Source organism: Magnolia sinica, chromosome 15 (genome assembly GCF_029962835.1).
Source record: "Magnolia sinica isolate HGM2019 chromosome 15, MsV1, whole genome shotgun sequence".
In the NCBI taxonomy this organism is placed as follows: Eukaryota; Viridiplantae; Streptophyta; class Magnoliopsida; order Magnoliales; family Magnoliaceae; genus Magnolia; species Magnolia sinica.
Genome location: NC_080587.1, coordinates 77,028,360 through 77,100,448, shown reverse-complemented (window position 1 = coordinate 77,100,448; position 72,089 = coordinate 77,028,360). Strand labels below are relative to the sequence as shown.

The window sequence follows — 72,089 nt, the reverse complement described above, 5'->3', positions numbered from 1 at the left end:
ACACCCTCGTTACGAATGAGTCAGCCTACCACCATAGTGTAGTCACGCTATTTTGGAGAGGAGAGTAACATAAGAGAGCCTTCAATGTAAGCGAATTTGTTATACTAGAACAGAAGAATGAAGTTTATTTGGTTAGTTACAAATGAGGACCCGTCTTCCTTATGTAGACCTAAGATCCTTTTAGCTACCTTACGTGGATAGTTAAGATAAGGCTTACGATGTCATCCTGCAGCTGAGAAAACTTTAGAAACTATCTAGATAATCCTACGTAGTCTCTATAATACAATCTTTTACCACTCTAGAATTTTCTATACACGTAGAAATCTCCTAACCTATAAAATGTCTCAAAATGCCTAATTTCATGGAATAACCTCCTTGAAATTTCTGGTATATGTATATCCATAACATCAGTTAATAGATGAAGATTGATGCCTTATAGGTTGCCAATGAACCAAGTGTATTTTTTTTCTTTTTTTCATATTCGAGTTTTAGTATTTTGTTTCTTTTTAAAAATTACTTCTAACTATAATAGAAATCATCTTGTACGATTGAATTAGATTATTTTTGGTATATTTTTCTACTTCAAATAGTTTCTAATACTGTTGAACTTTGACTCTTGAATAGGGTTGAGTTTGATTGTTTAATTCCTTCTAAGTTCATATTCAATGCAGACTTCACTAAAATATTGTAAGCTTTCTTATTTTCTTATGTAATCAAGATTCATACCACATTGAGGAGATAATGTTCTTTCTCTTTTCATTCCCACGGCCTTTCCAGGGTCACCATCCTTCTAAACCCTAGAGAGAACTCTCCCATTCTAGATCTACTTCAAACCTATATCCAAAAACCCATCTCAAACCCCCTTCACAAATCCAACACTAAACCCATTTCATTTTTTCAAAACATTTTCATCAACAATCCATTTCCTTGCCAAGGGAAGTGGCATTCCTAGCAACTGTTGCCTCCTTCTCCATTCTGTGATTCTTTCCCTCATGGGGAAAAAGCACCCTCACCCTCGTCCGACCCAGAAGAATAGATGCTCAACACACGAATAATTAGTAGTTCATTTTGAGTTAGTTAGGACTATTTCCATGTGTTGAAAGATAATTAGAACTTTTGCTTGACTAGGTTATATTTCCCTTACGTTTGGAATATCTATGCTGAAATCTATACTGTAGGATGTAACTGGCCATACTAATGACACTTTGAATCTAATATGTATGTATGGATTGTCTTGAAATTTTCTTGTTGCCTTGTGAATGCCTGTAGGTATGATTGCCCTACTGCGTCCTTGTTAACGATATTAGCACTTCAAACCACCATAATACTTTAAAACTTTCAACTATTCCTTCATTCTTGAAATTTATGAAACTACAGTGCAGTCTACTCCTAACCCACTAGACATGAGATCGAATTGGTGATATACATCTAAGGTTTTATACTATTAGAAACCTTTTTAGGATAACCATTTGACCATAAGCACCGTGGGAGATTTAAATCACTAAGTTAGACAAGAATTAAAATGAGAACTCTCTCGGACCAAGACCCAAAGGACAACCTTATAAATAGGAGATTTAAACATTCTAATAATGGTCGTTTCCTAAATATTTAGATTGATCGAATTATGGAATTACGGAAGTATACACCTGCGAAGCATTCGCGGTTTGACTCAATTCTCAATCCTGGGCGACTACCAATGGACTCACTGCTTTGGGCGAGTAGAAGACCAGGATCCACCAGGACGAAGAAGGGATATGATGAGCCTTCTACCCTGATCAGGTAGAAGATCGACGTATCGAGTTCAAGCCTACTACAACCGTCTCTCCGTATTAGTCTATCATTGAAAACAAATATTTTTACTCTATATAGAGGAAAACCATCGCCATGAATCTAAATCTTTATAAATAAATTTTAGTAAACCATCAGGGTGAAAAAGTTTTAAGGGAGGTAGACTAAACTAAGCCAGCCTAGCATAGATAGTATACACCCTGCCATGCATATAAACTTGAAATCAACAAACCTGGGCAAATGAAATAATGGAGCCTTTACTTATTACCCTTAGGCAATTTCGGGGATGAAATTATTTTTAAGAGGGGTAGATTGTAACATCCTCAATTTTCGCTGTTTTGGATTTCCAAAAAATTCATCAATTTTTTTATTTTATTTTATTTAATTAACCTAAATATTATTTAATGACCATTAGCACTCAATGTTAGTGTATACAGGGGTGGTACCAGTAAAGAGCCACACCAGTCTAATTAATCAGCCGTAGGAAGCCAATGAATCCGCCTGATCACTTGAACATCAGGTGTAGTGTAACGTCCCGCCCAATTAGAACAGTGTCCTGGGGCGTCCACGTGGGATTTGTCATATGACCGTTTGTTTAAGCCACTCGTAGTGAGGTATTACAAATAAATTAGACAAAGATTAGCCCAATTGAATAGGTCAGACGGGTCCTGATAGAACCTGGTGCGGGCCTCCAAGTCAGATGGCTGTTTACACTTAGCGACAGCCCGTGCGGGCTATACCGCGACTTGGAAAGGTCAGAAAATTATAAACATTCAAGGGAGTATAGATCTCACTGGGCTTGGGAACCATCGCGGACCACGGACCCAGTGGACACCCAGAAGTGGAATCTGGCACTTGCCAGATGCACCCCACCAATGCCAAAATTGGAATCTGGCACGTGTAAATAAATACTGAAATGTAAGACATTTCAGACGTTAGATTTTTTCATAATTTATGATGAGGGTCTAATGTATTTTTCTACGCCCGTCCACAAACTCTAGGATCCGATCGTGGCACGGTGATTGTTGATCACAAATCAGACCTGTGCGACCAAACCCCATATCTGATCATTTCTAAATTTTGCATGGCCCTTCATCGGGCCATAGAGCACTTATCCTATAAGTTTCATGGCCAGAGGCCCACCAGAACTGCCCCGGTTATCCAAACAAGCTCTAGACCGCTCGTTGGTGGACCACTAGTCTCAAAACTATAGAACAATGTCCGTCTCATTGGGCTTGACGTCCATCGCGGGAATCGAACCTGGGTACGGTCCAGAACCGGTCAACTTGAGCTGAAGGACGAGTGCATGAGAAGTGCAAATACCCTAAAGGAAGGAGTTAGAACTTAAGTGAATTGAGTCGTCCACTCTTATGCAAAGTTGAGGATTTCTGATCGTCGGTTTGCGACCAAACTTTACCCGTGGAGTAAGGATATTTTCCTGCTCATATCCGTATAGCCGCGGCCCCGATCGACCATCGGTGACCGTTGAACAGACTTCTCATCATATCTGTCGATCGGCGCATCCAAATGGCGGACCGATCATATTCATATGTAGATCATCATTAGGGCTAACTATCCTACGGTGTATATTGACTTGTACACCCCATAGTGGGCCCTAGAGGCTAGAAAGACCCTCTCATAGGTCTAATATAGTAAGAACCTAGCACATGGGGCCATTTGTACCAAATCTGGCATTATAAAAGGCCTTATTTGGGGCACTCACTCCCTCATACGAATTTGCCCTAAGGAGCAAAGGGAGAGAGGAGAGAAAAATGAGAAGGAAGAGAGGAAGAAGAGAGTGAAGGTGGACCGTAGGCAAGGTGGGATCCAAGGGAGTTCAATCTTGCACCTCCCTACCTCTTCTTCAAGGAAGACCCCTCCACCACAACCACACATTCGCTCCGTTGATCATCTAGGTAAAAGCCTTCATCCCTTTTCTTGAAAACCTTGAGTAGAGGAAGAATTTGCTTGAAACTCTAACATGCAAATGGTTGCTTTAGGGATTCCGGCCGTCCGACCCCAAAAGCCCTCATTCCTAAGTCGTTTTCCAAGCCTCCAACGATCCATAGGTGCGGACTATTACTCTTAAGTGACTTAGCACCGATTTTAATACGAGATTAATGATTTTGATTGCTTGGATGTTATTTTTGAAAGCCTAGGAAATCCTAGAAATTGTATGTTGGTTGAAATGGTATGGATTTATATGTTTGACTCTCTCTCTCTCATGATGTCGTTTATGTTTCTCACATGATTTGATGTATGGATGATCATATGCTCATGCCGTGTTGATTTTTATACGTTGTTGCTTCATATTTCGTATGATTTCATTACTCTTGTGTATATGATTTCTCAACATGGAGGAAGTGTTAACTTCCTCAATAACCCACACCACACACATACACTTTATTTATAATATTAATGATTTGCTTGTAGGGAAATTTGAATTTGTATGTTGAGCAACATGAGAACATGATGTTGAATATGTTTGATGTTACATTGGTAGTTGGCATGCCATGAGTCACTATTCCTACCCTTGAGTTGGTTAGGAACATGAGGAGAGCGAATGTGGTTCCCTTGGTAGGACCACCTTGAGGGTAAACCCATGGGTTTGGACCAGTATGAGTGGGCGGCAGTAGTCAGGCTACATGAGTCGCTTGTACCCGATGTCGTTCTGCCACATACTTGCCTGGGCTCGTGCGGTTTAGTCAACTGGCTGACCCACCTAATTGTTAACCTTATTTGCTCACATATGTATGGAAACTGGAACACCCCACCACCGTTGTAGCCCATCGATACTGGATGGAATATTGATCCACAGTCTCGTGAGTCGGGCATGGTGGAATGGGACACTATGTCCGAGCTGTCGGCCTACGCTGGGGTGACACGCCTCCCTGTAGTGACCGCGAGCGACCCCACATTCAGCAACCCCCATGTGCTTAAAGTCGGGGATGGGGGAAACCCGACGGGGTTAAGGATCGCGGGGTCTCGGCCTCACACATTGGGGGGTCTTAGCCTCGCAACTAGTTCAAGGCATTTGACACGTGGGGTGTATCAGATTCCTAAATCTGCTGGATGAATGGACTTAACTAAGAAACCGGTTAACATCATCATTGCATGATATTAGCTAGGTTGGCGACTTGGCAGTCGAGGTCGCACTGAGAGAGTGTTGGCATTGGCGATCGTTAGATGTTGTCGCACGAGGGAGCGTTGTGGTGATGGCATACATTATATCATCCTGCATGCATGCACATTAACAAGACTAGATAGATGTTTATGATTGATTGTTTTTCATTAAATTCTTATTATAATTGATGCTTGTTGCAACTTAAGGTTAATAGCACCTACTGAGTTGATCACTCACTCCCACTCTGGGATGGTGTTTTAAAACACCAACCAGACCCGTTCATAAATGCATGTGATGCAGATTTCGTGGAGCCTGGTGATACGAGCCTCGAGGAGGGGGACGAGTTCCCTTACTTCTAGTTGATGAGCGGGAACCCGTCGAATCAGTAGATGGGTCGTTGGATTGTCGAGTAGTGGCTCAGATTTATTCCTTTGGTCATGTTATTCTTTTTGTGAATTTGTAACGCCCTGAAATTCGGGGGTCGAGATTCCAAGGTCGTTACAGAATTTGTTGGGCGTCACCTTGTGCGCCCGTTTGTATTCTTTTGGGCATGTATATATATGTATAATTGATTTTCTTCTATTTCAGTAGACTTGTGTGGTTTTGCTTCATGTTCCAGGAAGTTCCAGAATGCGCATTTAGACTGGATTGATCGCATATTAATAAAAACTGGATTATAAGTGACCCCGGGAACTCAGAAGTCGAGCGTATGCACGACCCCCGATTTCCAGGGCGTTACACTAGGCCAAGCTCTAATTCGGCTCAAAATTTTATTGAGCTTCAAAAATCAGCTTGACTTGGCTCGAACTCAGTTTCAAAACCGAGTTGAATCAGTCTTTTACGAGTCAAGTTGAGCGAGTTCACCAGCGTTCATCTACGGCTTAGTGGCCCATTGAGATAGTAAAATGGTCCAAATCATGCTTTTGCACCTTCCCAACTACCCACCAGGTGGCACACGTGATGATCTATCCCGACCATCACTGTTAGGCTCCACATTGATGGGCCATGACCACTCAAAAGTTGCATTGGTTGAAAGATCCCACCATTGTCTGATCAATGAACATTTTCCTGTTGAGCTTAGATCATTAACTGTCCATCATTTGTAGGATCTCGATCATGCGGTTAGGATTGTCCCTTTTCTATATTATTCAGGCTGTGGCCCATCTACGGTGGGACCCAGCACTTGGGCGTCTAGATCCATGATCCCATCAGCATGCGTATATGGAAAATGAATCGAAATCATGACGGTTAATAATCACATCCTTACTAAGAAGGTTTGACCACAAACCATCCTTTAAAACTTTCCATTATATACTATGGACCCCAGAGGAGAATCCAAAGAATTGCATCGTAAACCCTGCACATTATACACGCACTCTGCGCATTTTAGTGGGGACACGTTGATTAGAATCGTATTAGCAAATGGGGTTAGTGCAGGTGGTGATTTTCCGCGCATGCTTTTGTGGTGACCCACAAGGAGAATGGGATGGCCCACATCATGGTTTTGGGTATTCAATATTGGGACAGATGAATTATTATGGGCATTAAAAAGAGAGGAATGCCAATCTTACATCCTTATCGAATAACTTGCGCCAGAGATGTGAAACATGACACACGTGTGAGAGATCTGGAGCCAGTCGTCAGGGTGGGCCTCACCTTGGACTTGAACATATCAAGAAAATAAGATGGTTAGACATGGATTTGGAGAAAAGAAAAGATGGATGGTTAAAAGAAATTGATGCATGGTCCACAGGCTTGTTATTTGGGAATTGGGATATGGCCTCATCTAGGGTTGGCTGTTATATAGTTTTATTTATTTCTGAACTAATTTGAGATTATTTGAGTTTTCTTTATTTCTAAACTAATTTGAAATTATTTGATCCTGTATATGTAAAGACATTTTGCAATGATCCAAACCATTTTAGATTGTACAATTTGCTCATGGGAGAGAACAATGGGACCGGTGTACCGGAAGGTGAGACTCTTACCTGTGATTTTCTTGATGATGTTTTCGTGACATCCACTTCTATTACGGGCCCAAACAATAAAGGAAGCCAGTGACACACACACCACTGACCTGGGTGATGTGTTGACATCACCAACTTCCATAGGACCTACATCATGTTTGTGTTGTATCCAAATTGTCCACCATTTTGTGAGATTACTTTAGGTCATGTTCCTAAAAATGAGGCAGATCTGAAGCTCAACTGGACCATACCACATAAAGCATCAGGGACTATGATACCTACTGTTGAAACTTTCCTAAGGCCTACCATGATGTTTATTTGTCATCTAAATTGTTAATAAGGTCACCCGAACAAAGGGAAACCACAAATATCAGCTTGATTCAAAACTTCCGTGGCCCCTAAGAAGTTTTCAATGGTAGGCATTTAATCCCAACTACTTTTCTGTAGTGTGATCCACTTGATCTTTGGATCTGCTTCATTTTTGGGCTCATGCCTTTAAATGATCTTGCCAAATGGATGGACAGTTTGTATATAACACATACATCATCGTTGGTGGGCCCACAAAACTTAGTGATATTAACACACCACTGAGGTCAGTAGTGTGTGGCACACATGCAATCCACTTCAAAAAATAAGATATATCTAAAAATAAACTCGGCTCCACCAAAGGAAACAGTGGGAATGGAAATGCCTACCGTTGAAGTCTTCCTAGGGCCCAAAAAAATGGGGTCTAAAGAGAGAAATGGGGCACGAGATTTTTAGAGGGACAGAAATAAGGGGAGTGATTTTTAAAAAGAGCATAAGGTTTTGGAGAAGTTAGATGTCCAAGCTCAGCATAAGTTAATGGTCTAATCTGTCTAAGATCTACAAGATTTTTGGACGTCTAAACTCTTTGAAATCCAGCCCCTGACTTTATCAATAATACTAACTATAATGACCAGCAAATGGATGATTTTCGGAACATTGTTTAAAGATTAAAATTGATCATTTTTTTAAAAAAAATTTATTTTACGATTGATCGGTCCACTGTTTGGACATTCCTGCAATATTTATTTTTGGACCATCAATTACACAGTCAAAAACATTAAAAAGTGGTATGATCGTAGAAAGTTTTGGAGCACAAAAATGTGCCCATATCAAAGCAGTTGGTAGGGTTGAAAGATGCTTTCAATCTGAACCTTTGCTTGGGCCTGAATGTGTAGTGGTGGGGCCAAAAATCTCATTCCATCTGGACCTTTTCTGTTGAACAAAGGGCGGTCAGCAAGTGGGCATAAAATCACCTTCAATCCACCCACAATTTGGGTAGCATGTTTGGACACAAGGTTGCCCCAAATTTCGGATAACGGTCCACTTCTTTGATTGTGTGTGGGCTCAATCTTAGCTAGTTTTTGGATAATATATAACCTTCAAATCTGTCCAATATCAGGTTCCTGTTTGGATGTATAAAATAAGCAATTTGGGACCTTCAAAAAGATACCCAATCTGGACCTTTAAATGGTCTCGTATGTGGACCTAACCTAGACCCCCTTAGACGTCCATCATGTGGAGTATATTTAACCATTCATCAGCCTTAGTAGTTGATGCAGGGAAGGACGTGAAGTCAAGCACCACCTTTCTCAAGGGGATAACTGTTTTGAATCTACGGAACTTCTCTGACTCCTCACATAGAGACTTATAATCCACAAGGAAAAGAAAATAGAAATAATTTCTAGAAAAATCATAATTTGATTGATGATTTCAATAAACGAGTTTACACCCCATTAAATAGGGATACCAACGCAAGGAAGGACATGAGGTAGAGCACCGTCTTCCCTAGGAGGATAACTATTCCGAATCTATGGAACTTCTCTGGACTCCTCATAGAGACTTCTCGAATCCACGAGGGAAAAAAACAGAAAATAGAAATAAATTCTAATAAATTCGAAATTGATTAATGAATAAATAAAAACGAGTTCACAACCCTTTAAATAGAGGTACCAAGCAATGGGAAAGAAATCGGAATCAAACTACAACTAAAACTCCTAGAATTCGCGACTTACTATAAATAGTAAACTTACTATTTATAGATGGTCGTGATGTCTACTAGTGCGCAAGGTTTTCGGCCAAAAATAGTAAGTGTCCTATTTGGCTTCACCAAACCGTTATCCTAATTTTTCTAAGCTCTTTTCACGTTGGACGCAACTCCTAAAGCCCAACGGATGAAGAGTTATAATCAAACTAAAACATACTATTTATAGTGAAAATGAAATTATAATAGAAAAATGACTGTCGATCTGGTGGTATTTCGCAAATTCAGCTTGGGTAGCCCAACATAATAGGGTTGGTTGGCTAAAGTAGCTCGTTCTACTCCAAAATCATATATTTTACGTCAAATAACTCATTTCAGATTGCAAGATACACCTGATTTAAGGTCTGATGGTCTGGATCACTTCTGTCGTCGACCGGGCCTTTTTTGATCCATCTTGGCCATGTAACTATGTACAACCCAATCTACATCAGATGGTAAGCCTTAGAAGAAGTTTCATGATCAAATTACATCTAAAACTCTTAAAAATAGCGACTTACTATAAATAGTAAACTTACCATTTACATATAGTCATGATGTCTACTAGTGCGCATGGTTTTTGGCTAAAAATAATAAGTGTTCTATTTGGCTTCACCATGATGTTCTCCTAATTATTCTAAGCACTTTTCATGCTGGGCACAACTCCTAAAGCCTAACGGATGAAGAATTATACGCAAACTAAAATTTATAAATAGTAAAAACGAAAATAAAACGGGAATTCAACCATCGATCTAATGGTATTTCACAAATTTTGTTTGCACAACTAGGCATAGCGGGTTGGGTGTCTAAAGTAGCTCGTCCTACTCCAAAATCATATATGGTACGTCGAATAATCAATCCAGATTGCGAGATACGCCCGATTTAAGTCTGACAGTCCAGATCACTTCTGTCATTGATCGGGCCTTTTCTGATCCATCTTGGCCATGAAACCATTTACATCAATGGTGGGTCCAATAAGCTTTCAAAACATTCATCATGTGGGGCCCTCAAACCTGTCCAAAATGGATAGCGTCTGGGTCCACAATCTGCTCAGCGTGTGGGGCCCAGATGTGTCCAATATTGGACAGCATGTGGGGCCTGGGCACGTTGTGGGCTGTTTGATCCATAGAAATTTGTCCTTGTGGACCTCAACTGCACTTCAAAGTCTATCCAATATAGACAAGCCCACTGACGGTTCGAAAAAGCCAAAAAAAAAGAAAAGAAAAAAAGAGGCCAGCATGTGGGTCTAAAACTGAACCTTTATATGTGTACTGGTGGGCCCCCAAACTCTAGAACTGATGTAGAAAGAACAGTCTAAGGAATCATAATTCAAGCCAAGAGGGGGTCACCCATGGCCTAAAACTGTATAATAGAATAGGCCAAAGTGATCTATTTCAAAATTTGCTCAAGTATGACAATTGATTATACGACAATCAATCATTTGCATAGCATTCGAATAAGTGTGATGGGACTCGTGTGTTTAGCGTATGAATGGCTTAATTAATTGCTATTAATTGGTACTCTAGTTATTGACGCAGGGAAGAGCGTGCATGAAAGGATAATGAGAAAGATTACCATCTTTCTCAAGTGATTAAAACCTTGAATACACAATGATATTTTCTTGAATTCACATACAAAAAAAAATGAATTTTATTAATTAATAATTATTTATGTATGTGTCTTAGTTACAACATTAATAAAGCAAAAATAAATTAAAATTTGTAATGATAAAAAATAATAAAATCCTAACTCTAATAAAAGTCCAAATTCTAGTAAAATTCTTATAAAGCCTAATATCTAAAACTAAAATTCCAAATAAATTTTTGTTAGAAGAGTCTTAGCATTATTACAAGTTATTTCTATATAAAAAAAAATAAATAAATAAAAAAATAAAAATCTAAAACTATAAAAATAAGGAAATACTATAAAATTATAATTACTAAAAATAGTAATTTTCTTAAAATTTTACTTTTGAGCTGAAAGCATGTGTTTTTTTGACGAAACGAATAGATATCAGTTCATCCCAAATGACCCGTTACAGTAAAGATTGATAGGTTGTGTACTCCGTAATATTATTCGGATAAAAGGTTATGGCCAATTTACAATTCACCTTCTTTTGGTCCAACTATGCTAGGAATGTATATATGCCACATCTTACATCAATTATTGATTTAGTGTGCTGAAGGTTACAAATCGCTACACCCAAATTGTACAAATCAGATTCAGGTTGGTGATTAGTAGGTACTCAAATTACGTTTGAGCGAGTGGCCAGTATACTCAAATTGAACCATCGTGAGCAATTTGGACCATGTAATTATCAATAACCTCGGGCGACTTTCTTTTATACCATTCCATTTTCACCTCTTTTATTTTGAAACATTGCATGCACACATTTTCCTTAGTTGCATTGATACGTATCTCATGTAAAATTAAGGGAACCTATAAATCAATTCGAACCACTAGAAAATAAGCAGAGCGATCAAGTCCCTAAAGTGTAAAGAGGTGGGACAGCTTAGACCTACTAATTTGGACTTCCATTGATTGAAGTTAGTCAAGTAAGCAATTGAAAAGTGCAATAGACAAGCTATGCAAGTCCGGTGAAGAAGTAATCTGACCAACTAATGTATAAATGAATCCCTTCATTGATTGACGCCGGTTGGGTGATCACATTGGAGAGTACAAGAAACCAGCTAGAAAGCCTGGGTAAGGTAAAAAGTTGAGGTCATCTATAGTAAAGTGACCCTAGTGTTCATTAAAAATCATCTGCACCAATTGCTATGGCTAACCCTTTTGCATTCCAGCATGCATACATGCATTAGTTTTACTAAATTTTTGTACTTTCATAAATTTCTTTAAATTACTTTATTGTGGTTTTATCTCTAAATTTCTTAAAAAGGTAGTAGAGGTTTACTCATTGATATGCATGGACTATAATTAGATTTATTTATTTGAACTTCTCTTGTAATAAATAAATAAATAAATCAATAAAACTTAAGATTTATTATAATAGGTTTAGTGGATTTTGTGTAATGATATTGGAATTTTTATAGTGTTAATTATATGAAATTGATATATGTGATTGAATGATTTCTTAGAATGATGAAAATTGTAACTTAAAATACTTAGTCTCACTTATGATATGGTGTTGGGGTTAAGTATATTTGGGTGTTAGACAAGGGCATGTCATCTATAATGTAATTGAGTGGGAAATAAAATACGGGATAATGGCCCCATCCATTTGTGGGTGGGTCTCATATGAGATTTCCCTGGAAGCCTTCTTTCTGTTTCATGTTTGGGGTTTGAAGTTGAATTTTTTAAATTTAAAATAAAAAAATATAATTGGTAAGAGAGAGGAATTAGATAAGATGAGATAAACTCGAACTCATCCGATCACAATTTACAATTCTCAAAATACTTAATGTCATTTAAAATTATGAGACTATGGGCTCACATTTGGAATCCAAATCACATGGTAAATGGAATTAATGCGAATTGTAATTCTCGGTTGTGTTTGAATGCATTGAAATCCAAAAATTGTGTTTGGATGCCTACAATTAGAATGATCCTAAATTACTAAATTTGACGCTTGATATAATAATTGTAATAAGCTCATTGAAATATATGCTTTGATTAAAGAAAAAAAGAAAAGAAAAAATTATGAATTTCTGTTAGACCATAAAAGTGAACCTACTTTTGAAAATCCAACCATTTTTATGCATTTGTATCCTAGTCTCAACCTTCTACTATAAGATTCCAATTCACATGATTTTACTACATTCAATTTCATGTTGATTCCAATTTTCACTGTTTACCATCAACCAAGCAACTCGTTTTACACATATGCATCCATTTACCTCGTATTACAACCATTTGCTTTAAACAAACTACTCATTGGATAAAATGTCCAAAACAGTTACTGGCTTTATATATAGCATAGATTATTATTATTGCTCTTGCTGTTTGGCATTGTCTTTTTCATCATCGTAATTGGTAGCGGTGGCCCACAATGTTTTTATTGATCCGCTGCATACTGGCGAATTTTTTCAGAATTTTTAAAACTGTGTTTTTTTTTTTTTTTTCATATTTTCTAGACTTTTGGAATAAAAATTTAACTGTACTAAAATAAAAAGGTTCGATTGGGGTCCTTTTAGATATTTAAGTATCTCCATGGACTTTTTTAAGTTGGGAGTAGGGAAAGGTTGGATTCATCCTCCTATGTCAGACACCCAAAAAACCAAACATGTAATAGATCCAGACCATTCATTGGGTGGGCACCACGGAAGATGGTATGCAAAACAAATGTCATGTTAGACATTACCAATGAATATAGACCGTTAGTGCCCACATCTAAGCTGTTAATCGGATTTTTAGGATCGTCTCATGAGTGTGACTTTTTGATGTAGATAGGGTCACATACACTTTCATGGCAAAGATGAACAGAGAAGGCCTGATCGGTGGTGGAAATGATCCGGTCTGCTGGACCTTAAATCAGTCGTATCTCTGAATGAGATTTTCAACACATTATTTATAATTTTGGGGGAGGAGAACCCAATTAAGCAACCAACCTGTCTACGCCGGTTGGCCATGCCAAACTTGTGAGATTCCAACGGATGGACAGACAAAAGTCTCATTTAGTTTCATTTTTACCATAAATAGTAAGTTTTAATTGGAGTATAACTTTTAATCCTTTTGAGCCGTAGAAATCGTGCCCAACATGAAAAGGACTTTGAAAAGTTAGGACAATAACGTGGCTGGGCCGAATTGGACACTTATTAGTTTTAGCCACAACCATGAAGTCTGGTACAAATAAAGGTCGTATGTAAATAGTAAATTTATTATTTATAATAAGCAACATTTTTTTAGGGTGTTTGAGTTGGAGTTTAAGTCTAAAATTCTATCCTAGATTTAAGTTCCTTAAAGAGTGGTAATTTCATTTTTTTAATGATTAATCAAATTATTTCAAATTTATTAGGAATTATTCCTGATTTTATCCCTCTTGGATTCAAGAAAGCTATGTGAAAAGTCGAGAGAGCTTTGCAAATTCTAAGTACTTATCCCTTAAGGAAGACAGTGATCGACCTCATTACATTCTCCGTGCGCCACTTTTGAGCTATGGACTGGTTAGATCTCATCTAAATTTGCCCATGCTTTTGGACGTCCAAAATTGGGTTTCATGTTAGAGATGATAATCTGAGAGTTCCAAAAGCCCCATCTACAGTTACTCGATGGGTGGGCCATCCAATCAAAGGCCAGAGCTTGCATTTCTTGGATACCCCAAAATTCACATTGATCAGATAACTCTACTAACCAACCCAAGGGTTGCTGATAGATCATCCAAATATTGAAATAATGGGCCCCACCATAGCCAGAGCATACCCTGCAAATCTCCCAGTTTGAGATACTATAGTTTTTTAATGTTTGGCGTTTTCTGTAGTTGATGTGTACTGGCATTGCTCTCTCTCTCTCTCTCTCTCTCTCTCTCCTGTGCATTATTATAGTGCGTTTGGCAACAATTTCAAGTCAGAAAATATTCTAGACAGATTGACTCTCTGCATTATTATCTTTTAAGAAAGAATGGCTTTGGAAGAATAGCTTTTGGATGCAAATACTCTTAAAAAATATGTTCTACATTTCCTCCTTCCAAATTGATTAAAATAAAATGTCTAATTATCAATCTCCATCTTGAATTTCATGGAACATTTCATTAGTTGCTCATTCTAATCAAGTGTTCCTAACCATTGATTAATGGTCAACAAAACGAACGGTACTCGATTTAACGGACAATATGAATCATGGATCTTGATCGTCCATCATATAGGCCCAGCGACCGCTTCTACTTCCTCCTGCCTCTGAACAATTGCTTTGATTTGATAATCATATTTATTTAACGATGGCCCACCAAAATGGACGTTCCAAATCATTTATGATTTCTTTGATGTGGATGGTCAACAAGGTATATCCAACTTTGACTCTGAATGCCTCTAAAGATGAATTTTTGGTCTGATTATGTTAGCCATTGATCAGTGGCCAACAAAGTATACGATCCAAACCATTTATACGAAAAAGGGTCTGATAGTAGATTATGTTGTCGGCCCCTCCTATAGTTAGTTCCTCATGCCCCCTCTCAAGAATCACTTCAGTATGATCATTTCTAGCCATCTGATCAGTGGCCAAGAAAATTAACAGCCCAGATCATTTATGTAAAAATTTAACTCTAGGGACTTAGGTTGGCCATTACCTTTGTTTTACGTTGATGTGATGATCCTAGGCATCAGATCCTTGGCCGACAAAATGGACGGTTCATGATTTATAGAAATATCTAATTATAGATTTGGACTGTCCATATGTGGGCCCCCCACGTTTAATCCTCCTTTCTGGACGCGGATTAGATACTGACAGGTTGAGTAGCGAGACTCGCTACTGAAGTGACGTCACCAAGTTCTGTGGACCCCACTACGATATATGTGTTGTATCCACAACGTCCATCCTTTTGGAGATATCATTTTAAGGCGTGAGCCAAAGAATGAGGCAGATCCAAAGCTTTAGTGGACCTCACCGCAGAAAACAGTGGAAAGATTAATGCCCACCGTTGAAACCTTCATAAGCCCACCATGATGTTTTTTTGAAATCCAACCTGTTAAAAGTTAACAAAGACATTAAATAAGGGAAAACACAAACATCAGCTTGATCGAAAACTTTTGTGGTCTTTAGAAGTTTTTAACGGTGGCGTCACTCTCCCCACTGTTTTCTGTGGTGGGGTCCACTGGAGCTTTGGACGTGACTCATTCTTTGGATCTCACCTTAAAATGATCTCTCCAGATGGATGGACGGCATGGATACAAAACATACATCATGGTGGGGCCTACAGAACCTGGTGACGTCACTTCAGTAGCAGTCCCGCTACTCAACCTGTCAGTAGCCAATTTCTCCTGAGAAATAATTCAAGGCAAGTTTTGAAATCCAGTAAGAATTCGAATAACTACTCGATGGAGAATCAATTCAATTCTCTGCAGGAGAAAAAGTGAAAAGAATTGATTCTTGGGGCTGTGTAGAAACTCAATACTTAGGTTGACAACAGCAAAGGATTGAGAGAGAGAGAGAGAGAGAGAGAGAGAGAGAGAGAGAGAGAGGAATTTTAAAAAAGAACAAAAGATAACATATAGAATACAGCACAGAGCCTAGAACAAGAGAGAATATAATATGAAAGTGATGGTAACCGCAAGAAAATGAAATAGACCCGCCAACAACTTCAAGCAAATGAATGGACAGACCAAACCAATACAACCACGCAAATTTTTTAAAAATATATATATAGAAAGAAATAAGATAGAACAATAATCCAAGAAACCTGAATCATGGCATCATCTGTTACAGGACCCAAAGGCCATGGCCCCACCCAAAGTGACTAGATAAGCATTTGATAGACTTTACTGGGCCACACCTACTTGTACCTTGATAAGACAACATTTTCTTTTCTAGATAACAAGACAAGATGACCCATCATTTTTCTTTAGGGGGCACTATCTACACCTATTCAAATTGATAGATACACCCATCCTTCCTTTTTTTGGTCATAAAACATTTCAAAGTTGCATGATTGTGTAACCAAAACCAAAAAGGATGGTGAAATAGTCCATCAAAGTGGGTGCTGATGACAGTTCCCTTCTCTGATTAATCTCTGAGGAATTACTTGGTACTCTGGCAGAGAATGACAAAGGCATGTGTATGTCAAACCAAACCATCCAAATCATCCGTCTCACTGTAGATGGACCATCACCTGAAAGTCGCATTGAATGGTTGATCGTAAATGTCCGGATTTCCACCAAACAGATGGTTAAAATGAGTCAATGGTCTGTATTCAACGAACAAAGCCCATCAATCGATGTTTAGGTCCGTCCAATCAAATCCAGATTAAGGGTCTCTGCACCATCTGCAATGGGACCCATGATTTGGTCGACATGGTTTTGATCAATGGACATGAATGCCACATGCTACATTGATCACTTGTACACAGAAGTGATACTCTGCTAGTGCATGGAATGACTCTACTATATATATGAATCTTATAAGTGGAAGCTGCCAACTCAAGCATTATTTGAACTGACTTTGTGAACAAAGTATCCAAAACCAAAATTCAAAAAAAAAAAAAAGAAAAACATTTCTTTCCAATCTTCTTATCTTGGAATTCCTGTACCCCAAAAGCAGGATCAATGGCAACCAGATGTTCTTCCGCTCGAATGGCAATTTCAGGTGGTAATTTCAACAAGAAGCCTGGCACCAGAGTTTTCATGCTCCATAACAGCCACTTTCCCCCCAGTGAAACATCTACTGCCTTGATCAGGTCCTTCAATCTCAACAAGGTCTGTCTTTCTTTCTATTGCAAACCCAGCACCATTAAGAGTATGCTAAAAACGATGAGAGTGTGTTTAGATGTACCGCCAAATCATATTTGGCAGGTCTTTGAAGCCAACATTATAATCTGCGCGTTTCTGGTGACACCCATCGCCGAAAATGGAACTCATGTTAAGTGGGCTTCCATTTTTTTTTCTTTTTCTTTTTCATTTCTTTCCTGCTGTAAATTAGAATGGGGAGGTGAGAACTATCTAAATTGCAATTTGGTGCAAGCCCATTGTATTGGAACTCAGAACTGGGAACTTCCATATTCAGCCTAAGTTTACAGACATTGCATGATCTCCATCAGTTTCTTTCTTTCTTTTTTCTTGAAATTGAATATGACAGGTTTTTGAGGATCAATCAAGGGGAATCGTCTGTTACAGAGATGATAGAGGGGAGGTGATCTGTGAAGGATATGATGAGGGCCCACGTTTCCGCCGACCGGCCTTGCAAAAGGTTTACCATCGAAGGTAAATTCTGAATCAAGTATGATACAATCAATTGAAGAGGTCGCCTTATTTTACTTTATCTTATACCTTTCAGCTTGCCTCAGCATTTCCAAATTCTTGATTTCCTTCAAGCAACCCGGCTTCTTGAAGATATTGTTGAGAAGGGTGCTGCAGCTCGAGAGGACTAAGATCTGAGGTTCCTGAAGAGCAGTTTCAATGAATGCATGTATATCCAAGTAATACTCATGTATGAACAAGTAAAATCAAGAGAACAGACCAAGGTGTCTTTCTTCAATAATCAATAACAGACTATTAATCTCAAATGGAGATTGTTTCCATGTAAATGATAATATGATTTGGATGACATTTAATGTTCGGATTCAAGATTTTTTATTTTTTATTTGCTAGCTACCCCTTTCCAATTAGCGAAGAAGAAGAAGAAGAAGAAGAAGAAGAAGAAGAAGATACAATGCATCGGTTCAAGCCAGCCACCTTGTATTGGTTTTGAACCTTATCTAAACCTGAATTAGCTTCCCTGTAAGAAGGTTCCCAGAACATGATCTGCTCAGGCGAGAAGAGCGAGGTGTACCCAGTTTTTGGAGGAGCTGAGCAACAGAACAAGCTTACAGGGTTTCAAAATTATTTTGAGTTACCCCTTCGATGTAAACCATTGTGTGAATGAGTTGACTTGGTAAATTTTTGAGAACCTGATAGAAACTATTTCTCTCTAAGAAGTGGAAATAATGCCCATGACATCACAAAGAAATGGTCCAGAAGCAGCGTGCATTACCATTGCAGCTGACAACCAGTCAAACAGTCTAGGAAGTCGCCCTCAACAACCAGTTGAAGACTCTTTGTTTGTATAGTCTGAGAAGTTGCCCTCAAGTACCAATCAGTGTTTGAAATATCAGTATCGCATTACTTATTACATCCTTGGGATATAGCTACGTATTGGTTATCGAATGGGATATATCGTTTGTATCTAGTGATTTATCGCACTTTTTGGGAAACATTGTGAAAATGGTTGAATTTTTCAACGAAACATCAGGGATTGTTAAAAAAAGACCTTAATACACACTTTTAAATCATAACATCTCAAAAAAGAAGTGCATATAATAAGTTTCCTTTGTATAGGGTTGTAAGCTATGCGCTGTCTAACTGAACTAATGCAACTATATTCAAATTGATGCATAACATTTCGAGCGTAAGTGATGATAATTTATTAAGCACTCCTAAATACTTCGAAATTAGTCTCAATTGACGGCTGGTCGAAGGAAAATTTCGAAAAAAATAATATTTTAATATTTTTAAAATAAATTTTAATTAAAAAATAATTTTTAGTTACCAAAAATTGACAAGGCCTTAACAAATCAGTAGATCAGCCCCTACACATGCTTGATTTCATGTTTGGAGTGCAACATTACAAGAAATTTGGAAGAAATAGGGGAAATTTTGAATTTTCCCAAAATTTCCTCAAAACATACCACCTACACTCAAATTTCAAAATTAGAGTGTATGTGATGATGATTTCATCAAATACTCCTAAATACTTCGAAATTAGTCTCAATTGAATTTTGAAAAAAACATGGAGAACATAAAGAACCAATGAATATCAAAATCAAAGCTCCAACTCCATGATTTTTTATGCAAAACATGAAGAACCAATGGATTTATAACCATTTAACTTTGATTTAACATAATTTCAACAAACAAAAAAGGATTGAAAATTGAAAATGCTCATCCGATCAAACATGTGGGATTATCGGCATTACATGTGTATATTGTATCGCAAGGGTGGGATACAAGATATATCGTGGGATATATCAGCCTATATCATCTGTATTTAAAACATTGGTACCTATTGAAGACTCTTTGTTTGCCATTTTCTCGATTTTATATAATAAATATCTAATCATCACAAGATAAACACGAAATGCCCACACAGACGAACAGGATCCTAAGCAGGTACTTGGGAACCAACCAAAATGACCCTAAGTAATTTTCAGGTATCAGCAGAATCCCTTAATTTTTCCTGGATGGAAAATTCCTTCTTTTCAATCACAACAAGGCCAAACGATCATGCAGTTGTAAAACCTGGAATATGCTACTGGATGTTTTGCATTTTTCTTTTTGTCTTCCTTTGGTTAGAGAAGGAAAAAACTGTGGGTCTCCCCAAGATCCATCGGCCAATTTTTTCTCTTGTGGCATGCAGGAATGCACACGAAGGCGGTTCAAAAAGTTTGGCGACTTGCAATTCTAGCCTGCCTTTGGTTCCTTTGGAGGGAGAGGAACAATAGATGTTTCGGGAATTGTTCGGGTCAAGTAGAGGGAGTCATTCAAGTAGTGAAAAGGTACGTAATTGTATGGGTAGTGGCCTCGAAGGCTATAGTCCGTTTCTCGGAAAGCTGGGCGGGTCCTATAAGGGCTTCTAGGTTGTTGTATTTTGTTTTTTCTTTTGTTGTTTTGTCTGGCTTTGGCCTTTTTTTAAAAAAAAATTTATTTTATTTTTTATCATCATTAAAAAAAAAAACAAGGACAACTATAGAACAAAAAACATTCTTGCTCCAAATATGTAATATGGCAAATGTTAATCTCATCACAAAGCACTAGGTCACATACTGACAAGTTTGCGGCAAAAATAATGGGATGATACACACACACACACACACACAAAGATGCATACTATGGGAAATTATCTAGTGCAAACGGTTTGCTGGAGGCCCCAACAACATGTGTTGAGGAAATCCCTTCCAACAATCAGATATGCCCTCCTGCATTTGGCCACAATGGGGAGCAAATGGTTTGTTGTGGGCCCCACCAACATCTGTTGATGAAATCCACTCTGACAATCAAACACACCATCCCTCATTTGGCGACATGTGGTGCAAACGGTTTATTGTAGGCCGCACCAACATGTATTAATGAAATCCACTCCGACAATCAGACGCCCTCCCTCATTTGGCCATGAACCACCAACCCCTCAGTTTTAGCCATGATCCAGTAACACGTGTTGATGAAACCACTTCAACAATCAGACACACTTCCCTCTTTTGGCCATGAGCCCGCTAATCCAACCCAACCCAATCCATCCGTCTGTCCATGCACTCATGCTTACATAGATATGCAGAAAGTAGCATACATGCATGAAGAGAGAAAAGAGATTGTTTCCCAGAAATAGGCTATGCATTGCTTTAAAATTTCATTAAATACATGAACAAATTTTGTACAGATATTTCATTCAGAGGTCATCTAATATCGTACCTCTGATGAAAATTTCATGGCTAGGACATCCTTGTTCTACATCTTTAACAAATAATTCACAGTCTAAAACAAGAAGAATATAAATGAGGCTGAAACCAAAACAATTTTTTTTTTTTTTTTTTTTGGAAACAGTGGAAAACGAGATGATTGATCCCAACTTACCCACCAACATATACAGGCATGGAGGACAACATTATTCTTGAGAGAGGCCCTGGGAATTTTCTTCAGTGAGGTCAGATACTACACTGTCGGGGATGATGGTAGGAGGCAACCAATTATCTGGGACCATAAGAAAATATGCGGACATTGCTTTCCTGAACCTCTTCTTGTATTGCATGGGTGAAATCACAGTTGGAGATGCGTTTTTTGGGCCGCCCAAGATGCCTGAAGCCTTCACCCATGTCTCCAAGTGCTTGTCCCACGTGTACTGCCTCATGAAATCGATTATCCCCAGAACCAGCTCATGCTTCTCCTCATCCACCCCCACCAGTAATGAATAATCCATTACATCAATTGACTGCAGTAGCACCATTATAATTAAAATATTAGCAAAGGAGACAGACAGGCAGAATTCGAATTAAAAAGAAAGCTCCAAATACCCTTAGTCTTCATTGCATGAAAAAAGGAATAGCCATGTAATGATTATGCTGAACGGTAATGATAGAACCTTTTTTACATGGAAAAGACGAGACTTTTCATGAAGACTAGTATTTCTACAATAAGGAGTGCCTCTATGATGCAGGACGCATGCATGTGGCTAAATAATGAGGTGAGATCATTCAGCAAATTAAATTAATTAATCAAAATCACAAAACATGCTAAAATCATCAAACATCTCAAGATTCCCACAAGAAACCATGAATAGTCTAAGCCACAATTAACAAGCTATGCCATGCATGATTATTAAATACTTGAAACTAGAATCTAATGGATGTAAGAACATCCAAATAGCATAGGAACACGTCTATTTCAAAAGGGAAGACCAAATACTACCTAAAGCTTGTTAATTAGGTTGTAGGTAAACCTAGGGTTTAGGGAATTTGGGGAAATGTCGAAATTAGGTTTTAATCAGTTCAATTGGCTAAGGGGTTTTGGAGCTTTAGGTATTAATTAAAAGGAATCAGGGTTTTGGGCCGTAGGATGTTAGGGATTTTAGGTTAATTAGGGAAAATAGGAATTTAGGGTTTTGGAGATTTGGGGAATAGGAAATAGGGCTAGGGTTTAGGGTAGGGAATGAAGGGGTTTTGATGAGATTGCATAGGGGAATCAAAGGGGAAAAGAAGGGGCCGTACGAACCAGCCTTGGGCTTCACATGTGTCGTCATACGGTCACATGTGTGGGGTTTGGGGCTAGGTTTTGGGTTCCCTAGGGTGGTGTTTTGATGAGTAAGGTTAAGGAAAAGAATGGGGAAGGATTCTAGAAGGGTTGAAGAAGGGCTTCACACTAATCTTTGTTCCAAATCTCTTGGAATAGGTCTTCACATCGCATGAAGAGGGAAAACAAAGAGTTTTTTTGAACAAAAATAATCCACCATCAGAGCTCACACTCCATAAGGACACTGGTGCTCTCCTCCTCCTTGCGTACACTAGAACAGGTGGCACATGGATGTCCTCATCATTCTAGCTCAGGAACATTAGAGCATAAAAGAACCACTTAACATCCAAGGTGCGACCATCAAATGGAAAGTTATAGTGGAAGGTACAAATTTAACTACTGATATCAGATGGTTATTGTCTAACCAGTTTGATGGGCTGTGCTTTATAGACATCCGAGTGATGATGACATCATGTAGCTCCTTAATCTCATTCTCCATCACCTCTTGAATCTCGATAATTTGAGATTTAAGTACCTCCATCATATTCATCATATGATCATCAACTTGCTTGATCACCTTAGCATGGACTTATTGGGTTCCCTCCAAGTTCCCCAACCTTTCATCCCCTCCAACCATGGTAAGCTCCAACCTGCCAATACAATTATCTAACGAATCAAAATCCATAATCACCCTTAAGTCATTGGACCAATCCCTCTTCTGGTTTTTGGATGAATAACGCCTCTTCTCAATATTATAGATTGCACTTACCTCCAAAATTGATATGGTACTAGCTAAACCCACTAGGCTTTGATACTAACTTTCACAGACTCACTAACTCCTTAGAATCCTCGCTCGTACAACACTCATATAAACTCAAATGCTACTTGAGTCAACGTAACTCCTAATTACACCACGATCACTGCAACCAAGGACTTAGCAGGAATGTAAAAGAACAAGAAGGGAGAGAATGGGAATGCTTATATTGCACAAAGGAGGAATGCTTACAAGTTTTGAGGAGTTGAGTCCCAAATGACGGGACTCCCCTATATAAAGACCTAAGATCTCTCTAGAGACTTTACATCAAGGCTTAGATTGTTCCATGTGTCATTCATCCAATGGCCAAAATCATTCTAGAAAACTTCTACACTCTTCTACACTTGTATCAGCTACTAATCTCACTACAGACCTCCAAAAACTTCCAGAGATCTCTACACAATTCTATGATAGTATTTTCTCTATATCTACTATATACAAGGCTCTCATATGTATGAGTAAGAAGTGGGTTTGACATGAATCAACCTCCACACTCGTGACAATAGTCTTCAGTGAGGGTAAAGAGAATACTCTCTTCCAAAGTAGTGTGTAATGAGTAATGACTATCATGCCCTTCCTGGGACCTTGGGGTTTATATAGATGTTAAAGGTATATAGATGTTAAAGGTTGATGAAGCTCCACATGATTTCCATCATGCAGAATTGTCGGAAAGAAAGAAAGAGAATCCGGCTCCATTAAGTGGCGCCTGACGTGTTTGAGCATGGCGAGGAGCAAACCTGCATTATCGAGCGGCACAACAGGTGAACCTGCATGGCGACTGCAGCAGTGGCACACAGCAACTAGATCCTGCACTGGTCCTGCTAGTAGTCTATGCTATTAGCCAGTGTTTTGAATAGTGTTCGCAGCGTAGCACCTAGCATAGCTATAACGCTACATAGCACATGCAAGTAGCATAAGTAGTATGTAACATATGCTATGCAGCTATGCAGCTACACTATACACTGTAACGTGAAGCATAGGCTGCAACATTTTTTCGGTTTTAAGCCATAACTTTTAGGAATTGTGCAGTATTAGTTCAACACTGATTTAAATATGGTGGTGACTCATCCTCCTAACATGTGGCATTGAAGTACAGCTAGACCATCCAAACTTCGGGTCCTATTGTGGATGGAGCACATGTCTAGAATTACATCTAAATTCACACATGGCACTAAATAACATGCGTGCCAAGTGTATGACTGAAGAGTTAACAACCATTTAAAATGGTGCAAAACTAACATCGGAATGTAGCTTTTATAAAACAAAAGCTATTTGAAGAGGGCTTTCAAAAGCCCTAGCACTTGACCACATGACACTTCTAGCCTTTAAAAAAAAATGGAGATCAGATTCTCTCAATTTGGACAAGCGTTCAAGATGAAATTAGAAGGGATTGAGCAGACTTATGAGAAGATCATTTGTCTAAATTTTCATATGCATTGAAGCGCACACAAAAAAGGAACAAGATTCCCCCATTTCATGATTGTATGGCTGTGTAGCTCAAGATTAGGATTTTTCTAGTTGATCTAGAGCTACATAGAGGAATGTTTCTTACTCTTAATCTCAATTAGCATTTTACTTTATTTTGATTTATAATGATTCACTTAGGGTATCTTACATTTTTTCATATTTTTTCCCCTTTTTGATAAATCGGTTCCTATTTAGTATTGTAGAATAAGCTACTTTCACAAATATTTGTTACATGGGGCCTACTGTGGTGCGTGTATGGTATGGCATCCAACCCATCCAGTCCATCCTGAGGGCCACCATGCGACAGTAGTGGTTTTTGAGTGGTTGTGCATTGGGTTCTATAATGTGGCCGATGTGATGATTGGAAATGCTGAAGTTCTTTTGTATGGTGATTGTCCATTACTTTCTATCTTGTGCCCTGATATCCAACTCATCTAGTTTGATAGGAATGATCCAAGTGTTTGAAGTAACATTATTGCTACAAGTTTCGCTGGTTGGAGATATGGAAATAATATTGATATCACCAATAATCGGAAATATGGGGAAACATGGGGAAAACGGTGGAATTTTTCAATGAAACTTTAAGAGATACTAAAATACACATATTTGCATATTTAGGAATAAAATTTTGTAAAAGAATGCATACATAATAAGTTTTCTTTTTAACACCATAAAAGCCACATAATAAGTTTCCATTTGATAGGGGCCTAAAAGCATGTGTTGTCATAAGAAATCAGTCCAACCATCCAACTTTGCATCCAAACACCCATCAATATTTCAAAATATCAACAACACACGATATTTTGCCAAGAAATCGTCAACAACTAGAAAGGAAACAAAAGATTGTGGTCTCGATATCGCCCATGTCACGGTAATATTATTGTCAAGAATTTGAACAGTACATATAAACATGCACCCATGAATGAATTTGAAATGGAAATTTTGTTAATGAACAGATTTTTGGAAATATTGAAACATTGGCTATATTATTGAAATATCACCGTTACAATGGAGATACAAGCAGCACCAGGAATTTATACAGTTGAAAATGTTGGTGACACATTGGCGATACTTAACTATACATCGCCAGTACCCGGAATTTCTAATACTACCAGTGTTATTGGTATCAATACTAGTGTTATCAATATCACTGAACTAGAGATACAGATACTATTGGTGATATTTCAATAATATCAGGGATACTCCAAATAGTGTCCAACTAATGTAGTTTTCTTAGAAACTTGTTGATGTCATTGGTTTTATTTTGAATGTAATTTGGGTTAGCTTTTGATAACTTGTTTTTTAACATGCTTTTACTTGAAAATTGAAGCATAGTTTTTTTTATTATTTATTTATTTATTATTATTATTATTATTATTTTTTTTGGCCTTCTTCATTTTTGCTATTTTTATATTTATGTTTAATATCTACCATGTTTTCTCCTATTATTTTACTTAAAAAAAACAGAAATATTGTGTAGCATACGCTACACACTATAGAAGGGTGAACGTTATGCTATATGTTATGTACTATTTAAAACAATGTTGATCACACTAGTGAACTACTAAGGGCTGCACCACTAGTGCAATAACCTGCTCAGTCTGGATATGGGTACATGCTACATGTCAAAGATACAACAACAGTATTCAAAGGGAAAATAGTCCACCAAAAAAGTATTTTAGGCCCCCCACATCTATAGTGAATCACGTCAGATTCACAGTTCAGATCATTGAGCTGTGTGTGTGTGTGTGTGTGTGTGTGTGTGTGAGAGAGAGAGAGAGAGAGAGAGAGAGAGAGAGAGAGAGAGAGAGAGAGAGAGAGATGCCATTTCTAATGCATATGTTTTATAGTGAAATCATCTAACAGGCCGGGCCCATAAGCTTTGTAATAAAGTTTGAGTTTGGCCCAAATAATAGACAGGCTTATTTTCAGGCCCAAACTCAGCCCTTCGGCTTAATTTAGCAACCTAAGCCCAGCCCAATTGGGCCAAACCCAAAGGCCCTACTGGTTAGCGCAACCCTTGACGATCCTATTCCAACATAACTTGGGAATGCAGCTTTGTGTTAAGGGCATTTTGGATATGAGGAAATCCAAAGGTTTCCATTGATGTGACCTCTTATGTTGTTTGGATAGCAAAAGAAAATAGGAGATTCTACTGAGCAATCATAAGCCTTTTTCCATAGTTTGGATTCCCAAGCACAAGATACAAAGTAACCATTGTGAGAGGAATATGAGATTTTCACTTGCTATCCAAACAACAGGCCTACAAGTCGAAACCATGTTTGCATAGAGCCTTTGTAAATAACCATTACATATTGATTGAAATTTCCAATCCCACAATAAAGATTTCTTGAATCCAAACATGCTCTAAACGCAAAAAGCTATCAGCACAGTCAAAGGTCCATCCATAGATACTCTCATCATTGTATGAAGCATCAAGGTGCAATATGCTTACCGCAAGAAAAGAAGTATCATTCCAAACAGCTCTTTCCAACAACCGCTTTGCCTTATTCCCCACAAAAATTGGAGAAGTTGGCATCGCTTCAATCAAGTTCTGATCTAGAAGAACTTTATTGGCCCCACTTGAATCCGGATTATACCGTGATCGTGAAGATCCCTTGAGGTCGTAAAGCCTTGATACGTTCCGTCTGAACAAAAGATTCTCCATAACCAAAACATCCATCTTTGACTCCTTGCCTCCTTTCAGCTGCTTTGATGTAACCTTTCCCACCACATCAACAAGAGAGTATAAGTTCCAAAAAACAACAATAAAGATCAGAAAGGCAACGCATAACCATCCAAGTAGAGAGTCCTAAAGCCTCGGTGGAATTTTTCCCCCCTAAAATTTTGGCCAAGTTTGCTTAAGGTGTTTGATCTTTTTTCAACTCTATTTGATCAAAGAGGTTCTTACATTTATTTTAGTCCTACCACAGATGCCCCCTCAGTGGATCATGATTATTTATTAAATTATATATATATATAAATGTTAGTTTTATTACGTTATACTTTGCACTAAATACTTCCCTTCAAGCTCCATCTTCATCTGAAAGTCACCTGCCTTCTCTTTGGCATCCAAGAGATGAAAATATCATTCCATATTTTAGATGTTTCCTCTTCTCAACCACCCAAGACGTCTGTTTCCTCTTCTCAACCACCCAAGATGTCTTTTCTCCACGCATTTATCATACCTTTTAACAATTTTAATTTCTGAAAGAGAACAAAACCTACTCCCCCTCAAATCGACAGTGAAGACCACCATTCCTTCACCTTTTCCGAGAATCTATCAATCTCTAACCAAGCGAGTTTGAACCTGAAAGGCCGAGGGCCCCAATCCTATTCAACAATCTCTAACAAAATCAGGCAATGGTTAGATATTGGCCACGACAGACCTCTCTAGTGCACAAGTGGTAACTTCTCTACCCATTTAGGAGAAAGTACGTAGCGATCTAACCTTGATTTAATAACCTTTACCTGCCCATTTGACCATGTAAACATTACTTCTCCCATTGGTAAATTGATCAACTCATTTTTAATAATCCACTCTGAAAAACTGCTCATGCTTCTTGTTATCCTCCCTCCATTTGATTTTTCATGTGAGAATCTAGACACATTGAAGTCCTCTCCCACGTACCATGGTAAAGGCGACCTTCTGTGACATACATCCAGCTCTGACCAAAATTGTGACCTCATACATGGTCTGTTTGGTTCATACACTGCCAAAAATACATGTCAGAATCCTGATAAAATTTCTTTAAACACCAATGATAAAGAGAATTGACCCTTCCAACCAGAATACCTCCCGATGACCCAATTGCATCTAAAGCCTCCCATTCTAAAGATTTTCCCCACCACACCAATTTGACCATACCTTCATCTAAGTCTTGCCATTTAGTTTCTTGAAACACTACAAATTGAATCTTTTGCACATTTCTTTGATCTGAGATCTCTTCTGTGCACACCCCAGTCCCCTCACATTCCAACTCTATTTGCATTGATCACCTATTGATCCCAATTGCCCCTGTTGTGCATCAGTCATAGTCTCGCACCCATCACTGACTCTCCCAACTTCCAGCCACAATAACTTTTCATTGGTACCTCCTCCCTATACATTCGTATCGTGACATATAATATGCCTGCCATTTTCCTTTACAAATTCAAACAGTGCCACGTAATCCTCTGGCCTGTCGCCAAAAGTCACTCCGACTAATCACGCCATTTCCATTGTCACTGTCTTGTTTCAATTCATCCCCTGAGCCATCGAGAGTCTGCCGATCTGCAACTGTCCATAAGCTGACCTATTTACCTCAGACGCAGGAACTGAGGCCCCAAATTCCTTCAACGCATTGTTCCTCTAATCTCTGATTACCAATGGGACTGCATCCTGCAGCTCCGATCTATGAAAATCACCTTCTGCAAGTATGCCATCCTGACCTGCGTGCAAAGCATTGCCCCAGCCCCAAACTCCTCTTCCTCCCTGGCTTCTGGAAAAACCACCATCTGAGAATCTTCGAGCCGTTTCTGAAAGTCTGCCACGTCCGGATGCAAACGTCAATCCTGCCTCACTTCTGGTTCTTTTTCTATTTGGGTGCTATTATCTGAAGGATATAAACTACCTTCGGTGTCAAAACCCTTTGAAACAGTATCTTCGCATGTGCCCCTTTTGAAGTTCAGCACCACAAGTGTGCAGGGGTTATTAGCGTTCGCATGCGTCACTTTCTCCATACGTGCTGGAGAAGTTAAATACTGCTCATTCAAAAAACCCTTTTTCGGGATATCAGACCATTTCAAATAGCAGTTGTTCCTTTTAAGGGAGTGAGTAAATTATTCAAAAACCCAAAAGGCTCAATCGAGTGATCAAGGAACTCTCCTTGAACTTGCAGAAAAAAAAAAAAATAATAATAAAGAAAAAATAAAAAGAAAAAGAAAGAGGAGACCATGACTCTAAAATTCAAAAGAAGAAAAAAAAAATACTAACTCTTTTAAACTCAAGAAACTCAATCAAGTATAAGATTGAGTTTTTGACTTGACACAGACTATGTACTTGTAGACTCCTAGTCACTTCTTCAAGATTTTGAACCTTGGTTTGAAATCATGTCTTACTTCCAAACTCTCATGGCTATACATTGTTAATCCTCGACCACCAAAAATCACAGTTATCCTCACAACTTGCCTGAATGCCCTAAGAAACAGTATTCAACATTTTTTTAGCCACGAAAAAACCAACAAGATTAAAAGGGTTTCAAACAATTCATACCTGATAAATTCCCAGAATCTTTGCCAAGCATGTAGGACTTCTTGTACCAATCGACTCAGAGAGATATTTAAAATACTCCGGAGCAAACTTGATAAATGATTCTAGCTCCGTTTTTGTGACCTGTTTGATGATAAACCTATCATCCAAGGTTTTTGCAAAAAAGACGTTGCTCTTCCCACCCTGTGCCCCCCATTTCTTACAGCGACTAAGGGACCTTACAAAATCAAGCTCACATGGGCAGCAAGTTCTCCTCAAAGCATCGAAATGCTTTGCATAGTAACAAGTAACAGAATATTTCATTTTCCCCAACTCATCAGCAAAAGAAACTCTGACAGGCATTCCGTTGGTATGGAAAAGTGGGTCTGAAACCAGAGAGCTCCTGCTCCCTGATATTAACAATAAGCTATCCTCTATGGACCCAAGAGACCGAAAAGATTCAGAGGAAGTCTCATCAAATGACTGAAAAGAGTGACAACTCCCTGGATCATAAAGCGGCAAAGAAATTGAAGAATCTCCACTATCTTTTAGCCTCGCCCGCTCGTCGGATATCTGAATATGATAGTCGAATGAAGCCAGTGCATATGAAATAATACTAGTTGGTTCATCATCATAAACTGGCACTACAGTCCCATTCACTCCCACTGGAAACCGCAGCCTCACTCCACATTGCTGGTCCAACTCCCGTAGTGAAAACAAATACACGGGATTATACTCAACATGGGAATTGAATCTGGGAGCACTGCCCCCCGAATTCTTGCTGATCCAGCTTGTGATGTCATCCACAGGGTCGGCTCGCTTGACAGGCATGGACATGCGAGATTGAGCCAACTTCACTTCCCCCCTGTCATCTCCGTCGCAAGAATGTTCTCCCAGTTCAGACATAGCCACCACAGCTTCAGCTGAATCAATCATGGGTAAATTGGGAACTGCAGAGCCATTTTCCCGCGGCGTTGTACTCCCAGCATGATTTTCACCAGTCCATGCTGCATCTAACTTATCTGACAAATCAGCCATAATTGGAAACTGCCCCTCGGATAGAGTTCTACGAAAAACATCACCTGACTCTGTGAGTTGATTCCTGTTACTTAAGCTAGTAGAATGGCACCCAAGCATTCCCTGTCCATGATTATGATCCTGCTCACTGAGTCTTCTGCAATTATCAGTTAGATGGGTCCTGTTGGAACTAGGATCCGGGAGAAGAAACTCACTACTGGTCAAACTCCTATTTGGCTTGCAAGCCAAATTCATCTCCACGGGCTTCTCGATAGAACCGGGCTTCTCTTGTTTTCCAATGGAGCTGCTCGTTTCCTCATGAAGGCCACTGTCCATACCAGCAGTAAGGATCAAGCAATGGTCCCCCGCGGATGATTGGAGTAGCAGCTGTCTCCGCAATCGATTGATTTCAAGAATATCAAGGATTGGCTGCCCCATTGTCACCTCCTTATTCAGTGTTTTCTCGAGAGACTCCTGAAAAACATGTGAAAATGCCAGTTGTAAAAGAGGGGAATAAGAAGCGAAACTTTGTAAAACGGGGGGCGAGATATCAATGTTGTGTCACCTCAAATGCTGCCTTAGCCTTTTGCAGCATTACTTCCACTTCTGAAATGGCATGTCTTGATTCCGAGACTTTCACGTCACTGTTAAGAAACCCAGTGCCTGATCTTTTCTCTGCAATTTGGCGCAGAGCATTAGATAACTCGGCAAACAGAAGTTCTGCCTTGTTGGCCACCTGTTACGTGGGAGGTTAAAGAATTAGCTCCACTACGTGATGGAAACTTCGCACATTCACAAACTCTAGTGAGAATTGCATTTTCGATTATCAAACCTCATTTGCTGCTTTCTGTATCCACTCCTGACGCTGGAAGTCAAACTCGAGTTTGGATGGTGGCAGGTAAACAGAGTAAATTTCAATAGATGCATACCGAAAACAAGCAACCATTTTGCCAAACCTGCTCATGCAAATATAGCAACATACCCATTGAAAAAAATAATAACAAAAGAGAAGAAAGATGAAAGTGAAGATGATGAGGAAATATGCAAGGTTCAAAGGAGGATTTGATCCAAACGTACGTAGATACATATGCGTGTGTAATGGCCATAACAACCATTACGTAACAGTAACACTGGTAACTGTAACATGTTACAGGGCCATAACGGTCCGCACACGCGCGCGCGCACACACACACACACACACACACGCACACACGCACACACAGGCCCCACCGTGATGTGTGATGGACATCCATGCCGTGCATTTGGTATATCCCCTCTAGGCCATTGGACGTGCTAAAACTCAGCTGTATCTGGAACTTAGGTGGGCCACACCATCCAAAACCATGGGAAATCATGCCTAAAACATCTAAAAGCATTTGGTGGGGCCCAACTGAATTTTGGAATGGCCTAAAATTTGGTGTAACCCCTCATCCAAGTGAAACACACACAATGAATAGGCTAGATGTCTAAACCACATCTCACTAGGCCCTATATATAATCGGGGTGGTTTCTATGGGCAGTCATCCACTGTCAACTTTTGTTTGTGGTGTAGCCCACCCAAGTCATGGATTGGCCACATTTTTAGGCCCATGGCTCACTATAGAAAGGTGCATCTGATTAATGGGATGGATGTCTGTCACATATCATGGTGGGGCCCATAGAGCTCTACCTCATGGGAAGCCTCCCATGAGGTTGACCTCATAGAACCTTTTTCCCTATACCTCAGGTCCAACCAGCATGGAAACTCACTATAACTAATCTGTTAGATGCCAGGGAGAAAAGGAAAAGGGGTCCCCGGCTTGGGTGGACCCCACTGTGGTGTTTATGTGAAATCCACCCTGACCACCATGTGTGTCACCCCATGTTAGGCCTGGGATATAAAAATCAGCCTCATCTGTGATTGAGGTGGGCCACACAATTAGAAATAGTGTACATGGTAAAGCTTACTCTTCAAATTATTTCCCTTGTTGTGGCACACTTGAATCACTAATGAGCCTGATTGGTGGGCACCAAGGCTATGTTTTAGTGTGAAATCCAATGGCTGGGTTGGATTCAATATAATAATCATGGTGGGCCCTATAAAAATCAAGGGTGGACGTCTCTCTCCCAACCGTTTCCATTGTTGTGGTCCACTTGAATCACGAGTCGGCCTAATTTTTTTAGATTTGGGCCTAAAATGGGATTACACATCTAATGGTTGGCATGGATATCACATACACACCATGGTGGACCCCTTCAAAAATCAAGATTTAGGCATACGTCTCCTGTCTGATATTTATTCCCTAAAAAGGAGTCTTTAGTCTATCGTGGTGGACCACAAGCTGTAGTGCATCAATATGATAACTTCCAAAGTATTGAGTGCATGTGAAATCCAGCCCTTCCAACAAGTTGGCCCCACCATGAGGATCAGTAGTGCAATGTTTAGTCCTATCTACACATCAATGGGGCCACGCCATATTAAACAACATTCATACATTGGTAAATAATGAAACACCAGTGTGGTCCACTCAATGAGTGGATGTTATCGAGTTTTTCAAAAGGTGATGACCATGATGGGGTCCACCTTTGTAACGTCCTAGATTTTCGCCATTTTGATTTTTTTTAAAAAAATCTAATTTATATATATATATATATATATATATATATAACTAGCCTACGTCGTCACTTACTGACCCTCGATGCTCGAGGTGAGCCTATATATAGGTAATGCCAATAAAGAACTACATGAATCCAATTAATCAACCATAGGAAGCCAATGAATCCCCCCCTATCACTTGAACCTTCAGTCTAGCCTCACGAATTGTTCATCTAGGGATCAAATCTAGCCAACCTATCGCTGACCAATCGAGATGATCACAACTAAATTAAAGATTTACCCAAAACTGAGACAATTAAGGGTCGGATCTTAATTAACAAACCAAAGTGACCCAATTATCCATTTAGCCTAAGAACCGATGGTTTAGAGTGATTATGACCGAATCGCCATTTTTATTAATTGCGAATAGGCCACACTATGGACTTAGCTAATCCAGACCTTAACCATTGTGCACAAAAAAATCTCCCTACCCAATTCATTCCAGAAATGCCCCGATTATCTAAACAAGCTTTAGGCCGCTCGGTAGTGGGCCACTAGTTCTGAAACTATAGAATAATGTCCGTCTCACTGGGCTTAACGTCCTTCGCAAGTGGCAAATCAAGATAATACCCAGAAATGCACAACTTGGGCCAGAGGCCGAGTACTTGAAATGCCCAAATACCCAAGGCCGAAACTTGAAACTTAAGTGAAATTAACTTCCCACTATTGCGCAAAGTTGTGGCTTTCCAACCGTTAGATCGCCACCGAACTCGGGGTATGAGTTAAGGATATTTCTCTGCTCATATCCGTATAACTGGGGCCCTAATCAAACATCAGTGACCGTCGATCGCAAATAAAGCTCCCGTGGTCAATCAAGACATTCAATTGTCACTAAATTCAGACCAATCACTCATCCAGCGATGGGGTACTTGCCCCATGGCACAGATGGGTCAGGGGGCCCCTAGAATAGCCATATGGGCCAAAATTCAGCCCAGTAGGGGCATGCATGCTAGAAGAAGAGCCCCTAGGGCCATTTGGACATAAAATCTGGGCTATATAAGGCCCAAAAATTCACTCCCTCACCCCCATACGAATTTCCAGCTGCAAGGGAGAGAGGGAGTGAGGAGATGTGGAAGGAGCACCTTGAGGGAGCTGATTTGGGAAAAATCCCCCTTGCCGCTGCCCACAACAGACCCTGCAACCGTGCCCCACCATAAAGAGCGACCCACCGACAATAGAAAAGTAAATCCTCTAGCTCTCTTCAAATTTCAGCCTTGTAGGCCATTTGCATGCGCCCTTACAAGCTAATCCCATCGGTGCAGGGCTTCGATACACCCATTCACGGACCCGAATCCTAGTGGCGGCACTAGAAACCCAACAGACTACTCCTAGGTGCGGACCATTATCTCTAGGTTGTCAATTATCAAACCTATGTCACAAATAATGATTGTGTAATGAAAATTGTGAATTGCATGCTAACTAGTAATTAATCCTCAGGCCTATTATCCTCCATGAAGTGAAATTTTCGTTTATGGTTACCGATTATTGATTGCATGCTAGAATAGACCGGATACACTGAAATTCCATGCCTATATGTTCCATATTTTTCTCTAATACATGCGCCTAATTAACTGATTGTGGTAAATTGTGCGATGATTGAATACTGCACTTGCATGCCCATTTGTTTGCCCATATTAGCTAGAATATCCTGAAATACTGTTTAGTTGGTTGCCTATTCCTGAATAAAATTGATTGTAGTATGCTGTAAATTATTAATCTATTAGTAATTGGGTTGGCCAGCAAACCGGAAAAATTCACAAGGGTAGCCCTACTAGATCGGCTGCCCTGCGCCAATCCGACCGATTTAGACCAAAGATAGACAACCGACAGTATTTGGACTACACGAGATACTGTACCCAGTGCCGGTTACGCCGTAGTTCGCCTAAGTCAGCTTAGCCAACCATGTATGTTCACTATGTATGGTCACGTCAACCTGAATCTGAAGCACCCCATACCTTTGAGAGACCTACTATTAACCATTAGTGATATGATCCCCAAGTCTCGGGAGTCGGGCATGGTGGTATGGGACACTGTGTCCGTGCTGTCAGCCTACGCTGGGGTGATGAGCCTCCCCTTAGTGACCAGCGAGCACAGGAGGTGATAGGTCTTTGTTCAAATGACCATCGTTAAATTACCCGGCCGATGGTTCCGTGCCAGAGTACCGTTCGAACGACCTGGGCATGAACGGAATCAGGTGACGAGCCCTTCTCTGTGGTGATTTGGTTATGTGACAAGCCCACACCTTGGAACTGAATGATCATACTCAGTGTTTAGGTGACAACCCATACCGAGTTGATCCTCATACATTTGGATATCATGTCTTACCTTTGGAATTATTGATTTGTGAAATAGATGAATGATACCTAAATTTGGATCATAGATCGCAGGCTTAGAGCCACTACGGCCGCCTTAGGCCAAGTGATCTGGATAAGGCCATTGATTAAATGGAGGTGTTTCAGCTTCCCCAATCTTGCTGGATGAACGGAGTTAATTAAATACTCGGCTAATATGAATATTCATAGCATTGCATTAGCATAGGTTGGCGACTTGGCAGTCGAGGTCGCATTGAGGGAGTGTTGGTCATATACGAACGTATAAATGGTGTTGCTTGAGAGAGTGTTGGATGGTGAGGGCATGCATCATATCATAATACCATGCATGTGCATTAACAAAAGTATCTAGGAATCACGTACTTAGTTGCTTCTCATTATTCACGCATGTGGAATTGATAACTTGTGTAACTTAATGTTAATGGAACCACTGAATTGATCACTCACTCCTACTCTGGGATGGTATTTTAAAACACCAACCAGACCCCATCTTAGATGCAGGTACCACAGAGCTTGACGCGCTGGATGAGGCAACCATCGCATAGTGTATTTTAATTCCAGGAATTGTTCAAATGCCAGGTAAAATGAACTATAGAACCCCGCTTCTGCAAAGCATAAGTGGCACCCGGGATATCGAGAGTCAAGTATTTGCTCGGCCCCCGAAATCCGGGGCATTACAACCTAGTGCCTCCACACACACACACAAATGCTCTCTCGAGAACCAATTCTCATGGGAAATTTGTGAGAACTTTTGACATGTGATGTGGCCACAAAATCTGGATGGCCCAATAAATCAGTCACCTCATGAAACCCCCATGGCTAACTTTTTGGCCTGATCCAAAAATCTGGTGGGCCATAGCAAAGTGAGAGGCAAATCACGGGCATGGGAGGGGGGTCTCATGAGAACCAATTCCTAGGAGAGAATTTGTGTGTGTGTGTGTGTGTGTGTGTGTGTGAAGATCTCAAGTCCAATCGGTTTGACCACAAGTTATGGTCCACCCAGCAGGTAACTTCTAACTTATTAAGTGTATGGGACATCCACCTTGTTCAATAAATTGGCCCCACCATGAGGAACATATCATACAAAAATCAGTCCTATCCGCTCATCAAGTGGACCACACTTGTATTTTGCTATTTATCAATGTCTATACAATGTTTGCTATACTGTGGCTCACTTAAGCGGATGGTGCTGACTTTTGCACTAGGTGATCCTCACAGTGAGACTAACCTATTAGGAGGATTGGATGTCACAATCACTTAACAGGTTGGGAGTTATCCACTGGGTAGACTGGAAACTGTTATCTAATCGGTTGGATTTGAGACCTCTCTCCACACACACACACACACAGAGAGAGAGAGAGAGAGAGAGAGAGAGAGAGTACCCATAGAAGCGAAGACAGTCTCTGTGTAGTGAATGACCACAGCTAGCAACCCTGCTGGCAGCAGCATGATTTGAAAAGCTGAGCTCCAGAAATTTACCAAAGGACAAACCCCATGCAGCATCAGACATCACTATTCTCCGAGTTGCTGGCGGAAACCCATGAGTTCGAGGACACTGCAGGCACCTGTGCCACATCCAGATCTTGCCATCACGTTCTCCAGGTAAGAAAATCTCCGGGAGCTTTTTAACAGATATCGTTAGGCTGCCTTGCCGATGAGTGTAACAATGTACATGTGCTTCTGTAGGCATCTCACATGAATGACACTGGAAAGTCTGCCATGAATGACTAGTTTGTCAGTCTTGAAGTGCTTGGTTGTTATTGAAAGAAAGAGGAATCACACAATCCTCAAGCAAAACTATATGAGGATAAATGCATTGCATTATTGAGTCATCAGTTTACAAGCGGGATCATACTCAACAACCAAGATTGTTGATCAGATGGGTCCCACCGTGGATGGATCATGCCTCAAAAGCTCCTCCAAGGTCCTAACTCAACCATTAGTCCACAAATAGACAGTTAATAAAAGATATACAGAGTAGGTCCAAATTCAACTTGAAATAGGCCAAAGATTGGGACAGCTAGGATCTACCAATCTGGGAGGTTTAGTCTTATGGTCCATCCAAGGTGGGCCCATCGAGTTCAGACCAATGGTTTGGATCGCAGAACCACAGGCCCCTATGTACAAGCTAAAAATTGACAATCTATGAATATTCTCAGTCAAAGATCATATATTTTTTTGGGGGAAGAAAACGCATGAAAATGCCTAATAGATTACCAGATCAAATAACTGGTCGCGTAAAAACCGCCCCAAAGGCATGTCAAAGCTGCCGTAGTATTTGATGCGGAAGAGATGTGCACGCTCGCATACAGTCCCTTTCCACACACACCGTGTGGATAGAGAAACCAGAATGCTCTGATGGTCGGAGGGTGATGGAGGAAACTCTTCCTTGACTGAGGCTTGGTCCTCATAACGGTTATTATCTTGATGGAGTGAGCTCAGATCCAACAAACCTAATTGGCTTCCGACCATCTTTCTTTCATCAATATCAGTATCATTAGCAGCCCCAATTCCCTCCGAGCTGTCCTGAACCATAGAACCATTAGTGGAGAAATTACAATATCCAGAAATGGCCTGACTGTTGGTTGCAAAATCTTTCACCTCGTAAGGCTCTCCAAAATGCACTTCATTCTTATATTCAAATGCATAAAATTGGGAATATTCATGGTACGGTCTCGAGATTGATTGTCCTGAAAGAAACAAGGGAGACAAAGGACCCGGGCTTAGAGGTTCTGCGAGATGAACATGGTTACCATTCTCGGTCATCTGAGAGTTTGAACCTTTAGATGCACTCGGCATTACATTCACCTCCACTTTGTTTATGGACTGGTTGGCTGATGGTAATGACAGATCTGATGTAAGGACTCCGTCAGGTCTTTCGACATCCCCATTGGGTTGCATTTTGCCAGCAGTAGGAAGTGGAAAACCAGGTACAGTGGAAATGGATCTATCGACACTGGATGGTTTATCTGGCAATGCAACTGTTATCGGGGATTTCAACGGAAGTTCTGGAAGAGTAGCACCTTCATCTGCGAGAAAAGAAGTTTCTAGAGCCAAGTGATAGGCTGCAAAGACTCCATATTGGATAACATGTTTCACTTTCTTCAGCTCATCACCATTGGCACCCTTGAGCAACACCTGAAAAAGATGCATGAAATGCTGCATGAGACCCTTGTTTAGATGTTATCTCTGGTTTCACAGGAAAATAAATTCATGAAAGAAGGTGATATAAGACAGTTGCTCAAACTGCTGTATTTAACATGTGAACAGATTCACAACGGTGGTCTATTTTAATACCAGAGCTTTGTTAGCAGGTTCACCCCTACAGGCCCGCCCAAGCTGCTCACCACTTCTGCCCCAACATGTAACAATCTAGTTCGCTCCTAGAACAACCCACAAAATACCAACTGACAACAATCTCACCATTGACAAGAGGTCCTCACCATTCATGGGCAGATAAGTTGGAAACATCTTCTTTGGACCATCACTTATGAGCTAACTTTTTTGTGGACAGTTACATCTCCAATTAGTGAACTTTTTTTTTCCCTTTGCCATGTGATTCATTGACAAAGGAACCTTATCAATGAACGATCAAGATCACCATGTGGCAGGCAGAAGAGGGGAGCAGCTTGAGCCTCTAGGCCCTAGGGGCTCACCTAAAAGAGAAGAAGGAGAAGAAGAAGAAGAAGAAGAAGACTAGAAGGTACCTATTTACTCAAGTACTGGTAAAGGTATATGGATATGGACACAAGTGTTGGACTCACTTTAGGCTCAAATTTCATATTACAGGGGTGTGGTTATATATCAGAAAGTATGAAATTTCAAAATAGTTTTTGACCAGCAACTACCTTCCTACAGTTGCGTGAAGTGTCAAGCCAAGCGATAACAAACTCAGGTACAGGAGTGGGGAGGCATTTGTTTCAAAATGTCAAGAGTAAAAGGCTAGGATGTGGGAGCGTGAGTTTGAAGCATGATCCGAAGCCGGAGCAGCACCTAGTTAGAACTTGGATGCTTGCCTCTGGGACATGCATGCAATAGTTGGGCTGGGGTTCAATTATGGGGGGAGCATGCCAGCATGTGAGTGGTTTCAATGTGAGCCTCTGCCCCGACTTGTTCCAAGAGCCCAGGTAAAAGAGGAAGGTTGATGTTTGGTGCGCAGCCGATCATTAACTTTCTACCATTTAATACCCAAGCCCAAAATGCTGGGAGAAAGGCTAGGTGCCATTTGGTAAACTGAAAAATAAGCTCTGAAAATTAATTTTGGTGCTGAATTGTAATTTTGAAATTATCTTAGGGATATTTTACACAAAAGTGAAAAGAAATTTTAATACACTACCACTTTCAGCATCCAGCCTTCAGCATTAAGTGAAAGGAGGGGAGCTGAAAAAAGCACCCATATTTTCAGTGAAAATTAATTTAAGCACTTAATAAGTTGGATTTTCCAAACGATCTGAATCCATGAAAATCACTGAAAATATTAAATTTCAGTGGTAAGTACTGAAAATAAGTTTGATCAAACAGCCCCCAAGTTGATGATCATGACACTGACGACTAAATTCCAAAATAGGATGTACAAAAGAATCAGGAAATGATTTAGGACTTACAGTACAACCCAATGGCTTGGGGCAGCCCTCAAAAAACATCAATGTTTTTAACAATTTTTTACCACCCTGACCAGCACTGCCATGCTCTTCGAAAAACTTCTCCACATGAAGCGTTTCACAGTTCCCCAGCTTCTGCGATGACAGATGATCAATAGAAGGGACGATCTGTGCACCAGTGCAGCGGGCTATACGCTCCAATAGAGGACGCTTAATATTCAGAACAAGTGATATGTCCTTCGCAAGCAGATATTCTTGGGCATGACGAGAAACTGATTTTTCTACCAGAAGGACATCAGGCTGATGAGCATCTATCTTCGCAACTGCCATCTTTAGATGATCCATTTCCTAAAGAGGATGCAGGAGTAAGAACAAGAGAGTTACATAGGCATTGGCTAAGGGACAAACCAATAACAGATGATCAACCCACCTGCTGCAGTAGAGTATCAAAGCTTGATAGGAGGTTTGTAACTCGCTGGTATTCAAGAGCTCCTCCGAGAATTAGGAAACGGGGACCTTTCATTTTTGATTTCATGCGCCTGTGTGCTACATTCTTCTTACAAACAACTCCTTTCACCACCTTGCTGGAAAATAAGTTCAAAGCTATATCAGCAGCAGGCATATTTACAAATGCATCAAGAATGAAACTCGTGAAATTTCGGTTTTAACATTTGGACATTTGAGATAATGGTCCACAGCTTTTATGTCTAGTGATGTAAAGATATTTTGCAGAGTCTCAGCTCAATATTGTCATCTTTCAAAAATCTATCCAGATTTTTACATGTGCAAGAAGATTGAAATTTCTCTCCTACAAGGTATATAGCCCAAAAGGACATGGATGTGCAAAGAAAAGACTTGATGGACTATGATCTAACTGAAGGTCTGGCCCTTGATAGAGTGGAATGGCAGAAAAGGATTCATGTAGAAACAAACCTGATGATGATGATCGTAATGATGATGATTTAGGAAGTACTTTCCCAAATCAACGTGGGGGAATATTTCCGTTGGGTGATTCCATTTTCAGCTTACAGAGGATTTGCAGTGTAGACAACTAAACCCGAACAGGCAGGGTATCAGTTTTCTACTTTTCCACCCTGAAGTAATATTTCCATTCATCTCAAGTACTAGTAGAAACAAACAAAATATTAATTTGGAAAAGCATTCCACCCTCCCTGTCTTCCAAGGTATGGTTAGAACTCTGCATGTTGTGCCTTACAACACATCAGCAAAGCCTAAGGACTGAACTCTGGAAACAAAACTGTTAGACAATAAGGGCTCGTTTGGACACACTTCCTCAAAAGGGGGTTTCTGAAAAGGGTGGGTTTCAGCCTGCTTTTTCGGTCAACTCAGCAAAAACCAATCGGATTGGTTTTTGCCAAGTCGGTGTTTCAGCGCCTATCTTGTCAAGTGGGAGGTAAGACAGGCTTTGCAAAGTGCATCCAAATGCACAACAACGATCACCTACTGGATCGAAAAGGTGTTTTGGCCCCAAAAAAGTCCCTTGGAGGGTGCATCCAACAGGCCCTAAATCTAGGTGTCTAACCTCTCACTGCGATGCCCACAGGCTATGCACTTAACCTTCACATATCCACCAGGATCCATTCCTCCTCCCTTGCTCATGTCTGGCTTAAGGAGAGTTGCTGCCCCCCATGACAAAGATGTAATTATATCCAACCAACTCTCTTCGTCATCTTCTTCACACCCCAGAAGATTCTCAACCTGCAAAAGTTGAGCTACCAATGCCCTGAAATGTCCACCAACAACATCCTTCAAGGCCTTTGTCTGCTCTTCACCTGATCGATCTCTGCTTCGGTACTCGCCACTGCCAAAGCTGCTCGAGGAACGTAGATTTTTCCACTCTCCCATAGAATACTCATCGTCATCATCGTCGCATAGAACAGCTTCTCTCTCATCCTCTTCATCTTCTGGCTCGGGAGGGAGCCAAAGCAGTCCATTATTCTCAAAATCCACAGGCTCGGCATCTGTACTCTCTGCACCATATATAGATGATGCAGCATCACACTCCTCACTATTATCGTGTCCTTCTTCTTCTTCCTCAAGCTTCTCAACTGGCATTGAAGCTTGTGAATCCGTACTCTCAAGTCTTGGAGAACTCGAATCATTAACAGTAATGTTTCCTTCATCAGAATGAACTGTGTGTGATATATATGCATGGTCAATATTATCAAACTCAACCGGGCCATAGTAGTTTTCGGACTGTTGAAATCCCCTTGTTTCCGCATCCAAATGATACACACTGTATTCATCATCCTCATCATCACTCCTACAGAACAAGCACCAAACAATTGGTAGAAATTAACAACTCCACTAAAACATAAATATTTGAAGCTATGCAATGATGGCAAGAGCAAGTGAGTCAGTATCAGACAAACATGAAGCATGAGAAAAAGAAACCTGAGAAGCCCAAAACAATGATATATATATATATATATATATATATATATATATATATATATTTTTCTATATATATATATATATATATATATATATATATATATGTACACTTTTTTTTTAGAAGCAAGATCTATTAAAACAACCCAAAAGCTGAAGCTAAACAAAAAGCAAGCCGCAACAAGAAAAAATACAACACCCAGGAAAATCAGGGTGCCCACTTCCAAATATATATTTTAGCCTTCCTAAGAATATCCAAATGGGAGCCACTACGATTCCGAAAGCAGCGGGTATTCTACTCTCCCCAAAGGGTCCAAAGACCACCAATCAAGGCTAGCTGCCACCTCGACCTACCTCTTTTCCCACGCCATTATGCCAAGCAAGAAAAAGACCCTCAATAGATCTTGACATTGCCTAGGGGACTTCCAAAAGAATCAAGGATACCATCCCACACTCTCCTAACAAAGGGACAATGAATGAAAAGGTGGTCCACCAATTCCATCTCTTTCATGCACTAGACAGATATTATGAATCGTCATAGCACTCTTGTGCAGGTTATCAATGTTGAATATCCTATTCCTTCCTACAAGCCAAGTGAATGCTACTACCTTGGGAGGAGCTCTATAATACCAAATTGGACCTATATTGCAACATCTCTGACCGGCCTATAACTCGGAGAACAAGTCATAGAAAGAGTGTATGGAGAATCTTACCGACCTATCTTTCAACCAAACCAACGAATCCTTCACACCTGGTGAAGGGCAGATTCCTTGAAGACGGTAGAGGAGCCGGACCAAGTTATCCACCTCAATGTCTTTGAGGTTGCGCCTACGAGGGGCCCAAACACCATTTGCACCCAGACTAGAGAAGCAATGGGCGATCAAGATATTCGTGGAAGGAGAAAGACTAGCGAGTCTAGAAACTCCGATATAAGTGGGGCCTCCCCAATCTAGACATCGTCCCATAACCAGATCCGCTCCCCATCCTCAGCAGAGAAACCAACCGCCTCCAAGACTTCGCTCACAAAATGAAAGAGCACCTTCCAAAGGATGGACACTCTATAGAGGTAGGAGTCCCTAATCCATCACCCCTTGCTAATGACACCAAAATTGCCAGTGCCGGCGATGATAGTCCTCCAAAGGTTGTTCTCTTCCATTCTAGATTGCATAATTGACATCCTCCAACCGTCTAATACCCACACCTCCTTCCTCATAAGGTCTACATACTTTCCCACATTCCAAAAGTGGAATTTACCTTTAGCAATAGCGCCTTGCCAAATGAATTCCCTCAACCTTTCCAACCTTGCCAAGATTGGCTTCGGGCACTTGAACAAAGCGTGAAATATAGGAAAAGGTTCGAGAAAGTGGCCTTAATGAGCATGATTTTACCACCTAAGGATAGATGTTTTCTCTTTCATGACAATAGCTTCCTCTCCATCCTTTCATCAACCTTGTTCCACTAGTGCTTGATGTAGGACAACTAACCACTTGCTCTAAAAGCTCGAGCTGATAAAGCATGGATAATCAATCCCTGTATCTCATGGCCCGGGCCCCACTTCATATGGGTCAAGCTCTCAACCGAACCCTCCTCGTGAACCCCACTTCACATGGGTCTCGCCTCACACAAGCCACCCGCCTCACACGGGCTGCCCACCCCAAGTATGCCCCTGCATTCCACAAGCCACTGCACTCGAGCTTGGTGTGAAAATGCCCCTGCATTAATCACTCCCAGTGAAGAGTCTCGAACATGAGACCTCCCACTCTGATACCAATTTGATGTAGGACAACTAACCACTTGCTCTAAAAGCTTGAACTGATAGAGCATGGCGAATCGATCCCTTTATCTCATAGCCCAGGCCCCACTTCACATGGGTTAGGCCCTCAGTTGAACCCTCCTCGTGGGCTCCACTTCATATGGGCCCACTTCACGTGAGCCTCGCCTCACACGAGCCACCGGCTTCACACAGGCCGCCTACCTCAAGTGTGCCCTTGCATCCAACAGGCCACCTCACTCGAGCCCAGTGTGAAAATGCCCCTGCATTAGTGCTTTGCGGATTTACCTACACAAAGAGGGAGGCTAAGGTATGTAGAAGGGAAAGATCTGACCCAACATTCGAAGACTTCGGCTAGCGTAACAATTTCCTCCACAAATGTATGAATCCCTAAGGATCTCACTCTTGGAGATGTTGACTTTCAATCCTTATATCACCTCAAAACGCACGCTGCTCCTCATGTTATCCACCATGGACCTGTTTGCCTCGCAAAAAATAATGGTGTCATCAGTGAATTGGAGATAAGAGATATGAAGATCAATGTTCTCCACCTTAAAACCTCCAAAGAGACCCACAGAATGGCCTTTATTCAACATTCTACTAAGAGCCTCTAAGACGACCGCAAACTGACCTACACGGGGTTTGGGCGAACGGTAAGCATCGTGGGTATGCTCCCTCAGGCGCGAGTTTCATTCCCCTCCCTGGGATTACCTAATGCACGTGGTTTGTTAGTGATTGTGTGCATCCGCAGGGAATAGTCTCGCCTCAAAATGGGGCAGGGACACCTTAACGTCATTAAAACCAAAAAAAAAAAAAAGACCACAAACAGGAAAGGAGAGAGGAGATCCCCTTCCAGGAGGCCCCTCGGGGCCTTGAAGAAACCAAAAGGAGAGCCATTAATCATGACAAAATTTAGTTGACCGAACGTAAGTTTGAATCTACTATCACCGATGAGTTCCGTAGCCCAACCAGCCCAACATATAATTGAAAATTTTCCAGTCTAGATGATTGTAGGCCTTCTCCAAGTCCAACTTGCAAATAATACCTTCACTACATGTCTGATGACACAAGTCAATGCACTCATATGAAACCAACACACTATACAGAATCTGTTTGCTGGAAATAAACACACTCTAAGGATTGGAGATAACTTTCGAAAGGACAAGTCGAAACCTTTGAGCCAAGATCTTAACAATGATCTTGTAGGGGCTTCCGATAAGATCGATAGACGTAGAATCCTTCAAGCTCTCAGCCCCTTCTATTTTTAGGATGGTTAGTATAAAGGAGTTCCCCATCTCCAACAAAAGTCAAACCAAGTCAAAGAATTCAGTTGTGAAGCTCAACAAGTCAACCATAACCACCTCCCAAAACACCTGGAAGAATCCTAAGGAGAACCCATTCGGCCACAAAGCTTTGTCATTGCCAAGCACCTCCATCTTTGCTTTAACTTCCGCCTCCAAAAAAGGCCCCTTGAGAGCAAGAGCCTTTGCATTCGATATCCTATCAAATACCAAGTTGCCAAGGCTCGGTCACGCCTACTTCTCTTCAGATAAGAGGTTCATGTAGCATTTGATGATGGCATTGCGGATCTAGGATTTGTCTTCGATTCTCCTGCCATCCACCAACAAAGAAGATATTTTATTGAACCTCAAGCACTAGCTATCCTGTGAGAGAACTTCGTGTTCTTATCCACCTCCTTAAGCCAAGTTGTCATAGATCGCTAACATCATTTGATTTCCTCCTCTTTTAACTGATTTTTGTAATCAGATGATAGGTTTTCCTTCGCCATTCTCCCATCATCCAATAGTGCTCCTCCCTCTTGTTTTACATCCAGCTCTTGGATCTCACATAGAATGTTGCCAGTTTCTTGCTCCCACTACCTGAACACCTCTTTCTTGCACACCTTAAGCTTGACTTTCAGCATCTTAAGCTTCTAGAAGAACCTAAAGCCTACAAAGCCATTTATCATGAAGGAGGACCACCAACCCAACACTAGATCATGAAAGCCCTCCACCTCCAGCCATGCCAACTTGAAATGAAAGGGTTTGGGTCCCCAGTTATCTTCATTGACCTCTAAGACCACCGGACAATGACAAAAAACCAATCTGGGAAGGCCCCTTTGAAGCACCAATAGGAACCCCTCCACCCATGGGGAAGAAACCAAAAATTTGTCAAACTTCAACATAACAACTCTCCCCCGGCCATTAGACCAATTGAATTTGACTCTTCCCATTGGCAGGTCCACCAACTCATGCCTTTGGACCCAGTCAAAGAAGCCTTGCGTGTTGCTCGAGACATGATCTCGATTGAGCTTCTCATGAGAGAACTGGTCCACACTGAAGTCACCACCAACACACCACATAAGTTGTCACCTATCAAAGGCGGAGTATAACACGGGCAAAGAGCCAGTTGGTTTGGACCATACACCCCATAGAAGACTCACCTGAAGCTAAATATCACTTCTCAGAGCCATAGAGACGGAAAAAATGACAACTGCAGCAACCTTTGCTCACCCAAATGCTCGAGTCACAGAAAACCAGAACACCCCGAACCAAACCCGAAGTGTCTAGCTCCTCCGACTCTATATACCCCTTTGTCCCCAAATTGACTCCACCACTCTCTTATTAACTGGCTAAAGCTTGGTCTTCTGAAAGACAATCAGTTGAGCTTTGGATTTCTTACATGTCCCTCACCTAAAAGCACTTTTGTTAGCACCCAAGCCCTCTCATGTTCCATCTCAGGATCTTCATAATCACAAAACACTACTCCAACCAATGTCCCCACATGATTGATAGCTTCTCTGACCATCTTTTCCGCCTAGCCAACGCAACCAGACCCCCTTTAAATGCGAATGAGGAAGCACGAGCACAAAATTCCCCGGGAAGCCACAAATCACTTCATCGTAGATGGCTGCCTCTACAAAGGGGAGATGTCCAATGCATCCGAGAGAAATCCGAGCTCAACAATTGTAGGCACCAAGGGTGAGACTCCACTACGATCAACTCAGCAAGGGCTTCATCAGAAGACACCACAACCAAAGCAATAGAACCAAATCTAGAAGATCTCACAGGCCATGAGCCCCCATATTGACATCTAGGGAAAAGTCACCCAAGACAAGAAGAGGAATGGATGAGCTGGAGGGGGTACGAAAGCTATCTGAGAGCTGGATAAAAAGGAAGGGATCCACGTGTTGGGATTAAATGATTCTCCCACATGAGTGGACCCCGCAGACTCCCACACACTCATAACATGAATCACAAGAAAGATGTCCTGCCACGGGCCCAGATAGGGGCCACATGTAGGGGGCACTCCACTAAGGCCTCAAGCCGACCACGTGTCGCGCAAGACAACTTTATATTGGACAGCCACCATCGCGGGAGTCACATCGATCTCCCATCGCTCAACAACACACCCCCCACCGCCACACTCCAGCCTCTACTTGTCCCTCTCAACCTGCAAGACGCCTCTAAGTAGAGGCTCTGAACCTGAATGTACAGGTGGCAAGCTCAACTCCACCATGGCACTAAGACAGCTGAAAACTTGACCTCAAGACCACCATCCCACCACCACCTCGGAGCTTGCATAGACTGGGACATGTTTTGCCTCTAACGAAGCTTCTTCTCCACCTTCCACCTACGAACCATGAGGCAGCAACTATTCCACCACGCTTAACAAGATCCACTGCACATGTCGCCCCTTTCAAGGTATTGACACTACCTAACATTTATTGAACAATCTTCACCATGCATCTAACCTTCCCAAGGTCCAGTACTCTGCGCGAACACTAAACTAGAACTCTGTCTCCCCCTATTACTGCTCTTCTACTCCTCGCAAACAGGCAGGCAGCCCCTCCTGGTCACCCGACACCAACATCCATGAATCGACTGGCCTCCTCCCCTTCCCGGATAACACGAACGAGGGCTTTCTCTTCTCCGACCACCGCATGGATCTAGTTCGGTACCAAGGCTGACTACTTCAGCCTCACACAAAGTCTTGCAACCATAAGCTCCTCCTAGCACTCCATTGACGGATCGATGGCAACAACCTCACCAAGGTAGGACCCCATCGCCACCAGCACCTCCACAAATCACAACTCCAATGGAAGCTTCCACAGCTGGAACCAAACGTCAACCTCCTAAACTTCCAACCTCTTAGCCCATTTGCTATTAGAGGAAGCTGGCCTAGTGGTTGTTTTTTAACACATGGTTGGCAAGGATGATTCTATCAACATTCTCAGTTTGACATAGGGAGGTTTAAACCTCTGACCCACTGAGAGGACGAAGGATTTTGTTGTCTTCACCCAACCTACGACAATAGTCGAGCCACACTCCCAGGTCAGCGACTGAAGCACCATGTTTCAAAGATGCAACTAGACTCCAGTGCAAGGCCCTCCAAGCAGTCTCGATCACCTAGGGATGGACCCTCACCTCCAATACATGCAAGGATGCCTCCTTCCACACCCAACTACTGCTATCTAACATGGGATCAGATTAACCCCCGACAATAACAGTAATAGGCTCACCCTGAAGGACCACTGGAGAACCCACTTGCCTCAGTAGGACTTCACCTCTCCATTGATACACTCCACCTCTTCCTTTTATCATCCTTGAAGCCTCTACTGACTTCCTACCTCCTATCTTCGGCACTCCCAGCATCTTCCTCCTGACCTTCTTTTTCACCTCATGATTCATTGTTTCCAGACCATCATGAGCCTTCTGCACATGAAGTTCTCTTCCTCCATAGTTTCTTTCCTTTAGCCCCTCTATCAACCTAGCCATCTCCTTAGGACAACTTATTCACACACTAGCAAAACCTCAGATGATCGATGATTCCCAGACCTTGGGGGTGGCCACCTCCCTAACTTGTCCAAATTGCTCGAACACCCTGGAGAAATACAAATCATCCACTTCTTCGGAAATTATCAACATAGATAGTGGGAAGTTATTGCAATGAATCCACCGTCGTACACCTTGGAGAAATGAAAATCCATCCACTTCTCTCTCTTTCTCTGAGGGGGCTTTGACCTCGTCTTTTCCTTTTGAGAGGCATCTGCTCCGGGGCAACGAGCTTTTCACTCCACACGAATGTTGCTTCCCCTCAATACTCCGCCTTCACCATCTCAAATCCACCTAGAGGGAACTCTGCTTGGATCGCGCACCAATCTTCTCTCGCAACCTCGACTCCTGCCACACTCCAACATTTGACTCATAGCTCTTGTTGACATAGGTATTATGGAAGATCCCTGATTCAAATTGTTGATTGGGTTTGAGAGAAGGATGAAAGGATGATATAGGAAATGTTTTAAACAAATCCTATTGTTCAGGTTCATTACATAAAATTTGCATTTACATGATAACCAAAAAAGCATATATAACATAGCTCACCATTTGTCTCTTGCTCATTATTGCTAGCCCTAGTGCCTTACAATGTGGTGACCCACTCCATTGACATAGTAGGCCCCACCATGTATGTGCCACATGTAAATACATTCATTGATTGTAGATTCTCACAGTCAACAAGAAAGAGTAGAGATCCCCATCTTCAACAAAACCATTGTTCTCAAGCATCCTTTGTATGGAGGTGAAGATCTTTGATGAGCATAAACTACTAGATGAATGCTTTGGATCTCCATGTGGCGAGGCACAAGAGAGCAACAACGGCGAGTAATGATACCAAACCTCTTCCTGAAACATTACATTCTGACAGAATGCATCACATATAGCTAGACCGGGTGAACAAAATAAGATCCATGTTTTCCCATGACTAAATTCTCAGCTTTCTAGCCTCAGATACATGTTATGTGTGTATGCCAGATATGCAAGTTTATACAATAGAAGATAAAAAAGGACAACATCAATCTTGGCTGGTTTAGTATAAGACTCAAAGGATGTTCCAGGTGATAAGGGAAAGATGAGCATACCTGTTCATGCAAAACCTATATTGGTTGGACGAGGAAGATCCTTTCTCTGTAACAGAATCAATGCTCATGCCAGACCTTAGCATGTGTTGCTTATCAGGACAAGGTTCTATTCTGGGAGCTTGACTCGGACTAAGGTCAGAACTGCATTGCATACGTTGATACGGCACAGTCAAATAAGACTTCGAAGAGCCAACATTGTTGGTGCTGTTAGCACCAGCAGACTTGGGACTAGCCAAACTTGTCACAGAAGGCAAAACACTGAGACCTGACGCATTATTGACTGCCGCTATCTCCTGTTCCCATTGCTTGAAACAAAAGTTGCAGACCCGAACCCTCTCCCATTCTTCCCAGCTTCTCTTCAGGTCACCACACCGAGTGGGGATCGAGTTTGCAGTACACTTTGCACAGAAAATGCGTCCACAAAGACGGCAGTGGTGTCTGCGGTTGAAGATTGTGAATTGCGAATCACATTCGTAACATACCCTACAGCTATGGTCGGGCATCCAAAAGTCCCTTGATACATTGGATGGTTCCGTCCTGCAAGGGAACCAGGATTTCACTGTGTCGACAAACTTGGAGATACTCTTGTTGGGGGTTCCCATTGAAAACGAACCCTCCAGAGCACACTCATTGTGAAGTTCTCATTGGTCACCCTCAAAATTCAATGGCTAATCCCCTAAACCAGCCACTCTACCAATTATATTCCGAAGTATCTGAATCATACCCCAAATACACAAAATTTACAAAAATAAATAAATAAATGAATAAAACCTCAATTCCAGACACTCGACACCAATCACAAACATTATTGCTGCCCAAATCCCACCAAGACCTGTTTCAACAACCACATGGGGCTGCACTATAGTGCTCACTTTGCCAATTTGAATCCAAAGAAAAACAAAAATAAGAAACCTATTTCAAAAACTGACTATATACCTCTCCCAGTTCAAATCCAAATCCACGGAAACCAAATTCCAAGCCCTTGAACCAGCACCCACGAAGCTTTTCTATCTGAATCCAAATCCCTATCTCCAATTGCCCAATCTCTCTCCACAATGGCCCAATTACTAAAAACTCCCGCTTTCAATCCAAATCCTCGAAGAGGATCCCAATTTGAACTTAAACCGGATTCACCAAACACGCAATTAAAATACTCAATCCCAATATACAGAACGAAAATCACTAATCCAAAACCGAACAAAATAAAATCCTTTCCAGGAAGATTGCTCCCTATGGACCGCCAATCAAAGAATCCGCAACAAGCGCACCCGAGAATTCTCTTATAAATCAATCCGAACTTCCAAAACTGCTTCTCATATCACATGCAATCCCCAAACACAAAAATAACAACGACCCAAATCTTCAATTCTCCCAAATCTAATCCAAACTTCGCAAAAATCCAATTTTCAATCTGAATTTCCAAATTCTAATAAGAATCACAACCACATTTCTAAATCAAACAAAGAGCCGACGGTCGGAGAAGAAAAACCCACAAACGGAATCGGGTAGAAATCACAGAAAAGGATTCGGAGATGATCGAAAGGCGTTCGTGGGCATTGAAATGAAGCAAAATGAGAAGAAGGGAAGGGGATAAACAGGATTCAACCGGCACCTGTAATTGCCCACATTTTTCGGGAGTTTCTAACGAAGAATCGAAGAGATCTCCGAAATGAAGGCAAATTAAAGGAGATATAATCTTATAAAAATCAGGATTTTTTTCCTATCTATATGAAGATCATCTCTCTGTTCTTGTTCTTTTTTCCTTCTCCTTTTCCACGCCGTGGCAAAAGAACGAGACGCTCTGTACACCCGTATCTAAAAGAGAAGTTATTTGATACTCGGCTGCATATGATTCTTGATACGCAGGCACTCAAAATTGTATTTTCCGTGTATATAAAATCAAATAGAACCGTCTATATTGTGAATATCACTATTTTTGAGTTATAACCTTAAGATAAGTTTATTTTAAAAATTAGATTCTCTGATTCATCGACAAATGTTTGGGGAGATAGGAACATTGGATATTTCATTTTTAACCGTCCAATAAATATCCACCAATCTGATAGTAAGATAGTCAAATAAGCTTAAATTTTTTGTTAATAACACATCTACATTGGGTACCGTAATTTGGACGGCTTTTTATTTGACTAGTATGAAACATGTGCAAATTCTAATTAATTTTTAGGTTCCTGCGTATCATCTAACAGATTTGCCCGAGTACCAAGTTTTTATTCTATATTTAAAAAACCGCCAAGGCGCTTCGCGCGGTATGGATCAAAGAGACGTATCGAGATACACGTGTATGATTTGAGCAAGGTAAGATCTGGACCATTGATGGTGTAGGATCCATCATCAAGATGCCCTGGTACATATGAGAATTGATTTGGTACCTCCTTCTAGCACCATAGTTTGATTATGCAGGTGGAAAGAGGAACATGGGATTGGCCCCATTTAAGCCGTCCCTTAGCTCAGTGTAAATTGGCTCCATCTAACGGTTGAAATTTCACGAGGGGAAGTGAATGGACGGTGCTGGATGACCTAGAAGCAATGAATCTATTACCGGTTCGAATATCAGGAAAGGTTTGAACCCAAATGGTTGGGCTAACACATGCCGTACTCGGCCATTCGTAATGAGTGACCTGGATTTAGCACTCATTGCCAAGATTTAATCTGTTGGACTGGATTCCTCCAAAATACCTCTTTTACGCAGCGCGTAAAACACCGAAGCTCTGTGGGACCTACTATGATGTATATATGAAATCTAATCCGTCCATCAGTCTCTATCCTTGATTCTAGACCAGAGGAAAAGAAATGGCCAGATCTGCAACTCAATTGGGCTACAAATACAGGGAATGATGAGGATGGAATCCCAACCATAGGTTTATTTCTAAGACCATCATGGAGTATATATTTCATCAAATCCGTTAATCAGGTGAAAATAACCATGATGAAGTAAATATATAAATCATCCTGATTCTAAACTCAAGCAGCCCACTTGGATGTTTTAGGAGAAATTTTACATTATTCCTATTGGTGACCCATTTTAATTTTTAATCAGGTCCTAAAAAGTTTATTTATAGTTCAAGTAATGTTTCTCACCTGATGGACGGTGTGGATTTTCATGTACGAAAGGGGTTCCATATATCAAAGGTGTTTTACACAACCGCGTAAAACAGGTGCTGTGCCCGATTCCGGCCTGGAACTACAATCTATTCATTCGGAGTGCCGCGTTTTTCACGGGAGAGCAAGATTGAAGGGGTGAATCGAGGCAGACATGTGCGAGATCTGAACCATTTACCAAGTGGGGCCTCCCAAAATATGTTCTCGTACCTAATTAGATGGGCCTTGTGTGTACATTGAATTGAGGCCGTCGGTACCAATCTTAAAATCTTGGCTATCGATCATATTCTTTCTAGCCACCCGTTTGCTCTCACTGACACAGCCAGCATGATGACTGATGAGTGGATTAGCCTGGTTTGTGGGCCAAGTCATTTTGACATTCGAACCCACCGAATGAATGGAACGGATCTGGCACACATGTACTACGTTGGCATGCATTCCACGATTCACCTCTATAATTTCTTCCTGCGCCTAAACACTCTTCCTTCTTATTTAAAAGATATATAAGACGCACTGAAGGTACATATTCCTACGCTTTTTCGAGGCTTACGACAACGAACAAAACTGCATGAAATATAGAAATTGAAGCGGAAGAAATATCCAGTCCCCAGCGCCTTTGTTCCTCCAGCCCCACACCATACCTGAGGCGTATTATTTTATCTATGATCATCACCGTCCATCGGGTGGGCCTTATTGCTTATTGCTTATGATGCATAAGTATCACAAATCTTACGGTTTGGAGTGTCCCACCATGGCCACAAATGTAAATATAAAAGGAAATTTTACAAAAAAAATTAATAATAACTACTTAATTAATATAAAATTTACATTCTTATACCTTTCTTAAAAACAACTTCAAATTCATTGATCTAAGTAATTATCATCCAATGCCTTCTGTCAATTTTCCATCAAATTTCTTAACATTTTGAGCAAGCAAATCTTGTTTATGTTAAATCCACATCGACCATCGGGTTCTTCGCTTGGTGTTAGTTTTAAGGTCTAAAACTCAATCTCATCTATGATTCAAGTGGACCATTCCATTGAAATAATGCACAAGGTAGTTATCACTCTCCAAATTGTTTCCCTTACTGTGGCTAATCCGAATCATGCATTAACCTGATTTTTAGGCCCGGTGCCTAAATTTTAATAGAACATTTAGTGCCTGTTTAGATTGTAAGTTACTTTGGATAAGCAACTTATGCCATAAGTAGCTTATCTTAGTTTTTTCTTATTCAATCAATGAGCATAGTTGATGACGCAGGGATGAACGTGATGAGGATAACTACTCCGAATCCACGGAGCTTCTCTGGACTCCTCACAGAGACTTCTCGAATCCACGAGGAAAGAAAGCAGAAAATAGAAATAAATTCTAATAAATTTGAAATTGATTAATTGATGAATAAAAACGAGTTCACAACCCTTTAAATAGGGGTACCAAGCAATGGGAAAGAAATCAGAATCAAACTACAACTCAAACTCCTAGAATCCGCGACTTACTATAAATAGTAAACTTACTATTTATAGACGGTCATGATGTGTACTAGTGCGCAAGGTTTTCGGCCAAAAATAGTAAGTGTCCTATTTGGCTTCACCAAATCGTTCTCCTAATTATTCTAAGCTCTTTTCACGTTGGGCGCAACTCCTACAGCCCGACGGATGAAGAGTTATAATCAAACTAAAACTTACTATTTATAGTAAAAATGAAATTAAAATAGGGAAATGATCGTCGATCCAGAGGTTTTTCGCAATTCCGGGCTGCGCAACCCGGCCTAGCGGGTTGGTTGGCTTCAGTAGCTCGTTCTACCCCAAAATCATATATTTTACGTCAGGTAACTCATTTCGGATTGCAAGATACGCCCGATTTAAGGTTCGATGGTCTGGATCACTTTTGTCGTCGACCGGGCCTTTTCTAATCCATCTTGGCCATGTAACTATCCGCGACCCGCTCTACATCAGTTGATAAGGGACATACTTATCAATCAAAAAGTAGAAAAGCATGTTTGTTTATAACATTATAAGTAATTATGCCTCGAGTTTGTTTAAGTCCCCCTCACATCCACCATCTATCATATGTGACCAACCTTTGATGTGGACCATTCATTATATGGGCCCCACCTTTGATGTAGGTCATCCATCATACGGGCCCACCTTGGATGTGAGCCATTCATTATTATGACCTGACTTTTAACTTGCACCATTCATTATTAGGGTCACCTTTGATGTTGGTCATCCATCAAGTGGGGCCCACCATCAATGTTATTGTCCATAACATGGAGCTTACCTTCAATATCCATTGCCCATCATGTGGAGCTCACCTTTAATGTGGACCGTCCATCATGTGGGCCCCACCTCTAATGTGGGCCGTCCATCATGCAGGACCCACCTTGGATATGAGCCACTCATCATTAGGGCTAATCTTTGATGTGGACCATCCATCATGTGGGGCCCACCATGATGTAAACCATCCATCACGTGGGGCCCACCATTATTAATTGCTTATCATGTGGAGCCCACCTTTGATGTGGACTATCCATCATGTGGCCCCACCTTCAATGTAGGTTGCCCCATCATGCAAGGTTGGCCTTGGATGTGGGTCATTCATCATTAGGAGCTGACCATTGATGTGGACCATCCATCATGTGGGGCCCTGCTTGAATATCTATTGCCCATCATGTAGAGCGCACCTTTGATGTGAATTGTCCATCACATAGGCCCCACCTTTGAAGTAGGTCGTCCATCATACCAGCATGCTTTGGATGTAGGCTTTTTATTATTATGGCCGACCTTTGATGTGGACCATCCATATGTGGGCCCACATTAATATGAATCATCCATCGTGTGGGGTCCACCTTAGCTATTAAAAAAAAAATTTATTTACTAAGATAACTAGCTTTAGGCACCTAAGTTACTTTTACATCGATGTTTATCCAACTAACTTGAGTAAAAAAAAGTAACTTATTTGGTGCTATCCAATTAAGCCCTTAATGGTTTAAGTGGAGTTAATATAATTATCAAGGGTGAGCCCTCTAAAAATCAATTGTAGATGTATCTCTCCTTATTGTTAGCCCACTTGAATCACACGCTAAACTAATTTATTTTGCCTCTAAGTCCAATGTGAGATCATATATCTAATGGTCAGAGTGGATCTCATACACTGACTATTATATATGTAATCCCACTTTAGGCCTGGGGCCAAAAAAAAGAAAAAAAAATCAAGTAATCTTCTTATTTAGATGAGCTACACCTAAAAAAATAATGGGAGAAGATAGCCACCCCCAATTTTTAAAAGATCCATGCATAGTGTTGATTTTATAATATATTCTCCAATTGGTTTTTTAGGTGTAGCTCATTGAGATTAACGAGTAGCTTATTGAAAACTTTTTGAAAGAGGCACTATTATATAAATCTCTCAAGATAAAACTAAGGCTAGCTGATTTAAATAGCACGGTTCTAAACATTATGTGACTCATCTCCCTCACATGTGGCACTGATGTGCAGCTATCTAGACCATCCAAATTGTGAGTCCTATTGTGAATTGACGCAAGGATGAATGTGATGGTGTTGATCACCGTCTTCTCAAGGATAACTACTTCGAATGCACGAAGCTTCTCTAGACGCCTCACAAAGACTTCTCGAATCCATGAGTAAAAAGAAAGAAAATAGAAATAGTATTAATGAAAATTTGTAAATTGATTGCTAGATGAAATAAACGAGTCTACAACCCTTTAAATAGGTATACCAAGGCTAGAAGAAGTTTAAAAATTAAACTATAACTAAAACTCCATAAAATTCGTAATTCTCTATTTATAGTAAGTGTCCTATGTGGCTTAACCACATTATTCTCCTAATTTTTATAAACACTTTTCATGTTGGGCACAACTCCTAAAGCCCAACAGATGAAGAGTTATAATCAAACTAAAACTTACTATTTATAGTAAACAGAATTAAACATGGAATTTGACCGTTGATATGATGGAATCTCACAAATTTGCCATGGGTAACTTGGCTATGCCTGGTTGGTTGGCTAAAGTAGCTCGTCCTACCCCAAAATCATATATGGTACGTCGAGTAACTGATTCCGATTTGCGAGATATGTCTGTTTTAAGGTTCTGATAGTCTTGATTACTTCTGCCTCTAATCAAGCCTTCTTCGATCCATCTTGCACATGAAAGTATCCACAACCCACTCTACATCAGTCCCCTCCACTTCAAAAGAACTCGTCTTCGAGTTCTCGTGCTGCTTCGGTTCATGATACTTGGTCTAGTGCACCGTAACGATAACCGGATCAAAAGTTATGATCAATTTACGGTTCACCTTCTTTTGGTCCAACCATGCTAGGAATGTATCTGTGACACGTTTTACATCAAACCCCTTAAATTGAGAAAAATTCGTTCTTAAGTTACTCAAGGAACTTGATTCATGATTCTGAGATAACTTCTAACGCCGATGTTTATTAGCCATTTTCTTGTACTTGACATTAGGCTCTTGGGTTAACACAATACATGTACTCATGCTTTCCTTGACTTGACTAGTATCGATCAGATCCTTCACTCCTGCCTTCAAGATCTAACATTCTTTTTGACTCACCTGAAAATAAGGGTGGTTGGCCAAGCTAGCCCCAGGGACAAGACCTATGTGATATTGGATGTCCCTTATGGGGGGCAATCCATCGAGTAAATCTTTGGGCCAGACTTCTTTAAATTCGTTCAGGAAAGACCTTAAACTTGGAGGAATGTCTAAGGGTTTTGATTCCTCGCCCTTTACCACTACGGTATATACATCGCCGGCTTCCTTGGATTCCTCCACGAAACCTCGAATGGTCAAGAGGGAGCTCCCCTTCACTTTAGAAGCTTCGGGGTATTTCTTTGGTGCCATAGAGGTAAGGATTATATGTCGACCATCTTTAACAAAGACGTAAACATTGTCTTGTCTTCGGTGGATTGCATCATGGTCTAACTGTTATGGTCGACCGAGTAACACATGGCATGCTTCCATGTCTACCACGTCACAAAGTATCTGATCTTTATAAGTTTTACCAATTGAAAACGAGACTATACATTGTTCAGTTACATTGGTCTCATTCACCCTTTTAATCCATCCAATTGAGTAAGGAAAATGATATTTTATCGTAGGTAACTACAACTTGTCCACCATCACTTTCAAGACGATGTTCTCGCTACTACCACTGTTTATGATTACATCACAGACCTTGTTGTTGACGGTGCACCATGTACGAAATATATTATATCGCTGTGAATGTAATTCTTTCCGTATGGTATACATTAATTGCCTCACGACTAGAGATTCGCCACAATCCTCACCCATCCATTTTTCATCTGTGCTCCTTTCTCAGTGGTTTGTTCATATTCATCAAAGTCAGGATCTTCTTCTGCGGCCTCACCTTCATTACCCCCTTTGTTAATGGTCAAGTGGGTTGCGGGGCATTAAAGCTTAGATGGGCCGCTCCCACTAGTTGTAGAAGGTTAAGGATGTCCTATTACTAGTTTTTTTTTCTCGTGTCAGTTTTGAATCCTGAGTGATAGCCGTCATGGGGGGCCGAGTTGAAGGGTAAGGCTGAATAGGAACTTTTGCAAGCTATGTTTCCGCCCAACTTGTCAATTAAAGTACTTCATCCACGGTCTTAATTGGGTGCATCTGAACTCGGTCCTGAATAACCGATCTTAACCGACCATAAATCGTGCTACCTTATGTGATTCTGTTTCTGACAGATTGTTTCATGTTGCTAACTGTTGAAATTTTTCAGTATAATCTGTGACGGTTCGATTCCCTTGTCGGCAATTTTGGTATTGCTGGAACAATACTTGCTCGTAATCACAAGGGAGGAATTGTGATCGAAGAAGACGTCTCATCTGTGACCATGATGAGATAAATGCCTTGTTTTGTCGGGCACGTGAGAGTTGTAATTGCTCCCACCATGTAGAAACACCAGATTTTAATTTGAAGGCTACCAACTTCACCTTTTTATGCTCTGGTACATCCATGTAATCGAAATATCGTTCTACTTCGGCAAGCCAGTCGAGAAAATCTTCTATACATAACAATCCATTAAAACTAGGAAGTTCAGTCTTACCTTGATTGTCTCTTTCAACATGATCTAGACGATCTCCTCCATGGATTGGTTGTCGGGTAAAGCCGTCATCGAGGTCCTCTTCGATAGAACTCGCATTATCTGGTATAACCCTACAATTCACCACTGACAGTGCTCTACGGAAATTGGGGTTATGCCGTACAGCAACCACTAGCAGTTGAGCATCACATAAAGCTTGAGGTGGAATTAGCGCATCCGCAATATGGTTGAGGGTTACCTGCAGCCCTTGCATGGTCAAACAACTCTTCCGGTGGAAAGCTTTCATTCTTTCCGAAAGATAAGATATCTTTGGATCACCGTCCATAGAATTTTGGTTAATACCTTCGTTGTTTGCCATCGGCCCGAGGGGAGTCCTCGCTCTGATACCAATTGACGTAGGGATGAACGCGATGAGGTCGATCACTGTCTTCTCAAGGATAACTACTTTGAATCCACGAAGCTTTTCTGAACACCATACAGAGACTTCACGAATCTACAAGGAAAAAGCAAGAAAATAGAAATAGTATTCATGAAAATTTGTAAATTGATTGATAGATGAAATAAACGAGTCTACAACCCTTTAAATAGGGATAATAAGAGTATGAAGAAGTTTAAGAATTAAACTATAACTAAAACTCCCTAAAATTTGTAACTTACTATAAATAGTAAATTTTCTATTTATAGTAAGTGTCCCATGTGGCTTAACCACGTTATTCTTCTAATTTTTCTAAACACTTTTCATGTTGGGCGCAATTCCTAAAGCCCAACGGATGAAGAGTTATAATCAAACTAAAAACTTACTATTCATAGTAAAAATAGAATTAAACATAGAATTCGGCTGTCGATATGATGGAATCTCGCAAATTCGGCATGGGCAACCCAGCTAGTTGGCTAAAGTAGCTTGTCCTACCCAAAATCATATATGGTAAGTAAGGTAGCTCATTCTGGTTTGAGAGATATGCATGTTAGGGTTATGACAGTCTTGATGACTTTTGCCTTTGTGCCTTCTCTGATCCATCTTGCACAAGAAAGAGTCCACAACACGCTCTACATCATGAATGGAGAATATATCGAAAGTCACAGTGATCAAGTAACCCTGGCCATCCAGTTAATAGCTATCAACAGATTCTTAAAGTTAAAATAATGAGTGGTGCAAATTCGAAGCGAAGATCAGATGGTTAATATTACCTACTCACTGTACTATTTTGGTTATGCTCCATAAGTAGATTGATTGGCAATTTAGACGATGTGGATTTTTTCAAAACTATGCCATGTGTAGGAACAAAGAGTCACTACCATATTTTAAATGGTGACGAATAACATCGAATTCTATACCCAAATTAAAGATGTTGATGGTCCATATTATTCAACACACAGAAGTCATTTAACTAGATCAACATGACAATTAGATCATCTGCAATGAGGACCACCACATGAGTGGTTCTGATCAGAAATTGTGGGGCCTATGTATGGTGTTGGGCATTGAGGAATACAATTTTAGGTGTTTTGCAGACTATTGAACTTGTCCAATATAAAATGAAGAACATACAGTGCCATTATTAGGATAGCTAGGTACATGATAATCATATGATTGAAAACAATTATTGTACAACAATATCCGTCTACCTTAATCAATACCTTTCAACTTGTGGGCCCACGTGTGTCAAGCCATCAATGGTTCAAAGCAACCATCAAATTGGATATGTACTCTTTCTCTTTCACACTCACAAAACAATATAAACTATAGCCATGTGTAAATGATTCTAGGGCTTGTTTGAATTGTGAATTACATCAGTAATGAATTGTAAAAGCATCGTTATTTTAATTTTACAATATATTTAAATACATAATTTAGTAGTCATTTAACATGCATCCAAATGCAGATGTAATAAGAAACATGATATTATAATTTCATATTATATTGTGGTGAAAGTATCTTATCAAAAAATATTAATTTGTGTTTTTTCCATTTTTGATATTGAAGTAATGTAAAAATATTATCATTGCAATTTTATCATGCTTAGCCGAGCAAGAGAATTGTACTTTTAGATTACTGGCATAATTCTCAATTCAAAAAACAGGCTCTTATAGGTTTTAGTTGTTGTGGTTCCTCATTTGTGTGTCATGAATATAAGTTTTTCTTTTTTCACATTGCTTCTATTATGGACCATTGATTTCATCAGCCACTTTAGCTTTATTTCATGGTCAAATCCTCAAATCATTTCTATAGTTGGACATAAATTTACGTGCTTCTGCTTCATTATCCATGTTGCACCAATCATCTTAAGATAATAAAAGTTCATGCGCAGGTTTAAGAAGAGTATGATAAGTTTTTAGGAAGTTTCCCCTCTTAATAAATCACGTAAAGTAAAAGTTGTTGTGCTACAACCGTAAGTTTACAACCTGAATGGCCTATTTGGGAGATGGATTTGGAACTCTCTGAATTTGAAATCCTCCTGTCGTGTTGGGCACATTGGATTCAGAATCCCCTCTAATCCAAAAGTAGTTATGCATAGTATATTTTATTAAGTTTGAATTTAATTACTAAATCAATTTTAATATCACTAATTAGTATAAGTATGTAATGTTTGACACAATGGTTATAATAAGCCTGTTGAAATATATATACTTTGCCTAAAAATGATGAAATTCCAAGTCTCGGATGGGCCATAAGCACAAGATCACATATGAGTTACTAACTAACAATTTTTAACCGTTGATTTACATGGATAATGTTTAGATTGTATAAATCATCGTATTCAAATAATTATAGTGGTGCAATTGATAATTTGATTGTTTTGGGATATCATCAGTGGGCCATATGTGTTCACAACCCCAAGTGTAGGGTCGTGATATAGTAATAATCTCGGTAAGACCGAGGTTGAATCCATAGGGACTTAAGCTTGTACATTTCTGAAATTAATTAGAAGTAGAACTAAAAGAAGATGTAAAACTAATTCTGAAGTATTTGAGAGAGTAATTGTGAATAGAGTAATTAAAACTAAGAATTTAAAGATGGAACTAGGGTGTCAAGGATCCACTTGTAGTGATTCGAGAGCGCTCTTACTTGATTTAAGTAACACAATTGGAATTGGAGTCCTATCCTATCCAATTGGAAGATATATCAATATAAAACCAAATCTGAACTTCTATTGACTTAATTCTCAATGAAGGAGAACTATGATAATTGGCAGAAATTCAATCACCAAACCATGCCCAGGAGACAATCGTAAACAACAGGATTTACCAATCTCATAATCTTAAAGCAGGAGAATTGTGAAAATTAGAAGGATTCCATTACCCTACCATGCCCAAGGGACGATAGTAAACAACAGGACTTACTAATTTCACAATCTCAAATCAGAAAAAGAAGATACTTAAAGCTATTGCAGATCTACTATAATTTAAGTCACAATAAACCATTAATAACTGAAAGTATTCCTTAAATATCAAATTAGAATCCATGGAGTTCAACATAAACATGAATCAAAGCAATAAAAACATCCCATCATGCTACAAGCTTCACCTCTTAGCCATAAGTAAGAGGTTTAGCCAACCATAGACATGATTGAACCAAAGTCTCTTAAGAAAAACATGAAAACAACTAAGGAGGAAGAAGAAAAACTCTTGTCGACGGTTTCTCCACCTTTTTGCTCTACTCTTTAAACCCTAGAAGATACCTAAGAACATCCTAGGGAGTCCTATTTATAATTGTGGAACTCCAACTTTCGCATCTAGTTGGAAAACTTTAGAAACTGCCTCAAATTTACGCAGTTTGCTAAAATAGACTTCACTCTACGCAGTTTTTCAAAATAGACTTCACTTTGCGCAATTTCACACAATGACCCAGAGTTTCAGAATATGTTTTTTTAGGACGATTTCATGATTCTTTTTCTTCACTTCAAATCTTTGATTCTCTTCATTCCTTAGTTTTCTTGGATCTTTGGCATGTGAATTCTTCAATCTTGGTCTCCTAAGATACATCCCTTGCGTTGGTGATTCTTGAGCATCAAATCTATGCTTTTAGCAACTTTTTCAATCCAAGCTCTTAAATTCACCTTACAACACAAACATGAGTAAAATAAAATATTAAATATTATCATGTTCATAAAACCAAGATATAAATGGGGGATAATATGCAATATTTGACCCTCAACAATATGCCCAGTAGATTAATAGCCTAGTTACACACACGTTACACATGCAACTCTTCGAAGAATTTTAGATGTAATCTAAGCTTAATTTCATCTTAGATTTGAAACCCCCAGTTATTTTATGGTGCCAAATATACCATGAGATTTGAAATTGTTGTTAAAAATGATCTCTTAAATCTTGGTCCAAGATGCTCGACTAGTCGAGGGAGTGGCTCGACTAGTCTAAGGTCTCTTCGACTGGTTAAAGCCCTGTCTCAACTAGTCGAGGGTTATGCAAACGGTGCACAGTTTGTGCGCGGATTGCATAAATTTGAGGCGGTTTCTAGGGATGTGCGTAAGTGGGAGTTCTCCATCTATAAATAGGAGTCCCTAGGACCATTCTCAGGCATTCTAAGGCTTCCTAAATGTATTCCAAGGGTTTCTAAAAGGGTTCTAAGGTTTGCAAAGGGTATAGCAAGGGTGAGATTCAAGCTTGTTTGAGTTGGGTAAGTCTTTTTCTCTTTGTAATTTTTTGCTTTCATAGTGGATTTCTGTCGCTTTGTGCCGTGATTTTTTTTCGAAAAAGCTTTCCATGTTAAATATTCTTTGTGTTCTCTTGTGTTTGCTTGATGCCATTTAATTGCTATCTTAGATCCATCTCTGTGTAATTCCACTGCCCGAATCTCAACAAGTGGTATTAAAGCTATCGTTGGGGCACAGATCTGAATTTGCATGATATCCAGCAATATTAGGAAGTACTAGGTATGATATTGAGAAGTATTCAGGTAAAAATAACTTTGAGTTATGGAAGATCAAGATGATTAGTTCCTTAACCAAGCAAGGCGATGATGATGCTCTTGAGGCAAAAAAGTCTACTATGACTGATGATGAATGGAATACCCTTGATAAGAAAGTTTTATCCTCAATTCATTTGTGTCTCATGGATGAGGTTCTCTATAATGTTTTGAGGGAGAAAACTGTGGCTATTTTATGGGCGAAGTTAGAGGATTTCTATATGAAAAAATCCTCTAAAAATCGTTTACACTTGAAGCAAAAGTGGTATAAGTTCAAAATGGCAGAAGGTGGAGATCTGGAGGCCCACATCAATAACTTTAATAAATTAGTTTGTAAATTGCTGGATATAGAGGAAGTGATCAAAGATGATGAACAAGCATGTATGTTATTGAATTCTCTTCCGGTATCATATGAGTTATTTAAGGATACAATGTGCACCATAAATAAAACTCTGAGTGTCGACACTGTTATCTCAGCCCTTCAAGGGAAGGCCATGAGAATGTTAAACGATGATATAGGGACATCTTCTGATGCACTGATTATGAGAGGAAGAAATTCTGAGCAAAATACAGGATCTTCAAGACCTATATCTAAATCCAAGGGAAAGGGCAAAGGAAAACTAATGTGCTGGAACTCTGGGATATTTGGACACATGACAAAGGATTGTACCAATCCTAAAGTGAAAAAAGAAAATTCAGCGGCTTCTTCCAAGAAAGTCAATGTTGTCACATCTGATGAAGAGACAAGTGGTGGTGATGTATTGTTTATGTCCATGATTGGACACTTGCACAACAATCATGAAGATGAGTGGATCCTCGACACAGAAGCATCATATCACATGACTCCTTATCAGAGTTAGTTCGCCGGTTACAGAGAATGTGATGGTAGATAGATCTTTATGGGTAATGATAATGCATGTAATGTTGTGGCTATTAGTATGGTGAACATCAAGATGTTTGATGGGATGGAGCGTACCCTGACTGATATCAGGCACGTTCCTGATATGAAGAAAAGTCTGACTTCTCTCAGTGCACTCAAGACTATAGGGTGCAAGTTAACCGGCGTCAATGGTGTCCTTAAAGTAACAAAATGGGCACTCGTGGTTATGAGAGCGCAAAGGCACAGAAAGCTTTACAGGTTGATTGGAAGCACTTAAAAGGGTGGTGTGGTACCGAATCTTGAAGATTCCATATCTGTACGTATATGACATACTCGTATGGGCTACATGAGCGAGCGAGGCATGAAGGTACTATCTGATCATTGTTTGATTCTAGCTTTTAAAAATTTTGATTTAGATATATGCGAGCATTGTATATATGGTAAACAATCTATATTATCTTTTAAAACTGGAAAACATATATGTAAGGAAGTGCTTGATTATATGCACTCTAAAGTATGAGGGCTATCACCAGAGATTTTCATTGAAGGGTCGTCATAGTTTGTTTCATTTATTGACAACTACTCCAGGAAAGTTTGAGTTTACTTCATGAAACGTAAATATGAAGTTTTTACCATATTCAAACAATGAAAGACAATGGTGGAAAAATAATCAGGGCGAAAAATAAAGGTTTTAAGGACTAACAATGGTGGAGAATTTACTTCTACTGAATTTAATGAATATTGTAAAGATAAATGGATTATTAGGCACAACACAGTGCGCCACACGCTCAAACAAAACGGTGTGGTTGAGTGAATGAATAGGACTCTTTTAGAGAGGGCTCGATGCATATTAAGTAATGTTACGTTGGGCAATGACTTATGGACTGAGACCGTTAACACTACTTGCTATTTGGTGAACCGGTCTCCTTCTACGGCAACTGAATGCAAAATTTCAGAGGAAGTATGGAGTGGTCATAAGGTCGACTACTCAAATTTACACATATTTGGTTGTAAAGCTTACTCTTATATACCATCAGTTGAGAGAAATAAGCTAGACCATAAAGTCAAAAAGTACATTTTTGTTGGCTATGGTGTTGGTGTGAAAGGTTCCAGGTTATTCGACAAGGTCACACGCAAGGTCATTACTAGCCATGACGTCAAATTCAATGAGAGCTCTCTATTCCGCAAGAATGATCAAGAGAAGCAAGAGGAACTAGAAAGGTTGATCATAGACGTCCAAATTGACACAGATGATACTTAGGCAGAGACAGATGCGCAGACAGAGGTATAGGAGTAGGTGGAGCAGCCACCTGTGAGAAGTAACCCATCGCGTGATCGCAGGTTACCGGCAAGATACATGGATGACCTAATATTGCATATGCCTTCATTACAGATGAGGGGACCCATCTACTATTTAAGAGGCTCTCAGTGAGCTTGATGCAGAAAAGTGGAAGGCGGCCATGGACGCTGAGATGGACTCGTTGCACAAAAATTACACATGGAAGTTGGTGGAGCTTTCAGTAGCCGAAAAATGATCAGATACAAATGGTTATTCAAAAGGAAATAGGAGAAATACAAAGCTAGATTGGTAGTGAAGGGTTATACTTAGAGAGAAGGAATCGACTTTACAGAGATATTCACGCCAGTGGTTATGCAAGTGTCTATCAGATTCGTATTCGCACTGGTTGCCCAATATGATCTCGAGCTGGAACAGATGGATGTCAAGATTGCTTTCCTACATAGGGAGTTGGAAGAGCAGATCTGCATGAAGTAACCAAAGAGCTATGAATTTAAAAGGGCAGAGAAAAATGTTTACAGGTTAATGAGATCGTTGTATGGCCTGAAACAGTCACCTAGGCAGTGGTATAAAAAATTTGATTCTTTTATGTTGAGTCAGAAATTTACTAGGAGTGAATATGATCACTATGTTTATTATACGACACTGATTGATGGCAGATTCATCATCCTAGTATTGTATGTTGATGATATATTGATTGCCAGTCATTATATGTTTGAAATCAACGTTCTGAAAGCTCAGTTATCACGGACATCCGAGATGAAAGATCTGGGGGCTGCAAAGAGGGTTTTCGGTAAAGATATTTATACAGATAGGAAGAGGAGCAGACTTTGGTTATTACAGACAATACCTTGAAAAGGTGTTGATCAAATATGAGATGGAGCAAGCAAACCCGGTGAGCATTCCCCATGTGGCTCACTTCAAGCTTTTCTTAGAACAATGTCCTAAATCAAATGAGGAAAAACAAGTTATGTCTCATGTGCCTTATTCGAATGCAGTTGGTAGTTTAATGTATGTCATGGTCTGTACGAGACTAGATATTTCACAGGCAGTCGGTGTTGTGAGTAGATACATGTCAAACCCTGACAAACAACATTGGGAAGCAGTGAAATGACTACTTTGATACATTCAAGGTACAAAAGACTACATCTTAATTTTTGAGAAGACAGGTGCAAAGTTGGTAGGGTATGTGGATTTAGACTACGCAAACAGTGTGGATTCCATAAATTCTACTTCAGGATATTTGTTTATACTAGCGGGTGGAGCAATTAGTTGGATGTCAAAGCTTCAGCTCATGATGGCTCTTTTCACAACTGAAGCAGAATATATGACAGTGACGGAAGCGTTTAAGGAAAGTGTTTAGTTAAGAGGCATGATAAATCTATTGGGACTTCAGCAAGAGGTCGTGCTGGTTAACTGTGATAGCGAGAATGCTATCAATTTGTTCAAAAATTTTGTTTATCACTCTCGTACTAAACACATTGATATTCGTCACCATTTTATCCGACAGGTGCTTGAGGAAGGAGGCGTAACACTGGAGAAGATTCACACCAGCGTGAATTCGGCAGACATGCTCACCAAGGTCGTTCCAATAGAGAAGTTCAAGTTCTGTGCAACTTGTTTGGGCTTGACGATGGTATAAAAGAAGGATGGAGTGTGTACGAGAAGCGTTGATTGAAGATATGATGTGATGCAGAGATAAGAGAAGAGGTAAAAAGGCTACACGTTTGAAGATTGAAGACATGGTGGAGATTGTTGTTAAAAAGGATATCTTAAATCTTAATCCGAGATGCTCGACTAGTCGAGGGACTGACTCAACTAATCGAAGCTCCCTTCGACTAGTCGAAGCCTTGCGTCGACTAGTCGAGGGTTACGTAGACAATGTGAGGTTTGTGCATGGACTGCCTAAATTTGAGGTGGTTTCTAGGGATATTCGTAAGTGGGAGTTCCCCATCTGTAAATATGAATCCCTATGGCCGTTCTCAGGCATTCTAAAGCTTCCTAAAGATATTCTAAGGGTTTCTTAAAGGGTTTTAGGGTTTGCAAAGGGTATAGCAAAGGTGAGATTCAAGCTTGTTTGAATCGGATAAGTCTTTTTCTCCTTGTAATTTTTGCTTTCATAGTGGATTTCTGTCGCTTTGTGTTGTGGTTTTTTCCCGAAAGGGTTTTTCATGTTAAATCTTTGTGTACTCTTGTGTTTGCTTAGTGTCATTGGATTGTTATCCTAGATCCATCTCTGTGTGATTCCGCAGCCCGAATTCCAACAAAAATCCCCTCAAACCCCCCAAATCTATGGTGCCAAACGACCCCTAAGGAGTCACAATATATTTGTAAAAAGTAAGTCTGGAGTAACTTCTATGCAAGCATGAAGGGAATGAATGATTTCATGCAAATGAGATTTACCTTGTCCACATCAAGTGCACCACCATGTGTTTGCACAGCCCCCAAAATCAAGCCCATTCAATTCTCAGGTGGACTACACATTGATAACAATTGAGATGAGAAGTCTCATTATTAAAATCATTGAAATTTCACATGGGGTCCACTATTGCTTGCGTATGCCATCCAACCACTCATCTTACTTCCCACACCAAGATAAATGAATTCCTCATGAATCAAGACAATGCAAGACTCATGTGGAGCCACAACACATGAATTTAGAGATTTTAAGAAGATTTCACACAGTTTCCTTTGGAGTGGCCAACCTAAGTCTTGGATTTAATTATTTTTAAGATCTATGGTGAAAATGTGATTGTGCACCGGATGAAAGGGATGGACCTCATGCATTTTTTGTCTTACTAAGTGCTTAGATATTGCAAGTAAAGCTTTCAAAGTGTGCGGATGCAGACCCAAGCTAGGCTAGGCAATCCTTTATAAAAAGTAGTACAAAAATACTGAAATAACTATCCACACCTCATTAATTTAGTTAAACTTTAGTAATTGATGTTTATTTAGAGGAACACTAAAGTGTCTTTTCATTAAAATTGTTGTTTTAGGTGGACTTTTATAGTCATTATCCATTTCCAAGAACGTCATGTCACCACATCAGCTCTTTCTAAAAACAATCTAAATGCAGCAATTGTTGTTCAATGATAAAAGGCATATTGCTAAAGGTGCATATGTGTAAAGTGCCTTTAAACCCTTACTAGCACACAATGTGCCAAACACCTTCAACACATGTTGAGCCCTCTAAGCATGAAACTTTGCAACTCGGATAAACTCATTTAGTCCTAAGTCAGGTCAAGACACAGTCAGGAATGGCTCATCTGAGTCAGTTGCATCAGGCATATTTTCAATGCTGATTCGAGTGCCAGGCCCAATTGTTTGTATGCTAATCTCTCTCTCTCTCTCTCTCTCTCTCTCTCTCTCTCTCAATTTTACTAGTGTTCTCATCTTTATAGGACACTGACGATGTCTGCAAAGTTTTTAATTTTTGTGTGGAATGCTCAATTATACATCCCAACTATTCATTCAATATTGCAATCAGAAGCAAGTCATGGTAGAAGAATGGCACTAATTGGCTGATCCCAACCTATACATGAGGACAATTTGCTTTAACCGTATGTTTTTTACTAGCCACAGATCGTATAGTTAGAATATCATTGAGCTGGACAAAGTTAACTGTGGGCTCAACTATGTCATGTCTATCTCAAAAGTCACAAGCCACAGCACAAACGTAGACCATCAATTGGACAGATGAGAAGAAAATCAATTAAAAATTCAATTTCAACAAGTAAGCATCTATCCAGTAATCAAAAGGGACTGTCCAATGAGTTTGATTTCTGGGTTACAACCTATGCAGGTTGTGGCTTATGATAAGTATGGCTCACATTGGGGTAGATACTGTTGGGTGCGGAATTGCCACCCAGACGTGACCCAAATATGAATCAAACAAGCACAAATATATAAAATTCGAGTATGCATAGGGAACACAATGATTTACATGGAAAAATCCTTGTGGGGAAAAAATTGCGTCACAAAGCGACAAGCAATCTGCTATGAAAATCAAATTATAAGAGATGAGCAACTTATAATCAAAATCCTAGAATATAAAACCCTAGATCTCATTTCTTCAAACCCTAGCTCTCATTATAACAATTTTTCAATACCCTAATCACGTATTACACCCATTTATATAACCCTAGACCCATAATTAGAAACAAAACCGTGCTCTTGCACACTTACACAGATGTTACGTGTAACGTCGATCGAACCTTCAATCAATCGACATCAATCGAGCATCCTTCGATTGATCAACGCTAAAATGTTTAATTAATCAAACATGCTCAAAGGTGTCCAGAGAGCTTACATGATTTTATAGAATTATCTCGATCGATCGAGCCTTCATGTTCGATTAATCGAACATGTCCAAAATTGTTCAAAAACAAAATCGGGAAAATCGAAATTTTCTCTATTCGATCGAGACTTTGATTGATCGATCGAACGAGATCTCCTGTTTCAGCACATATTAACAATACCAATTTTAACTATCTCCATTGTGGCTTCAGTCTTCATGATCCACTATTTCGAGTTGCTTCTTTCATCTCTAATTGTCTCCATCATAGCTTCATCATCGTTTCTTGTGCATACTCCGTCTTCATTCATCCTTCCGCCAAGCTGAGAAAAGTGAAACAAAACCTAAACTTCTATGTAAGAACAACTTTCGTAAGTATATTAGTCAAATTCTCGCTTATGTATATCTTATCAAGAGTAACATTGCCTTCCTCTTGTATCTGCTAGATAAAGTAATGACGCACATCAGTATGTTTAGTATGAGAATGGTAGATCGAGTTCTTTATGAAATTGATTGTGCTTTCGCTTTAACAATTCACAAGTACAACCTTCTATTGAAGTCCTAACTCATTCATCATACCTCTCAAACAACTTTCTTGAATGTTTCCATCACTGCCATATATTCTTCTTTGGTTATGGAAAGAGCAACCACATACTGAAGCTTCGACATTCACCTGATCACTCTACCCATTAATATAAACAAGTAACCAGAAGTTAACCTTTTATTGTCCACATTCCCAGCATAATCAACATCCACATAATCTATTAGTTTCTCCTCAAAATTTTCAAATGTCAAGACATAGTCCGTTCTATCTTATATGTAACGAAGTAGCCATTTCATTGCCTCACAGTATTGCTTGCTAGGCTTAAACATGTATATGCTCACAACACCCACTGCATGTGAATATTAGGTCTCATATAGACTATGGCGTACATTAAACTGCCA

The 72,089-nt window shown here is 40.1% G+C and overlaps 1 protein-coding gene across 3 annotated transcripts; it reads right to left on the bottom strand.

Annotated features, from left to right (window-relative positions):
* Positions 1-17,549: 17,549 nt before the first annotated feature.
* Positions 17,550-51,753, bottom strand: LOC131228245 (1-phosphatidylinositol-3-phosphate 5-kinase FAB1B-like). Of its 3 annotated transcripts, XM_058224140.1 has the most exons (12): positions 50,539-51,753; positions 41,979-42,719; positions 40,866-41,019; positions 40,439-40,783; positions 38,052-38,972; positions 37,217-37,548; positions 31,702-31,825; positions 31,435-31,605; positions 29,877-31,343; positions 27,078-27,344; positions 21,190-21,544; positions 17,830-17,966 (listed from the first exon to the last, which is right to left on the bottom strand). In XM_058224140.1, exons 1-11 carry the CDS (start codon positions 51,138-51,140, stop codon positions 21,221-21,223), a joined length of 5,448 nt encoding a protein of 1,815 aa, XP_058080123.1. In that variant the 5' UTR covers positions 51,141-51,753; the 3' UTR covers positions 17,830-17,966; positions 21,190-21,220. The 3 variants fall into 3 exon arrangements, with proteins under 3 accessions (XP_058080124.1, XP_058080123.1, XP_058080125.1); XM_058224141.1 differs by lacking the exon at positions 21,190-21,544 and having other exon boundaries at positions 17,550-17,966; XM_058224142.1 differs by lacking the exon at positions 27,078-27,344.
* Between the last annotated feature and the right edge of the window lie 20,336 nt (positions 51,754-72,089).

What these genes read in the sequence shown, in the direction of transcription:
- LOC131228245 (XM_058224140.1), bottom strand. Translation starts at nt 51,140, where the DNA reads ATGGGAACCCCCAACAAGAGTATCTCCAAGTTTGTCGACACAGTGAAA. An exon ending in TGTGGGCATCGCAGTGAGAG is followed by an intron (nt 41,020 to 41,978) that starts GTTAGACACCTA and finishes CTTATTTTCCAG; the next exon opens with CAAGGTGGTGAAAGGAGTTG. An exon ending in TACAGAAAGCAGCAAATGAG is followed by an intron (nt 31,606 to 31,701) that starts GTTTGATAATCG and finishes CCCACGTAACAG; the next exon opens with GTGGCCAACAAGGCAGAACT.